Below are 72,089 nucleotides of genomic sequence, written 5' to 3' on the forward strand. Positions count from 1 at the left end.
GCGCTTAACTTCGTTGGGAGGGCAGAATTCTCGTGTCAGAATTTCTTTGAATTCCTCCCAGAGCATGCTAGAAGCAGCTTCTGCGCCACGCGCATGAGCTACTCCATTCCACCATGTAAGCGCTCTAGATTCCAGGACACTGGAAGCATATAGGGTTCGTCTGTCAGGAGGGCATTGGGTATGGAGGAAAGTGTTTTCAATCTTCTCGAGCCATTGGAGCATCACGGTGGCTCCTTCAAGCCCTGTGAATTTCGGAGGGTTACCCGCATTAAAGAACTTAATGTTGTAACCGGAGGTATTGTTTTGGCTCAAAGCTTGGGCTATTGCGGCGGCCATTTCCTGGGAATGTTGCAGCGAACGTCTGCGCGAGGCTTCTCTCCTCTGATGACGGCGAGATAGCGGAGGCATTCTATAAAAGTTTTAGTTTTGTTAATATCTTAGCGCAAAGCATAATCTTATAAAGCTTGGTTTCGCGGGGTTAGATACCATCAATAGTTAAAGTAAAACATGAATTTGAATGCAAACTTAATACAGATAACAAATTCGAATCGAGAATCGACAATTCATGTATCACCATGACTTTCCGAATTCTTAATTTAAAATAGCGAGTAAACGAGTATTGGAGATTGACGATTCATGTATCACCATGACTTTTCATTCCTCTATAAAATATACAAGAAAATGAGTATTGGAGGTTGACAATTCATGTATCACCATGACTTTTCAAGTCTCCAACCTCAGAACATAATCGTAAATGGAATTTGAAAATCAACTATTCATGTATCACCATGACTTTTTCGGATTTTTAATCCCAACAAACGAATATGTAAGTAAAATCAATAAAAATCGAAATTCAGCAAAAATCGAAATATCGCGAAATAAAACATAAAACCATACGCTGCGTCTGCGCAAGCATATTTATAAACAACGAGTAATTAACAATAAGCGTGCAAACATGAGATTTCTCTCACGCGCGAGAAGGGACTCTTAGGTATTCTAGGCCGTTACGTCTAACCACCTATCCTAAAGTCAACGAGCTCTGATACCAATCTGTAACACCCCGACCAAAGGCGGATTATACATCGGGGCGCCACATATTGTTTCATTACTCGTGACACTATTTGGGTGTCAATATTTAATAAATATATTCATTCGCGCACGCGCAACGTAAACACAAGATAACATAAATCAACATAAATCATTATATTATAAGGCAAAATATTCGAACAACAATAACTTGTCTTGATACATTTTAATCTAGGTCCAAAAGTAAAAACGTCCTACGTGTCCACAAGCTCCAAATGTAGCTACAGCAAACCTGAACATGTGTTAAAATAAAACGTCAAACACTTGCGTGTTGGTGAGAAATCAAGTTTAATAGATAATAGATAACAATAATCACTGCGCGCAACACGTGTATGTCTGGTGTTTAACAAGGGTGTAATCAGATTGTGATCAAGCCTAAATAGATCATAGTTCATAGTTCAATCCGTGCTCCCAAATGAGCACAAAAACAAGAAAACATCTGTGCAAGTGTAAACAAAGAAAACCGTAAACGATAGGTCTCCCGTGTTCATCCAATGGATCCATGAAAACTTCGGAATAGGCCGAACAAAGCGGTTAATGATACACACATACAAATAAACAGCCAAGTAAACGTCCTCAACACATGGGATACTGCGCGACTAAAGTTCATAAACAAGTTTAAGACTCTAAGTTTGTATGAACACATGAACATCCCAAAACATTAAAAATAAAAAGGGATTAGATACGAGATTACTCACTTGATAAACGGTGCGGTGTAAGATAAAGCAAGAACCAACTCTTAACAAGCAAAGTTATCCTATAATTAAAGATTATCGTTTTAACGATTGGTTCTAAGTCTTGATTATAAGTTAGCATAATTAATAAGTAAATTATTATATATAATATATATATTACCGGAAAAGCAGGGCAGAACAGGGAGGAAGACGGAGGCAGAGAGGGAGGCGGCTGAGAAAGAACAACGGCAAGGAGCAAGAGAGAACAGGAGAGTTTAAGTGCTTTGTGTGTGTAGTGTTAGGAAAATAGTATTATTATTTATAGAGAAACCCTAGGGAACACAATCCCTAGAAAAGGGGAAAAGATCTTCAACCGGATCAAGCAAAAGATAACAAAAGCAAAAAGGTTCCAAAAGCAAAAGATATCAAAAGATATGGCAGCTGCAGGGGACAAGGAAAAGCTGACAGGTAACAGTAAACAGGCATGGGAGGGTCAGATAAAGGTACTGGTCAAGCATGGAAAAGCAGATCTCAAAAGATAATGTCAGTCACTTTTTCTGTCAACCAATGGGGTTGATGCGCATGCTGCGCCAAAAGTGGTTTTTCTGACATAAGATAGGTTAGGTCAACAGCACAGAAAATAAGATATCACAAAAGCAAACAGGCTGGATAAAACAGAAGAAAAGATAAGTCTAGCGCGAGAAAGCTGCGCGCGAGAAGGCTAAGGCGCGCCGCGGGAAGAATCACATTTCTTAGCGCGCCGCGGGAGAAACTAAAATTCCTAGCGCGCCGCGGGAAGAACTATAATTCTTCGCGCGTCGTGGGATGAACTACGATTCTTAGCGCGCTGCGAGAAGAACTACAAATCCTTAGCGCGTCGCGGGAAGAACTACCGTTCTTAGCGCGCTGCGAGAAGAATTACAATTCTTAGCGCGCTGCGAGAAGAGTTCGTCTCGCGTATCGCTGGAACAGCTGGTCTTTACGCAGGCTTCCTTGTAAGGAGTCTGGCGCGTGGAGCCGCGCAGACATCCTTAGGCGGGAAGAAACAAAAGACAAACAAAATGAGACGGGGGGGGGGGGGGGTTCAAGGCTTAAGGGCGGAACGACGACAAGAGAGAGAAAGAGGCGGGACGGCAACAAGAGGGAAAAGAAGGCGGAGAGAAGAAGAGGGACGGGACGGCGGAAAGGAAGAGAGAAGAAGAGGCGGGAAGGAAAATATTATTAGTAATATATATATTTTAAATGTCAAGTTTTAAAAGAAAATAATTAAATTTTAAATCATAAAAAGAATCGGATCAGAAAACGGGTACCTGAGTCGGGTCGGATCCGGGCAGATGTCACACATATAAACCATCATATACATATAGGACAAAACACATTATTATTGTTAATTAGTTGTGTTATTGAAAAGTTCGCATTACTTCTATGATTTATACATATTGTGTTTATTATCCAAGGAAATAATACGTTTTTGGAGAAAATGAATAATATTGATATACTTTCCAGTAATTTTATTAATATATGTGTCACAAAATAGATAAAAAAAACTATTAAACTACACTAAGAAACATATGTTTATCCTCTTAATAATATTATAACCAGTTTTAACTACCATAATTCTCTTATTGACCCGGAAAGTTATTTTTTCTTTCGTAGCAAAGGATTTGTAATGTACGATCTAGTATACGATTCTTACATAAATGTCCGAGATTTTATTTGGGTAACAATCGTCTTAATTGTTGCATTAAACTAAGGACTTGTTCTTTTGGTTCATGAGGTCTTAAAAGTTTGTTAGAGAATACTAATAAGGACAATTTAATCACTATGAATGGTTAACATATTTAGTAACACAAATGATGGTTAACATATTTAGTAACACAAATGATGGTTTAAAGCAACTTAGATATGGTTAATGGTTTCATAAACATAAAACTAATAAAAGTGTTATGCACGTGAAATGAAAGTCAAAGTTTAAAAGAACTAAATGATGAATTATCTTTGGTACTTGAACTTCATGATTAGAAAATGTTAATGGCGTTCAATTACTTAAAACAAATGACACGACAACAACTAATTAACCAAACTCCATATTGACTGGGTAATGCGCAAGAACAAGACCACATCTTACTTTCCACTAATAAAGATTTTCACCAAATTAGCAACATTGTTTTGTCTCTTAAGAGTGATCATCCTTTCACAAATCAACAATATTGTTGCATTTTCGTAAAAGCATAATCACAATGCAACTTTCAAATGCTTCCATCATTTGTATACAATGCCGTCCTAATACATACAAAGATATTTTATATGTTCAACTAAAAATAATTTTGATTATAAGGCTATGTGTTGTGAGTAATGTGTTTTCGACAGGTAGACGTATGTCATGTAAGCATTAGGGGCCTTCACATTTTCTACCAAGTTCCATGTATTATGTATCGTGATAATGTGAAATGTGGTGGTTTGATATATAGAGTTAAAATATTGACAACATCATGTGTTAGCTATGTGGATGGCATTGTTCTCACCTAAACAAAGAGCCTATTCTTATGAAAATTTGTAACCACCTTAGCTACTCGGTTCTCAACCCCGGACTTCAGAACGCTCCATCATTTTCATGGCATTGAGGTTATCTTTATACCTATGAACTTGTTTCTCACGCCACACCGTGGGACCGAAAGAAGTACACACAATAATGGCTCATATGAAACTATCTCGATTTTAGAGGGCTCCCATTCGATGGATCCTACTCCGTAATAAAATGCTAGGGATTCGCTCCAATATCCAACGTTCACTCAATCTGACGTTTGTTTAGCTTAAACTAAGCTCTCTCAGGTCATGCATGCCTCTTCACAACAATGCAATCTCTAAATAAAATGTGTGCTTCGATACCTATAAGGTACCCTCCATCATGGTCACTATCTTCATCGATCCTCACATCTCATACTCACGTGTTTTCTGATTTCGACTAGGTGGAGTTGCTATAGGGGTCGTTCAACAACATCCCACATTCTATATCTTGGGTCCAATATAATTTTATGGAGGTAAGCTAGACAAAAATCGATCTCCTGATCCTCCACTAAGGCTGAATAGAAAGCATTAGCGACTGCCACAACGAAGGTATCTTTGGTATAAAATTTATTTACAAAGTTGGGTATTTCTATATCCAAGGCACCAACACTATATTGTGGCAACATTAGAGGCAACATACCTGTGTGCTAAACTAGTCTATCATTCGCGCATAAACAACTTGCACTAGATTATCACTTTTCAATAAATTTCTAATTGATCATAACCATTCCGCCATATCAATACTGTCGATCAACTAGCTGATGCACTTACTAAGCCACTTACTCAGGCTCGTGTCTCAAGTTATGTTCCAAGATTGGAGTCACTAAAGGATCCTTCATCTTGCAGGGCTATTAACGATAAATACAATATCACATACTTAATCAAATATCGTTTTTGTATTCAAATACATGTTATTCATCTAACATTCACATATATATGGTCTTTTGGATTATTGCAAGAAAGTATACCTTTTGAATGTTATTAGCTTGGAGTACAACACGAGGACAAACTGTCCTTCCATGATCATAAGGCACATGTATACTTTGATACATCAATATATACATTATAGTTTTGCACAATGGCCCCATTACACCTATATGTATCCAATCCCATTTTATTTTACAATCTTTAACATTTTACTACTATAAACTCTGGAAATTAAAAGAGGTTTGATCCAATTTTCAAAATGGCAAAAGAAATTTGAGGAAAATTAATAAAATTCTACTTTAAACGATTCAATTGAACGAAGGAAACGTGCCGGATTCTCTCATCAGTTCTTCAAAGTCCCATTCCTCAACCTTTAGTTCATCGCCTCCGTCCCAACAGTTTTGGTTGTTGTAACATTGGTTCATGATGATGTTGTTCATATTGTTTGTTGTAATCAAGGAGTTTATATCATCTAGTGTTTCACTTTTATACCTTGATTATCATTATTTGTCATGTTTTCTAATGGTGGCATGTTAAAAATTTCGTCTTCTAACCGTAAATTCCCTCCAAAGATCTCATAACATCCATGGTAACTAATTCCATTATCATCCATGCCAACTTGTGTTGCATCATAGTGTGATGGATGCAAAATGGGCATGCTTGAGCCACGATCTCCTGTTAGTGGTGATCGTTCCATCATTTGGTTTATGTTCATGGCTTGCAATGAAGACGATGATGATCTTCGTGTTGCATCCATGTACATAGCCATGAAGTTGCTAGAATCATGCATTGACATTAGTCCCCCCATGATGTCCCTATGTTCGGAAGATGATGAATCAAAACTACTTGTGTTAGGTGACGAGGAGTTTGAGGTTGACTTTTTCATCCTCTTTTTTACGGTTGAGTTCCAGAAATTCTTTATTTCATTATCTGTACGACCAGGCAATCTTGTTGCAATTTGAGACCACCTATGAATTAACGAAATAAAAAAATATAAATATTCCGTACAAATATGATAATAAAATGCGTAAAATACGATATGAATGCATGAAATGCATGGAGAGGTTGGCTTCATTTGTAAACAAACTACTGAAATAGACAGTGGAGTGTCTTCAACTCAAAGGTTATATGTGGACACACACCCTCAATCATCCCTTTCACTTTTAGCCATCTAACAAATACATTATACAATTGAAAACTTATTTGAAAAGAATTCAACACATGGATATTGCTTACTCAAATAAATATATGGTTACCTCAAAATTATGTATCCTATAGTATGTGTATTAGTTTGTTTTACAACAAGTAGTCACACTAATTAAATATGAATGTTTATGTGTATTGATTATTGTAGTACAAGTGTGTGATGCACGTTATATGTTATAATTATGTCAAGTTACTCTTTCTTTGGTTCAATAATGAAAGATAATTATTGTGATCTCCAATTCATCATTAATGATTTGTTAACCGGTTTAAGTCAAAAACACAAAGATTAAATTTGAATCATAAGTTGTGACTATAATCATATATGTGACCATGACTTCGACATTTTACTTGCTTAATTATATAATTTACTATGGGTATTATAGTTCATGCACCTACGTGTATATAATATATACACACATATATGTTTTACACAAAAGAAAGCCTAAGGTACAAGTTATACAAGTGAATATATAATTAAATAAGCCAGTTATAGGTTGAGATATTTTCCATTTCCTATCTAACTTTTATTTTACAATTATAGTAGAACTATAACGTATGATATAATATTTGGTAAATGCCTTCCATTTTATAGTCAAAATTTGCAATATTTCTATTTCTAATTAGTGAGATTATTAATTATTTGATCACAGGCTAACTTCTCAATCACTTTGCTTATATATCAATCTTTTTTATTGGTATGTATTAAATATGTGAGACATGATCATGCGTCTTGATTGACATCGTGTAAGAATAATGTTTCACTCCTCAATGATTAAATTGTAATGTGTAAAACTCACATCTTCTGTTGGATACATACTCGATCAATATATTACTCATGTATATATACACATATTATTAATTTATTTTCGTGCGTTGAAATTAATAAAATTTAAGAATGACTTAAATTCTAACCTTGTTTGGAAATATATATATCAAAATTCTCAATTTCCATGTTATATATTCAATTAGGCTTTAAAGATCTTTTTATTTAGTATTAACTTAGATATATTATAAATTTTAGGAGACAGTCCAACAACCCTAAATATTTTAACCCAAATATATTTTTATAAAATATATTGGTTGTTGAATTCGTTATTAGGATGAATAACACATAACAAAAACATTTAAAAATCCACTTTCCAATATTTAACTATAATACAAAAATAATACTATATGCTATAATAAAACTAAATATACACTTATATATATACACTTGGTCAAATTAAAATAAAAAATAGTAACAAATATTCAACCTAAACCAAAATCAAGATTAAAGATAGTAAGTTTAATGTCGTAAATACATAATTATCTTCTAACTATGTAATATATAACAAAAGAGTCAGTTTTCCTGACACCGTCCGACATCTAATCTTACACCGTCTGCAGACAATCGTCCAAAACAATCAGACAGTATACAAGGGTACTGTATCTCATCACGCCACATAAAACAGACGGTCGTCAATGATAAACAGTTGTCTATAATTCAACTTGTACGACCGTCTGTGCCAAGAGTGAACGATTGTCTAGAGACAAAACAAGATTATACAAAAAAGATAACACGATAACACACAGAGAATGAGAGTCGCACCTGTTACCAAGAAGAGAATGAAGATGAACAATAAGTTCTTCTTGAGGAGAGAAGGCACCACGTTTAACATCCGGCCTCAAGTAATTAATCCACCGTAACCGGCAGCTTTTACCACATCGTTGCAACCCGGCATTACGAGCAATGTCACTCCAACACCCTTGGCCATTTGTAACCATATAGTTCATCAACTTCTCATCTTCTTCTGGTGACCACAACCCTTTTCTCATCTTCATCGTCGTCGTTGTCATCATACCGTTCACGTTCACCTCATTAATCGGTTTCCTCATGATTTCCTTTGTATATATTGTTTATTGTTTATATGTACTACACACACAATGTGTGTGTTTGTGTGTGTATGTATGTGTGTTGAAAGCTAGAGAGAGATATGAACTCTATTGTTTGGTTCTTTATATTATATATGTGTTGATTACTTTATAAACAGCCAAATGCACCTGTGTTTGATTATTGAATAGGATTGGTGATGATGATGATGACGGCAGTGGGGTTTTGCTTAGAAATGGGGACATGAAATAATATAGAAATTAATTTAGAGAGAGAGAATTAGGGTTTATGAGATAAAAGATATAAAAATTAAAAATGGTTACTTGTGGTAGAATATTCATGAATAGATTTGATTTAATTAATCGTGGCATACATGGTATGGTGTGATAATTAGTTAAGCCAATAAAATATAGACACTTGTTTTCTTTTTCATTTTTTCATTTTTTTTTCTTCTGATATATGTACTAATGTTTCATTACTTCAAGTTTGACTTTAGATGATTAATTATGAACTTCAACGACATTAGGTTTCAATCTTTCTTTTAGGCACATATGATATTTTGAAGAAAATTAGTTAAATAATACAAGAACAAATCTATAATGTAGATATATTAGTCCTATTATTAATACTGATATTACAAATTATTTTAGATTTTTATTAGCATTTCATGCTCTAGAGAAAGAAAATACTTTAAATTAACCATTTTATTATATACAACATTTAGGGAACTAATTATTACGCAATATGACCATTTGATTAGCTATTGTGAGCGGTAATATCAATGAATGGACATTACATGACATCCAATATTTAAAATTTTTCCATTTAACTATATATTAGCATATATACATTTTAAAATGTATGTTAAATCAACATACATGTATAGTTTGAAAGTGCCTTTGACTACCCAAGTATGCGGGTTCGACTCAGGGGCTCTTTGTTTGTTTCATTTAATATCAAATGAAAATTTTGTCGACCAATTAAAGGGTTCGAAATCGAGTATGATGATTTAACACCAAAGTATTAACTAGGTGGAGTAAGCGCCTGTATGGTTTTATAAAAAAGACTTCTTTTTATCTTTTTTGTGTTGATTTGTTTTTGTAGTACTCTCATACTTCATTGATACATTTTTCTTTTGTTTTTTACAAAAATCCATCTTTTAAATTTAAACCTGCTTTTACGAACCGGGACGAAGCGCATGGCAACATTCCTAATTATAAAAGCTAGAAGTGTTTGTCTATAATATTTGCAAATATTTACTGTAGGCAATAAAACCCATAGCATCGCACACACGGGTATGCTTGCTTGTTTACCGTATTTTTCTTCGATCAATATAGTTGGTTAGAAATGTAAAAATGATTAAAAATAAAAGAAACATATAGCTCAAAAAGTTACATATATTTAATGCGTATATATACATATACAAACATAAATATATGTGTATGTATATATGCATACTAGAAAAATGTAAAAATAAAAAGAAATAGTTTCCTAAGAATGATAAGAAAAACATAAAATTTAAAGTTTAAAAACTATGTAGCCTAAATCCTAGATCCTAAGAAACTATTGGACATTTGGAAACTAACAATCTCAACCACTAAATCTTAAATCCAATGGCCTAGATTTATTCTTATTCTTCCTATAATATTATCTCTTTTATTTAACCTACCCCTATGCATACATACACATATATACATAAGTTATATACACATAAATATGCATATTACACACACACACACACGTATAGATATAAGTATATATAATTACTAGAACACACTAAATACGAGAGTAAATTCAAAAAATCTAAATCATTTTTTTTATCAATTTCTTCATATCTTTAGAATTCCGTGCCTCTTACGTATAACGTGTATGCGTATGTTATATACATAAAATACAATCAAACTAAGACGTTCGTTCATATTTGTTTTTGTTTTGCATTGTTTATCCGTACATATGTATGTTATATTAACTGCACATAACTTAATGTATAACGAACAATCAAATAACTTAATTAATTATGTGCATGTCAATATATTTATTTTATATATTTTATGTATATGTATAAGTATTGAAGAAGGGTGACATGAGAAAAGACTTGGAGTAATATGCGGTGGTCCTTAGATAAACAAACATATATAGAGAAACGGTCGGGAGAAAGAGAGGTGGTTGTTTTGTCTTTTTGACTCCATACGTTGTGTTTTCCCTTTTGCATCATTCCTTCACTATTAATCAATATAATAAATAATTAGTTTAAAATTATGTAAATTAAAAAAAAAACAAATAGAGATTGTTAACTTGTTGTCGTGGACAACTAACAACAACTCATAGTCTTATCTCTCAATGCTATTTTTCATTAAAACAAAACAAAAAAAAGCACAAAAACGAAAGACTTTAATATACGTACGTATAGTTAATATTACATTCTCCCCCGTCTCATTAAAAGTGTCTATATTTTTCTTTTTATTCGTCTAATAACAAATGTCTACTTTCAAATTTATTAGTCAATTTCCAAGTTTATCCTTAAACACATACAATTAACATTAATAAACTATATTGATGGACCCGATTTCCAAGGGCATTATTGTCATTTGGTAAGCAAAAAATGTAATCATTCAATCTACCTTAAATTTTGTGTTTTTTAAACCATGACACTTTTAATAAGACGTATGGAGTATATTAATTTTAATAAATAGGAGTTCTAGATTAGGCTAGGGGTTTTCTCAATCAACTACGAGGGGTTTCCCCTTGAGGGTGGTCACTGAGTTAGGAATGATATGGATGGACTAATATATGTACGAGCTTCCATTCAAGGTATGTCATTCTAGCATCCATGGTTTCGTATTCAAAAGGAATAGAGATGATTTGGCTATTAGCCCGTCAATTATCCAAATTACCGTTAAAAAACAACTAAAAATTATTATTCTACAGGAACATTCATTTATGTGATTTTGATATTTACAATTACTTATGTTCACATCTTTTATGGATAATTTTAGATGGGTAAGAACATAAAACGAAGCTTCATTTTGTACCGAATCAAACTCACATTTATTAAAATTAATAAGATTATTATAAGAAGTGCATAACAAGAATAGATTTCATTTGTTATAAGATCATGTATAGTACTATAGTGTAAATAAGTGCGTAGAAGTGTTTTGTGATACGTAACGTTCTAGTTAGCAATAACTAGTTTTGCAAAAAGTGGTGTAGTGGTAGTTAAATGTTCTATAACCTTTTTCAATCATTGCACAATAATTACTTTTCAAATTTTTTAATATAAATACATGTTAAAAATAAATAAAAAATTGATTGGACAGCAAGCAATCCCCCCACCACCAATGTGCACACAACAAACCAAGTCAAAACGAAGAAGAAAACCGGGGGGGGGGGGGGATGTGGCTGCCGTTTGGGGCTTGTTTTGGACTCCACGACGAGCCCACTGCGTATGGTCTTTAGAAGGTAAATATGGTTTAGATGTAACGATAAAATAACTGCGTTGAGTTTTGAATTTTTAAAATTTTATGTTACACTTCAATTTTCAACCGTGCGACAACATATTTGTAGTAAAAATGTTTTTTTTCTTAAATAGTTGTTATATACTTTTGCATAGAACAAATGTGTCCCTAGCTAAATACAATATGCTTAGTCCAATTTGGTACTTGTACTTTCTAATTTCATTTTGGTAATCATACCGGCATATGAAAGTATAATTAACAATAACACAACCACAGAAGATACTTTAAACTTCTTAAAAAAACAAATGACAATAACATAAGATTCTACAATCGTTATTAGAAGACTGTCATGTAACAAACACATATATTGTTTTAGTTATATATATAGATGTGTGTATGTTGAGATAATAATATAGAATAAAGTTGATGACTATTTTAATTGTTAGTTATGAGAAAGTAAATAAATATTTTGTTTTAGTTATATAAAGATGTGTGTATGTTGAGATTATAATATATATATATATATATATATATATATATAGAATATGAATGATGACTATTTTAATCGTTAGTTATGGGAAGGTAAGGGAAAATTAAGAAACCTTCGATGGTTTATTTGTCACGAAGCTAAGATATTTGCTTCCACTACACATAACATATCTTTACATATAACTATAATATATAATACACGTGTAGTTGAAGACAAGAAGTAGTTATATATTATATTAAATATAATATTAATATAGTATATGTACACATGGAAAAGTAATTTAGAAGAAAAACAAATATAAATCGAAATTGCGTTCAAGTCATCTATTGTGAAAGAAAGAAAGAAAGAAAAAAGTTAGAAAAGACTTAAATATGTGGGGGACACATATCATACTACTTGGAAACAAGACAAGTGAAAAAAGAAACAAAAGGTTACCTTATCTATGAAATATACGAAAAATATTCATCATAATAGTATATAAAGGTTGCGGCAAAAGAGAAAAACAGGCGACATGTAATATAACATCACTTGTCTATATGAGATGTATAATATTGTTAAAAGCGATAATTATGATTCGTATCCCTGAACTAATTGGGCGGGCTAATTTGAACTCCCTCCGTCAACTTTCCCCATTAACATTCGTTAATTAGATGAGTATTTTAGACTTTTCGCAATTAAATACTAAGTATTACATTTATATATATTCACATGTAGTAACCGGGTTTAAACACCTGAAACCTGCCTCGATTTTTTGACTTTTAGTTGGCAAGATAAAGACTCTACTTAACACAATTTCCCTTCTTCTTTGGAATTGAATTAATAGAGTAAACACGTTATTATTAATAGACGCGATGATTTGCACCACCGATCGATAACCAGCACCACTCGCAAAAATGTGAATATAATCGTCATATCCATCCATTCAACATGGAAACAACGCCATCAATGAGAGTGACAAAAATAAAAACACAACATCATCATCATCGTCGGCATGCACCAAAGCTTTTACGAACCAAGTGGGTCGTTGACACTCCGTAAGACGCGGGCTCGGTTTAGCAAGAGCGTTGGCATCTATTGCCTCTCTCGATGAGCATGAACCGAAACGTTGTAGGACACAAAATCTTAACATGTCTCTGCCACTGAAAGATGATCTGATTATTTATCATTACCGTTTTAAAATTATATATCATTACCGTTTTAAAATTATACCTGCAGAATGTTTCTAACAATAATTTGTTGTTAATCTCTTGAATTTTTCCCCCCCTTAAATTCAATGTTTCTAAGCAAGTTATTAACTAGAATTTTTGTTGCACCACAAACTCTTGCAAAAATATCGAATTACTAGAGTGTGATCTTAAATGAATTATTTTAGGGGTGGGGATGAGGGGTAACTATTATAAAACAACTTCTAAACATAATGAGTTAAAAAGTTTTAAATATATCATTGTGACAAATATTTTTTTGTATCTTATTTGACTATAGAAATATATTTAATCTACCACATGTACCGTAACAATCAATTTTTGTTCAAAACTTTAATGTATTTCTTTTGTCGTAAATTATATCGATTTTAGGTACCACATTAGTAACGACACAATATACCATCGCGAGCTCGACCACTAGTATAGAAAAAAATCATTTTAAAACGGTTCAAATGGGGTTTACTCAACGGTTTCAAAACCGTTCTAAATGTCGTGTTGCAAAATGTGTTTAAAACGGTTTAGAAACCGGTGTAAAAGGGTATCTAAAAATGCTTCAAAAATCAGTGTAAAATGGTACACAAAAAAACGTTTCAAAAACCGGTGTAAAATGGTACACGAAAAAAATTGTATTAAAAAACAACGCTTCAATACCAAGAAACAACACTTCTTTCTAATAAAAAGATATTGAAAAGACAGTTGTAAATGATTTTAAAAACAACGTTTTTTTGATTATATAAAAAATAACTCTTCTACACATTTGACTTTTTTTAAATTAAATTATGTTTGCAATAACCAACACATTATAGTAACCAAAGGCTCAAAATCTAATTCAAATACATAAATCATCTTACATTTATATAAATTGGTATAACCAATAAATAAAATCTAAACAAATATATATACATGTTATTTCTACTTTTCTACATTTGTTCAACATGTTTTCTAGATAACATCTTTAAAATCTTCACAATCGCATATGCATATTCTTCAACAGTTTGAGCAAGAAACCATGTTTCCTCCCCTTTTCTAGTAACACTACATCCATTATCGGTTTAGATAAAGATAAAAACAATACAGATCAGTTCCACAAAACTTATAAAGATTAGAATATCCATCAAAATAAGGAAACCAACTCTATAATATATGTTAAAATGAATCACTTAGCCGTTTACATGATACTACAACTTTATTAAAGTAGGTTTTGGTTCAAACATTCTATCAAACAATTAGTGTGCATTATAAGTTATATATGAAACAAACATAAACATGTTTTAAAGTACCTTATGAAAGAACATAATATATGAAAGTTACAACACATAATAAGTTCAGTTTGTCTATAACACAAATTAGTTTATGTGAAAGTTATTTTGTGTGACTCAATAAGTTATATTGAATTGGATAGAAAGAAAAAAAATTTAACGCTATTCAAAACAGAAAATGCTGATCACTAGCATCTCCTTTACATGGTGTAACAATAATCCTCCTTTAAGATATTTATCAAAAACTTGGTGTGCATTATGTTTCCTTTAATTTTACGCTTCTTTCATTATCAAAGAACTCCAAAAACAATATATCTCTCTTTTTTAAATATTAATTATACAAACACATAAAACTTCAAAAAGCAAAAGAAAGAGATACATATTTATAGTGAATTATTGCTGAAAAAGCTTCTTCCTCTAATAAGCAAATTCATGTTTAGCGAACGAAGGCAATCACAAAATGGATATGTAACAACGTAACGAAATCAAAGACATCAAACAATCAGCAAGCTCATCATAACGATGACCCTATACAGATGCAATCTTTCTATCGGTAAGCATAAGCACTGAACAAACAAATCCTTACTGAAACTACATAAAGTAAACTGAGATCTACAACGCTGTATACCTCATTTTAAACAAATTCTGATAAATGTAGATGCAATTTGAAGAGTGGATTGAGAAAGAGAGAGTATTTAAGAAAACCATATTTAGATGTTTAAGAGGAAAGATAAAATTAATGAATTTCTCAAAGGAGAAAAATGAAATCACTATACATTGGTGAGTGGGAACCTCAAAATCTTAAACAACTCTAGTTTTCAATAAATAACGCTACTTACAATAAGTTCAATAAACAACACTATTTTTCTCTTATTTACAACGGGTTTCAATGGTGGGAGAGAACCTCAAAACTTTAAACAACACCGGTTTTCAATAAACAACGCTACTTTTCAATGAGTACAGTAAACAATGCTACTTTTTTTCTTATTTACAACGGTATTCAGTTGTGGAGGAAACCTCAACATTTTAAACAACGTTGATTTCAATAAGTTCAATAAACAACGCTAGTTTCTTCTTACTTACAACGGGTTTAGAAAATAGTTCTTTCTAAAACGGTGGATTACATCTTATTAAATGGTTGACCTTCATATCGTTGTAACGGTGTTAATAGGAGTTTTTGTAGTAGTGCGACATACATTTTATTCGATCCTAACCGTTGCAATGCGTGGCATAACCCACTAATTAGATTACAAATGCATTTTATGTAGGTTTCATATTTTTAAGAATTTCCATATAACTTTCTAGTTTACGTGTAACGCACTTTCAGATTAAAACATTTTACGAAACTAGTATTCAGATAACACGGAAAAGTTTATCAAACAACTAAAATGTATTCTTTGTCTAATCGAACATATCTAATCCATGTGTTAACTAGACCAAACAAGTTCTTTTGTATAGGGTTCAACTATTCAATGTTATGTTGAAATGTTGCATTTCTTCATGAAATTGTAATGCAATTATATCTACTGAGTTGTATCTAGAAAAACCTTAGTTATGTTTATTACCCTTAATTATGTCTTGATGTATCAGCATTCAGCAAAGACGAGAAGATGCTCTTGGCCTTGGGTCCACATTAGACTTATAGGACTTTGTTTTCCTATATTTGAAAAAGGTGGTCATATTACTTTTTAAAAGATAAAGAAAACAATTTAAGCATGTTATGATATGCATGTAATGTAACATTCACTGTGTATATTAGGAGATTTTATTAAATAATATTGTTGAAATATATAGAAAGATTTGGGAATAAGGAAGCGTGACCTTTCAACTATAAGCTATTGATTTCAAATGATATTGTTGGAATCTATACTAATTAAACAAAAGTCTAACAAAGCTCCACATGAGGTAAATGTGCATTAGATTATATTCCCAACTATTTCTAGAAGTCTTTTTATCTTTTGAATGTAACTCAACTACTAAAAAGTTCATTTCATATTGTTTTAAAAATCTGTTCCACGTTAAAAATCAATATAGGTTTTACACCTTTGAAAAATATTGATACAAAGAAGGTAACATAATTATGAGTCACTCTTTACCAACATCTTTACCATAAGAGAACCCTCTTTTCAACCTTCATATCTATTTAATTGATGGCTAAAGATCTATATTTTAGTCTCATATTTATTACATTTGGAAAAGATATGTAGGGATGATATAGGAAATTAATATTAATAATAATAATAATAATATCTATTTTGTCTGTTTCAACTCTTAACCATTTCTTCACACATGAAACCATCGTCTTTGTTCAAATCTCCATCGATGTTGTCCTAAGACAAACCACAAACACATGACATTTGTTACATCCGCTATCCCACTGACATCTCCTTTTCTATCCTCCTTCCGCCACAAGCGGCACCCCTTCGTTATCCCCGTCTCCATCTCTCCATCAAAACGCTCCAAATACAACTTAATATGTATGTTTAACGTGATGTGTCTTTCCTTTACTGTTTTTTGTTCAAATAATCAAATAATCCATGTGATTTGAAGAAAAGTAAGGCCTTACTTAAATTACGATTCAAGTTTTGGAAATATTGAGCCGAAAATTAATTTCCCTTTCGAATCATTTGATGTCGTCAGAAATGCCATCAAATGTTAAGATTTTGGAGAAAATAAGGTTATTAGAACGAACTATAGACTAATTTGGATTTATGCCAAATCCGTTTTACTACGGAGTTGATACACATTCTAAAGTGATTGATGGAAAAGTTTTGAAGTATGAAGAGAGATTTGTATATGGTGTTCGTCGACCTTTTCAAGCTTACAATATTATAACCTATAAAATGATTTTGGGGTAATCTTGATTAAAAGGGATCCTTTTGAGATAAATAAAGACACTTAGGGATATGTATGGCAATGCTAAGATAAGTGCTACGCGTTGGTAATGGCGGAGGATGCATACTTTTTTTTATGGGTCTTCATTAACATTCTACATTGAGTCTGGTTCTTATTGTTGTAATCTTAGATGAGTAATCGAAGTCCGTCCATGAGGCCATCCCGTGGTGCATGCTTTTTGCATATGATATTGTATTGGTATCTAGAGTAAGTAGGGTCTAAATTAAGGCTTGAGGATAGGCGAGCATCTTTAAAGTGTAGAGGTTTACGAATTAGGCGTTATATAATTGAGTATATTTATGTAACTTTAAAGTGATGCCAATGACATGTAGAGATGACAGGCGGGCATATTTAAAGTGATGCCAATGACAGGTAGGACGTCCAAATAACTATTGAAGGCCAAGTTGTCATGCGGACGACCAAGTTTAAGTATTTAGGGTCGCTCGTCCACTATGAAATGGACGTTGATGATGATGTAGCTCTATCGCATTTAGGTATTTTGGTGGAAGTGGGGAGCAGAGGAGTTTCTTTGATATAAGAAGTTTTTAACAAGATTAAAGGAAAATTTCTTTAAAGTGGCAGTTCGCCCAACTATGCTATACGAAATTGATTGTTGGTCATCAAGAAGATACAAGAGTGAGAGTTGGAGGTATTAGAGATGACATGTTGAGGTGGATGTATGGACATATAAGATTGGATCAGATGAGAAATGAAGTTTTTTCAGAATAATTTGGGGTGTTGCACATTTCGAATATGATATAGGAGAGATTGAGATGGACTGAACATGCGAAGAGGAGACATGTGACGAAACCATGGAAATCCTCACTGTCTTAAGAATGCTATTGTGATATGTTACTAGGTACGATTGTTTTTTTTTTTACTAATCTAACATTTCAGGCATATCAAAACCGGGTCGTATTCAACTCATTCTTTAACAAAAGAATTGATTAATTATATATGTTACTTATATTATTTATTAGTATTTGTTGTTGCCTTTCTGGTTCACTCGAAAACTCTCTTGAAGCTGGAGTCTTAGTGGTAGCAGCATCTCTATCTCCTTCTAAACCCTGTCAATGATTGAGATTTTATCGGGTATGATCATCATTTATTTTTGTTGTTATGTCGAAGTGATCATTAACCTATGCCAACATGTACTATTTCGATATTATCATTTTGCATAGTTAACAACTTATAACTTATGCTAGTTCATCATAACTTTCTTGATTATGACATTCTATCACTATTTTATACAGTTAATACCTACATATAGCTATTTAGCAACAACCATTTATATTTCCAGTTACTTAATTGCATCTAAAAGTCTGTACAATAATAAATTATTAGTGTATTACTATAAATCACTTAAGATCATCTAAACTCAATGTTTTGAAAACTAGACGGACCAATCCAACTAGTTAAAGTAGAACTGAAGTTGGCAGCTGTTATATTATGAGTTACTGGATCAAACATAAATGAATGTACCGGTTTAAGAGAAAGCAAAACCACGGTTGCATGACTACTCCTTTTGTTGATCGACCAACTTTCGAGATCTAAGTTATTCGATTTAATTAACTAATAATCAAAACCGCTAATTTAATTATTAGTTGTTTTTTTTAAATATTTCCTAAACCCTGACATTTCTATAATTTATAATACTAACTATGGCTAAAAAATAACACTATATATTCTTATAACTATGAGGTGTGAGAAAAAGTTGGATGGGTCATTTGGAAGGCACTCCAAAGGCTATCACCTTTTCTCAATCTTTTCATTCACTATTTGTGCAAGCCTTTGTCCACTTGCCCACATTGATCATACCCCTCAAACTAAGCAAACTTATTTTAAAGTTAATTACCTAATAAAGAAAGCTAAATGTAGGATTATAGGTTTTGAAGGGTAATTATCACCAAAGAAAGTTTTTTCTTTTGAAAACAATTCACCAATCATTGGGTTTTGAGTTCATTAAAAAATCAAGATCCTAAAAATGCTTGGATTTTTAGTTCTTGAAATGGTGTGATTCAAAACTCGCTCGAAATTGGTTCGTACGTTTTTTGAGCTAGCCGGGCTAGCTTGTATAAGTTTAAGGTTTGGTTTAAAATAAGTTGATTTCGGTTGAACATTAAACTTATACAAATAAAGCCAATTAATAACATGTCACCTAAAGAAAGATAAAAAAAACTCACCCTGTATAAAAACTCAAATCTTACACAATATTTATTTTAATGAAAAAACTCTAAAGAGATGTTATCAATACTAAATGTGTATGTAGTGGGTGACAAATAAGCCCAAAATGGGGCGATTTTTTTTAGGGGGGGGGACAAAGGGGCGAAATGTGGGGTTGGGGGATGAATTCTTGTCGTCTGTTTGTGTGTATATGTTTATTATTAATATGATATATATATGTATGTATATATATATATATATAGGGCTTCGACACCATTACACCTCTAAAACAAAAAAATTCACTATTTGCTGATTGGGGGCCACATGACACAAGTCGCCCCATTTTGTAGCTCATCCACTACACATGCCCTAAGGGCATGTGTAGTAGGCTACAAATTTTGGCGAAAAGGGGCGCGAACACCACCCCCGGGGCAACAAAATGGGCGATAAAGGGGAAGGGGCGACAAGAACTCATCGCCTGTTCTTGTGTGTGTGTATATATATATACATCTATATATGTATATGGGGCTACAACATCATTACACCCCTAAAACAAAAATCACATTTTGCTGACTTGGCGTCACATGACGCAAGTCGCCCCATTTTGTAGCTCCTCCACTACACATAACCTAATAGATAGCAACCTTATTTTAGACTTTGAGTAGACAGGTCTAGCTACAAACAAGCTCGAGCTTGAGCTAAAGTTTTCAGTTCATAGAAGATTTTAAGCCAAACCAGCTCGTATAATTTTAAGCTCCCCGAGCTTGGATCACAGTAAATGCAGGCCATAAATAAAGATTCCTTTTTTTTCTGCTAATGTTTCAACTTCAAATGTCATGATATATCATATAGGTTTTCCATTAAAAGTATTATTTTCAAAAGTCATCATCTAGTGTATGACATAAAAGTTAATATTACTACTTTTAGGGGAAACTTTTACAACAATATATCATGTTTTTTACACAATGGTTAGTTTTCAATTCAGAAGTCATAAATATTGATATGTAAGTCATAAATAAAGACTCTTGTGTCATTTTTTTCGGGTGAAATTTCAATTCAGAAGTCATAAAAAGTTAAAACTTTTATTCCTTTGGTCCCTTCCTCTCAAGTACATACATCATCTTGTATTTTAAAGTAATACAAAGCAAATCAGGCTGGTCTTCGAGATTTTGATTGCCTTAGACGAGTATTAAGAAAATGAGCAATAATCAATACACAAAACAAAGTTATATATATCTTTTTATAAATATTGACAGTAATTGTGATAATAGACAAAAACAAAGTTAGTTTGTTATTAGCTAGACCCATTAGGTATTTAAGTTGTTATTTGGACTGTCACTATGATTGGACCCACTAATTTGTTATTATTGAGTTTAGAAAAAAGTAGGCTTGAAAATTGTGAGCTTTTTTTATTTATATTTAATTATATATATGTGTGTATAATGTGTGTGTCTGTTCTTGCGTGTATGTATATGCATACTTATGTTGAAAATTTTGAACCCTGACGATAACGGGCCCTGGGCAGCAGTCGATGATCGCCTTGTCTCAGGCCAGCCTTGAAACAAATTAAAATAAATCATACATGACACATAAAGATAAACTATATAAGCATTTGGACTTGGAGTTAGATACTTCATTTTGTTTATATTTAGGTTCGCTCATCACATCTTCACGTATATACCGAAGTGGATTTTTCACAAATCCGTCTTCTCAAATTTACACTTGGCTAACATACAACTACATGTTAATGCTTGTTTCATGACACGCTTCGTTAACACAACACACCAGTTTATGAACAATTGCTTTGAAAATCCACATCACTAAACTCGAAAGTGAGACGCATGAGCTGAAAGATAAATTAAGTAGAGTTGTCATATCTGAGTTAACATGTTATACACATGTATGTACTAATTACGCGTAATTTGTAAGTTATATGAATTAAGCCTTAATAAGATACTAATCTACAATAGAGTATAACTAATTATAAAGAACATTAAAGGAGACAACGATGTCCTAAGTACCATTGACTTGGTTGTTGCCATGCCCTTGTTCTTACCTCAAAACGTCTTTTCTTTCTTAATGATAATTATATATTCTCCTACATAATTATGAAGACATTACTTTTCATAATGGTATGTATGCCTAGTTTGCGTGATACAACCAAGCGTCGAAGGTAACAATGTCTATTTTTCAAAATAAAATACTCGATAGAAATCGCACCGTTAAAAGAAAATCATTACACGGATACCCCATTCAAACATGCTTATTTTTCTATGTAGCAATATTATATTCAAATTATGATAAAAATGTCCTGTTGTATGATGTAACTCAGAAAATAAATAATTATGCATAAAAATGTTATTAACTTTAAAAAAAAGGAGAATTTATAATGCCAGTGTTGTTGTTATTATTATTATTATTAGTATATTTTTCATTTTGCCCCTCTAGTCTCTTTTAATTCACAGTGACACTCTCCCATCATCTACCATCAATTTGTTTTTATTAAGTATCCAGATTAGTTCTATGTTTTTAAGAAAAATAATTCTTATTTTACCTCCTTATGACTTATTTAAATCATAAGTTATAAGTTATAAAGTTGTAACTTATACACTTATAAAATCTAATTTTTCTAAACACCTTATAACTTATAACCTATAGATTATAAGCTATAAGGAGGTAAAATAAGGAATCCCAAACACCCCGAAAACTTGTTTAGGTAATTGTAGTTTATCAACAAAACAATTCAATCACAATATCCATGGTTTATGAGCTATTAATTTTTTTATATGTTTTCTTTTATGCACTTTTATTTACTTTTAGGTGGCCAAATCACTCATAAATTACTTGAGATCGGCTTCTAATAACCCAAACTTGAACATACTTGATTCAAACTCAAATCCAAATCGGAGCTCATGTAGTAAACGAGCTTATACTCAAACTTCAAGACCTAACTTCTTTAGACTCGCAAGTCCAAACGATAGACATGTAATTAAAATAATATTTATTAATGATTCACAAAAATGAGGACGCCATGGTGTCTTTACAAATCGTGGAGATAAAAGCACCTCCAACAACCGCGTCACATCATATTTGTATTCATTTTTGAAAGATCTATTTTCTCTAAATCCTACATCCTTTTTAAACACCGCTTTACTTTTACAACATCACCTACTTTTACGTTTACCTTCAAAAACTTAAGTTAGTTTTTATAATAAATTATTTTCTTTTGTATTTCGTATAATAAAGCCACATAAACTAAAAATAAACTATATAAACCAACTACTCTTTAATCGGCCACATATGCTCCTGTAAATCGGCTTGAAGTGTATGTGGAGCTTCATTATTATGTACATTCTTGAACCTTGCGAAACGGCTTTCGTAATCTATTGTCAGTCCATGGTTTGACGAAACACCCTTCATCTATAGGGTTCCTTTAATTAAATATGTCTAGGTAAAATGGTCTCAAAAAAGTGATATTATTTCATGAAAAACTTGTCATTAGGACAAACTATTAAAAACTATTTTAAGTTATATAAACTAACTAGTTATGATAAAAAAAAGTTTTATGTTAATATAACTCCTTTTGATTACTGGACTTATAAAGAACACTAATGATCCAATTACACGGCCTACTTTAAACTTCACCGGCCCAAAACTATAAGGCCATACAAACATATCACTTCACTAGTCTTGTAAACACTGAACTGTTCGCGAACCGTTTGACGAAAAGTTCATTTAGTTAAAGAACAAGCGAACATGAATAAAATATGTGCATTCGTTTAAATTAACAAAAACACATGTTTCGTTCATTCATTTATCTTCGTTTAATGTTCATCATGTTTGTTTACATATATTAAGGGTTTGAATCAAATTTAAATGAAATTAACGTACTAAACGTGATAATCAAGTTGAGTAATTATATATACAAGTACAGTAATTATGTGATTACAACATAGAGTAATTATCATAAAATAATTACATAAATACTCTATGTATATATAATTACTCTACTTGATTCTCACGTTTAGCAAATTAATTTCATTTGTACGTTAATCTTCTTCTTTATATTATAATAAAATATATATTATAATATATTATTTTATATCTGGCCCAATCATACGGCCTACTTTAAACTTCACCGGCCCAAATCTGTAATAAGCCCATACAAACTAGTCACTCACTTCACTACACACGCACGTTAGCAAAACAGATATTTCACAGGCGTACGTTAGCAAAACAGATAAACCCTCACTCAAACTTCATCTTCTGGTAATCCATTTACCCGCCAAACTTCATCTTCTTCACTACACTACACTACACTACACTACAGGCGTAAGTTAGCAAATTATTGAATCAACAATGCAATCACTCAATACCTCAGTTTCTCTCTGTAGAACTCTCTCTCTCTTAAAACCGGTTTCAATATTATCATCTCCGTCACGTTCGGTTATTATTATTATTCCGCCTTCATATTATTCCAATTCAAATTCCAGTTCCAATCTATCGTTAATATCTGTTCGTAACCGTAAGCGGTTAACGAGTGTGCAATTGTGTAGTTCGGTTAATTCGATTAATTCGGTTGGAGAGGAATTGGAGTCGGATTATGAAGAAGATGTTGATGGAGAGGAAGAGGAAGAGTTGGATGTTGATGAGCTGGAATTGGAGGCCGAGAAGGCGGTTCGGGAGTACGCGGCTTCGTTATCCAAGGAGTTGAGGATTGGTGAGTGGTTTTTGTTGTGGAATTGTAGTTTAATTTAGGTTAATTGTAGTTTAATTTAGGTTAATTGTAGTTGTTCATGTTCGTTTCGTTAAGCTTTTATAAGGCAAACGAACGCTTTTGGAATACTTAACTGAATGGATTTGTTGCTCGTGTTTGTTTATTAAGGAAATGAACTTGTTTGTGAACGGTTCATGAACACAAACGAACGAATATAAATGACTGTAAACAATGTTTCATTCATATGTTTAGTTTATATATAGCATAATACTCATTTATATGGAATTGGAGGTGGAGAAGGTGGTTCATGAGTAGTCGGTTTCGTTATCGAAGGAGTTGAGGATTGGTGAGTGGTTTTGTTGGTTAATTGTGTTTTCTATGGTTTAAGTAAGGTGTTTTGAGTTTAATTTAGGTTGATCGTAGTTCAGAAGGTGAAATTTAATATCTGTAGGTTACTTAATCCATTACAATTTACACAATGACTAATTAGTAGTACTGTCATTTTATACATTTATATTTCGTATCTGTTAAATTGATTAGCCGTTGACTGAAATTAATCGTAACAGAACAAAACCGACGGTTATGGTCAAGTGAATATGGTTAACTGACCATTCGGTTATGGTTAATGTGTCTCTGATAACTGACGTTAACCGAAACTGAACAGAACTTCTTATGTTTATGTTTTTTTTCAAATTTTATACCTTTATTTCCATCTTTTATACCTCTATTTCCAGCTTCAAATATTTAAATCTCTGCTGCAACTGTCTATAACATAAGCTTGCAACCGGCATATTTTCAGCTTCGATGTTTTATATTGAGCTTGGAATACCGTAACCGAACCATTTTCAACTAGAAAGGAAAAAAATACATTGGACAATTAACCGAACTTATCCGAAACCAATTACCAACCCATAACCAACAGCTAACCCGCCATTCGGTTATGGTTATGGTTAAGCAGTCTTCCATAACTGAATATTGGTTAGGGTAATGATTAAGCCTTCATAACTGGTAGGACTGACTTTGCAAACCCGAATCATATGTGACAATTGAGAAGTACTGGAACTTGTAGTAAACTAAAGCTTATATGAAAAATTTGTGACAGTTTGACCTGTTTCTTACTTGGAACCTGTGGAATGGTTGTTAAACTTAACTTGCTAGATTAATTAAGGTTTAAAAATTTGTTGCCAATTTCTCATGTTCCAGAAGAGGAGCCAGCTGGAGAAAAAGAAACACGTGGAAGAAGGCAGAAGCGAGAAAGTATCAAACCCGTTAATGTCAGTAAGCCTTATCCTCTGTGACCATTCTGTTAATTGATAAAATTGTATATACCATGTCTTCAATTTTGTTTGTAATATGGTGAAGAATGTCTAAACTGAATTGTTGATTCATCTGCAAGCTGATATAAGACATTACTTCAAGTTATGAACCAATATTCTCACCTAGCTTAAATATTAAAACTTTAGGTTATATTCTACCCTAAAATGAAACATTATTAGTTTTGAGTGTAACTATTAACTTTTTACTGTAATCTTGTTCGACTGAATGCAGGTACCTGATCATCTTCTTCCAAAGGTTTCGATTGTTGGAAGGCCAAATGTTGGCAAATCAGCATTATTTAACCGCCTTGTTGGGGTATAAATTTCAACAAGCGCCTATTATTTGATGATTATTACTATTTTCTTTCATATATCTCTAACTATGCATCTGTGTCAGGGAAACCGAGCCATTGTAGTTGATGAACCTGGAGTTACAAGGGACCGTTTGTATGGTAGAGCCTTTTGGGGAGCAATGGAGTTTATGGTAATCGATACAGGAGGCGTCATTACAGTTTCAAAATCAACAACTGATGTTATGGAACAACAGTTATCTGTCTCAACCACCATTGGTATGGAAGGTATTTCACTTGCTTCTAGAGAAGCTGCTGTTGCTAGAATGCCATCAATGATTGAGAAACAAGCAACTGTGGCAGTTGAAGAATCGTCAGTCATCATATTTGTAGTTGATGGCCAGGTCTGGTTCATAAAGTAGCATCATTTCATATTTTCATTCTAGTGGAAGCTTTCCTTATTATGTTAGTTAGGTTATGCATACTAAATATTACGGTTATAACACTCATTACAGTAAATCACAGTTCTTTATCTCAAACCCTTTTTTGTTAATAAAATAGCACTTTTTGCAAGTCTTTGTTATTGCTTGTTTGCGTTAAGTTCTACTTGTTGTGTGGGCCCTACATGACTAACTCTGAACAGGCAGGTTTGAATGCAGCTGATGTGGAAATAGGTGATTGGCTTCGGAAGAACTATTCACATAAATCCATCATACTAGCTGTTAATAAGTGTGAGTCTCCACGTAAAGGAATCATGCAAGCATCAGAATTTTGGTCTCTCGGGTAATCTCAAGATCTTAGTTTTAGACTCTATAATCTTATTGATTAGGCTATGTTTAGTGGAGGGGCTACAAAATTAGGCGTTTTGTGCCATGTGGCGTCCATTCAGCAAAGAGAGGGTTTTTGTTTTAGAGGTGTAACGGTGTTGTAGCCCAATATATATATATATATATATATACACACACACACACACACACATACATACATATCACACACACACACATAATAATATAATAATATTATTTCCAAACAAACAAGCTGGCGACAAAAACTAGTCGCCCAGCCCTTTGTCGCCTCCGGGGCGGTGTTCTCGCTCCTAGTCGCCCCTTGTCGCCCAAATTTGTAGCCCACTACACATGGCCTTATAGTCATCTTTTGTTAAACTATTCTTTATGGAATAATTAGGTTTTCACCGCTTCCCATATCTGCTGTTTCTGGAACTGGAACCGGGGAGCTTCTCGATCTTGTCTGTGCAGGTTTGGGGAAAATCGAGGTATCATTTTTCAATGCAAGAACTCGGAAACCACTGGCTTTTAACATTTGTAATCAGTATGTTGTTTTTTAAATTGTTTGTATATTCAGACAACTATTGATTTGTACACATAGGATGCAGAGGCTCAGAATAGTGAAGAAGGTTATGTTCCTTCTATCGCGATTGTGGGGCGTCCAAATGTTGGTAAAAGTAGCATACTGAATGCGTTAGTTGGAGAAGACAGAACAATTGTTAGTCCAGTTAGCGGGACCACACGTGATGCTATCGATACTGAATTTGAAGGACCAGATGGCCAGGTTTGTTTTCCTCTTATATAATAAAAACATGGTCTTTGTGGCTGGTGGTTATGCGTAAATCATCTAAACTTAAAAAATTGATCGAAGATACGTGTTCTGATTACGGATGAAATCATGTCGGTAACTTTGACCATCTTGACTTTTATTGACCAATATATGCTACCTTGTTTTATGAAATTTGACATCTTAACAATTTATTAATATATTGCAGAAATTTCGTCTGATTGATACTGCTGGAATTAGGAAAAGGGCAGCTGTGGCTTCATCAGGTAGCACAACCGAGGCTTTATCTGTGAACCGAGCATTTCGTGCAGTTCGACGTTCTGATGTGGTGGCTCTTGTTATCGAGGCCTTGGCCTGCATCACAGAACAGGTAAAAAACAATACGGTTTCTCTGATTTATAAATTTTGAAGAGTTTAATGTAAGAAAAGACATTATGATATTGTTTGCTTGGTTATTATCGAGGTATATTCATTTGAAAATTTGGCTGTGCGATGGCGTACTTTCCTTTTGTGCATAGGATTACAAGATTGCTGAAAGGATAGAGAGAGAAGGCAAAGGTTGTCTAATTGTTGTAAACAAGTGGGACACAATACCAAATAAAAACCGACAGACAACATTGCATTATGAGGATGATGTCCGGACAAAGCTTCGTATTCTTAATTGGGCGCCGATCGTTTATTCAACCGCGATAGCTGGTAACAGCGTTGACAGGTATGCTTTTTATGTAAACCATATATTTGTGGCAATTTCATATATACCCTTAGAACTTATATAATATGTGTATCAAATATACCCTTTCAAAATACTTAAAATTACATATTTACCCATTTCATTAAAAGCAATATATATCCTAATGCAAGTTTCAAGGGAAGGGTATAAATGTCAAAACTTTTGAAAACAGGTATATTTGATAATGTGATTGTTTGTTCGGTAAAATGATATTACATAAGTTTTGAGGGACATATGAGATTGTCCCATTTTTTATTTCACTAATATACTTACAAATCTGAGTGACACATGGCTGAATCTCATTGTATTGTGGCATACAAGTCGTATGCGAAGGATTCCTTTTTTAAATCACTCATAATTTTCTTTAACTTGCTATTAAACGATTCAAATCATTACGGAATTTTAGAATCATTGTTGCTGCAAGTGAAGTTGAAAAAGAAAGATCTAGAAGACTTAGTACCGCCACACTGAATCAAGTGGTTCACGAGGCCTTAGCTTTTAAGTCGCCACCTAGGACACGAGGTGGAAAGCGAGGCCGCCTTTATTACTGCACTCAGGTATTTCTCTTGTGTTTTTACCGTGGTCATTCACTCATTCGTGTTTTCTCTTGTTTTCGTACTGTGGTCATTCGTAACCTGATTTGATCCCATGCACAGGGTGCTATTAGACCACCTACATTTGTTTTCTTTGTGAATGATGCAAAGCTTTTTCCTGAAACGTACCGACGATATATGGAGAAACAACTTAGATCCGATGCTGGATTTTCGGGCACGCCAATTCGTTTATTGTGGCGGAGTAGGAGGAAATCAGAGAAGGATGCCGGTAAGCAAAAATGGTCGTTTATTAGCGTAAAACCTCCCAATTATTTTATTTAAAAAAATAAATTATTATTTGTACAATATTTTTTTTGTAATCATATTTTGAAACACTAAATATTTAGAGATAATCACGAATGGTCTTTGTGGTATGCCATATTGCAAGTTTGGTCCCTAACTTTGATAAATTACATCTATAGTCCCTAGTAGTTTGAAAGGGTAACATATGTGGTTCCTAAAATGGAAAAACTAACGCCTGTCCGTTTTAGGGACCATACGTATTAAACTTTCAAACTATTGGGACCGTAAAGATATTTTTTCAAAGTCAGAGACCAAACTTGCAATATGGGCATACCACAAAGACCATCTGTGTAATTAACTCAAATATTGATTAAAAGTAGGATAAAATTTGTTTCGGGTCTACCCGACACATACTAAAGCTTACATGTTCTAACTCGTGATTCACAAGCGAAAGAAATGACGTGTTAGCCTCTACCCATGTGTTTACAGGACAATCTCCGGCATCAAAGCCAAATCTTACACGTAAGAAGTTGAGTGTAGCTACATGATCTATTTAATAATGTAAGGTCAGTTATGAAGTTCGGTTTAACCGGGAGGGTGGTTGGAACTTTAGCGGACAGTTACGGCAACATGAGAGAGAAACCGCAAGCTATCGGGTCACTAGTTTGGACCTTATTATTGTAGTAATTAAATTAAAAGTATGTAATAGGTTTGAAATACAACTCTTTTTGTACTGTCAACATCAAATGTATTGAAATGTAATGTTTTATTGTGTCTCATGTGTGATACACTAATACCACTTACCTGACCTGGAACCGCACTACCCGACTCTTGGGATTAAACCAGGTTTTAGTTTCTTAGAGAAATCGCACCCGAAGTTGGAACCGAACCAGTTCCACCTCTACTTAGTCAAAACCCAGACCCGACCTGGCCAAAAAACACGTAAACATCCAGCCAAAACTGTCAAAAACCCGACCATACCCGAAACCAGTTCCTACCTGACCCGGAACTGGTTACAAAATGTATGGGGTTTAAATTGATGTGTTCAAACACGAGCCAAACAAACCGAAAAATCAAATTCGTCCAGATGTACAAACTCAAAGATGAATGGTCAAACACGATTACGACTCATAATTATTCTTATTCGTGTTTGTGTTTTACCAGAGCAACGCACGGGTCATATTTCCTAGTTTCGTTTTCTTTTAAAACCGAGTTCATTTGACTGAGTACTAATTTCATTTATCATAATAATAATAATATACTTTTATACATTTGAAAATGATACCAGTTTTTCTTATCTGGAGTACACAAATGGTTTCTTATAAGTCTGCAACAATAATGAAGAACAAACCACACTAACTGAAGAAGCAGCCATGCAAGCACCAGCCAACCACGGCGGTAGCCTAACTCCGATGAACGGAAACAAAACTCCGGCTGCCACCGGCACTCCAAGCACATTATACCCAAGTGCCCACACATAATTAAGACGAATCCTCGAAATCGTCTTCTTCGACAAATCAATCGCAGTAATCACATCCTCTAAATCACTCTTGATCAGCACCACATCTGCAGCTTCAATCGCAACATCTGTTCCTGCACCGATCGCGATTCCAACGTTTGCTGCAACGAGTGCAGGCGAATCGTTGATTCCGTCTCCAACCATCGCAACGATCATCCCCTTCGCCTGCAATAATGGGTGTTCAACGGATAGAATTTTGAATATTCAAATTATTCGAATTTTGAAATTTGAAGTTGGATTCGATTTGAATTTCGCAAGTAATTCGAATTCGAATCAATTTAGCTAAAAAAATAATTTATTGACAATAGGCTAAAGCATTAGCGGATTAGATATCGAATGATAGGCACAAATAAAGAAAACCGTGTGTTTTACATGTAAAAGATTATTTTTACATGATGTTTTTCAAAGCTTTTACATATAAACACGTCTAGAAGCCGTTTTAATTAAAAATAATAATATAAAAAAGTTACAAAAATAGTTTTTTTTTATTATTACTTTTTTTTTTGGCAAAAATGAGTTTATATTTAGAACGTTTTCTACATGTGTTTATATGAAAAAAAACTCTTAAAAAAATTATGTAAAAGAGAATGTTTCACAATGTTTCACATGTTAAAAAAATCGAATCGAATTCGAACCTTGAAATTCGAATTAAATTCGAACCAAATTTCGAGTTTTTCAAGCCCGATTCAAATACTGACAGCCTACCTGCAACTCCTTGATTTTATCCGCTTTCCCTACCGGGTCCGTTTCCGCAAACACATTCTCAATGCCAATCCCCGTTGCGACAGCGGTTGCCGTCGACCGGTTATCACCGGTAACCATTATGCTTCTAATGTTCATTGACCGTAAACACGATACAACATGTGCAGCCTCTGGTTTCACCGGATCAGTGACTGCAACTGCACCCACGATTATGTCATCAACTGCAACTAGCACGCAGGTTCGAGCCAGTGTTTCGTTATCTGTGACGTAGTTTTCGGCTTCATGGCTTATAGGGATGTTAAATGTTCTCATTAAACGTTTGTTTCCGATTAAAACCTTTCTGGGACCTACTTCGCACCCGACCCCGGCTCCTGGATGGACTTCAAAGTCATGAACCAATGCGCCGGGTTGGGTTTTGTGGTTGGGTAATCTGTTCTTGGCATATTTCATTATAGCTTTTGCTATTGGGTGTTCACTGTTTGCCTGAAAAGAAACTGATATTGTATAAAATTGGAGATTTTTATGGCATTTATCGAATAAGTAAACGAAATAAATATTTAGTGAACCGGTCGGCGAGAAGTTCATTTATGTTTATTTAAATAAATGAACAAACATAAACACATGTCCCGTTTGTGAATGTTCATTTATGTTTCTTACATTTAAAATTGTTATTGGAGGTAGAGATGCACAAAACCGATTTTGGGCTCACACCGCATGGGTTTGTATTGAGTCAAACAAAGTCAAAAACCGGTTAAGCCCAAACCGGATCAGTTTAGAAACTTTTATAAGGGAAAACCTTAGCGGGTTGGAATTGGTTTCAACCCGGATTGAACATTTTATATCTAGCGGTTCTCCCATACCGGTTCTAGAACCGGATTCAAAATATATATTCTCAAACTGATCTCAAACAAGCGGGTCGGATAGGATCCAAATCAGTTTCAGGATCGGGTTTGGTTGCACACCTCTATTGAAGTCCAACCGAAGGTAATAAGACCATTATTTGGATGTTTTTTTTTTAAATTGTGTGTGTTCGTTTAGAATACTAATAATAAATGAACAAAAACACACTAATTTTCTTAACAAACAGACATGGACAAGTAAATATGTTCGCTTGTTTGGTTAAAGTCAAACAAACGAGCACGAACAATTCTGCTTTCGTTTGCATGCCTACAATAAACTCACCTCTACAGCAATTGTAATATTGCAAAACTCCTCCATTGAAATCCTTGAAAACAATACTGCACTTACAACTTCCGGTTTTCCAACCGTCAACGTTCCCGTTTTATCAAACACCACCGTGTTAACCTACAAAATCCATATATCAATCATTAAATCTACACCAAATTAAGAGTTCATAATTTGTAACTATGGAAGTGCATATATAATATATGATATAATACCTTATGTGCCTTTTCTAATGCATTACCACCCTTAATAAGTACACCCTGTGATGCACCCTTCCCGGTTGCAACCATGACCGCAGTTGGAGTGGCTAGACCCAAAGCACACGGGCACGCTACAACCAGAACCGATATACCAAACTGTAACGCAAGCTCAAACTCGTCCATTGCCTTTGGTATCCAACTTTTAGGATACATTCCAAGTACCCCGGGAATGAACCATCCTAACCATGTAATAACAGCAGCCACAACCACCTGAAATTTAGAATATAATATGTTAAGTTTAACTGCTAACTGTTAAGTGTTAAGTTACCGAATGCTAAGAAGTAATATCTCACTGCAGGTACAAAAATTTTTGATATTTGATCAGCCAGCTTCTGTACAGGTGCTCTTGCTAGTTGAGCAGCCTCCACTATTTGAACGATTTGTGAGAGTGCAGTTTCTGAACCAACATGAGTCGCCTTGATCAACAAGCATCCGTTCTCGTTCACCGTGCCACCAATTACCTGTTCGACGCATTTTATTATGGACGGGTCGAGCTGGAATTTGGTTTATCTCTAATGGGTCAAACAGGTCAAACTCACCCAAAGTGGGATGTGACTGAAACCAAAGTAACCGACTTGTAACTGAAATAACTGACATAACCAAACCGAACTGACCCAGCCCAAAACGACGGTTTGGTTTTATGTTTTTTCAAAAACCGAATTTCTAGTTCGATTTTGGTTCTGCATGTACGAAAACCGGAAAAACCTAACCAAACCCGTATAAACGAACCGACTTTTATAATCAAACCGAACCCATATAATCAAACCGAACCCGTAAAAAACCAATTTTTGTTAGTAAATATATGGTTTTATAAACTTTTTTTAATGTTAACTTATAAGAAATTAATATATGGTGTAGCCCAAAAATGTTAGGCGCCAAGATGCGTAATAATCAAGTAAAACATAAATAAACAAAAAAGTTTATGGCCCAAGTTTCAGGCGTAAATTCGTTGTTTTGGGCCAAAAAATTTAAATTCAAATGACAAAACCGAAACCAAACCGAGCCATTGTGGAAACCGAACGATTTCAAAAAACTATAAACTGAATTTCCGGTTTTCAGTTCGGTTTGAATCCAAAACCAACGCATGCACACCCCTAACCCAAAGTGTATACTATCTACAAAGTTGATTTGGGCCAAACCAACCCGGCCCGTATTGATCCCAAAAAAACAGTTAACAAACCAAACATACCCGGTCACCAACATTTTTAGCAACGGGTGTCGCTTCTCCCGTGATCATACTTTCATTAACGTATCCCTGACCGTTAACCACGACACCATCAACAGGAAACTTTGAGCCCGGAAATATCTTTAAAATATCATTTCTTTCTATTAACCTTGTGTTAATTTCTGTTTCTGAAACAATGTTTCCTTCATTGTTAACTGTTAATAAACAAGCTGTATCGGGGGCAAGATCCATGAGCTTTGCCAATGCATCAGATGTCTTTCCTTTAGCCTTAGATTCCAAATATTTACCTAGAAGAATAAATGATATCAACATTGTACTCGTTTCAAAGAAATCTTGGCCCTCGAATTTATCTGAAAGTGTTGCTTTTATTACTGTGTATACAGAATAAAAGTATGCAGCATTAGTCCCAAGTGCAACCAGTACATCCATGTTAGCAGATCTTCGTTTTAACGTGTGATATGATCCCACATAAAACCTGAACATGAGTTCATAAACTGTTAGGCCTGTAAACTAACTGAGCAAACACGAACAGAGTATGTTCATGTTCGCTCATTTAACTTTAACATAAACAAACGCGAACGGGTTTTCTTGTTCTTGTTCGTGTTCGTTTGTGTTTGTTCCTTAACAGTACAAACAAACGGTTCGCAACGTAAGCAAACAAACATAATTGAACATAGATGAACGAAAAAAACTGAGCAAGTAGATGTGAACAACAATGCGTCGGGCCTATAAAATTGTTTATAACTAGACTAAATTGTAATGAGCCTAAAAACTTTAAATGAGCATATTACAAACGTAAACAATCAAACTTAACTAAAGGTAAACTGATGAGCATAATTGAATATGAAATAAGCATTTCACGAACATAAATGAATGAACAAGACATGTGTCCATGTCCGTTCTGTTAACTAAATGAACAAAAAATTTGTTCATGTTCATTTGTTTATTAAGTAAATGAACTTCCTAGTTAATGTTCGGTTCATTTACACGCCTGCAAACTGTTTATAAGAAAGTTGGTTACTTTTCCATAAAATCAACAAAACGCTTACCTTCGACCGATTAAGAACTGCACGGGTGTACATAGGATGAATCTTATAACCATGCCAACAGTAAGCATGCTATGAATCTTGTAACTTAACCAGTTTCCATAAGGAGGAATCATTGGAAGTACCATAGAGAATATAAAAACCGGAACCGAAAAGAAACAACTCCACAAAAACTGATTTCTATATATTTTAATCTCGTGGTTTCTCTCTGCATCGCATTGTTTTTCAGGGATGTGTAAACTTGCTTGATAACGATTAGAGTCCGTGCAAGAATCTTGAATAAATGACAGTATTGACCTTGGACCGGTCAAATATGGATCATAGCTAACAATCACAATACCTTGTTTTATATCTACTTCAACATTATTCACACCATTTAGCAACTCTAGAGATTGCATGATTGAACCCATATCTTGTGCAGATATTGGAGATATGACACCTTGTAGTTTTATATGAACTTTATTTGCATCATTCTCGGATTGTATAAGATCGGCTCCAAAACCAGCATCAACAACTGCTTTAATAATATGAGTTGTGTTGGTGACATTAGGGTCATAGTTTATTTTTGCTTCTTCAAGTGCTAAACCAACAACTGCCTTTTTGACGCCTTCAACCTTTAAAAGTGAGCTTTCGATTGATTCAGAGCAACTTGTGCATGTCATGCCCTTGATTTTGAGTCTGCATACTGCTATGTCTTGTTCTATAAATTCGGTCACTTTGAATCCTGCTGCTTCTATGGTGTCTTTGATTGTTTTTGCCTGAATTACAAATAAGTGTCAAACATGTTACAAAAGATAGTGTTTGGGAAATGTGATTATTAAGAACCTAACAAGCTAATAATCATAATCGGTTTTACCTAAGGGTGTAAACGTGCCGAGCCGCTCGTGAGCTACTCGAGATCGGCTTGTTAAAAACTTGCACCGAGCATTGCTTAAACGAAGTTGGGCCCAAGTTAAAGCTTTTAATAAGGCTCAGTTAATAAGCGAGCTCCAGCCCGAGCTTCACATATGCCGGCTCACGAGCCTAAACAAGTTTTTTATTTCATATATTTATATAATAACTAGTACTATATATAAATATATCATGAAAATAATTGAATAATTATATTAGATTATATATAAAAATTATAATCATAAATATATCTGCAAATAATCATAAAAATATATAAATAAAACAACTAAATATTTAATAAATAATAAACGATTTAAACCTAAAACAAGCGCAGGCTTGACAAACTATTCACGAGGCTTGGCTCGTTTACACCCCTGGTTTTACCAAAATCCAAACACCTAAACTAATAGAACTTGGACCTAAATAACTAGTTGATCAAAATCAACTAGAAACTGATTGAAACACAATCTAAACTGATATTATTAGACCCTTAAATAAACAGATAAACAGAAATCTAATAAATAAATAAATAAATAATAAATATGCAATTTGAAACACAATAATCAAATATTCAGTTTTAGAACACAACACTAAACACCTAATTAATAAGAAGGGAGCAATAAACCGTGACTTACACTAACAAGTTCTGATATGTATTTAACTACAGCTTGTCCTTGAACTGGTGACACAGCAATGCTCTTGACACCGTTAAGCTTTTGAAGCACGGATTCGATGGAGGTTGAACATGATGCACATTCAACTCCTCCAGTTTTGAAAATAATGGTTGTAACCTTTTGATCCACATCACCGGTTGATCTAGAACCATTGAAAATAACATCACTAGATTGATGCAGCAATGGCATCTTCATATCTTCCCTTGATTCATTCCCCATTCCTGCAATGCAAATCTACAATTACAGTTAGTGGTGCAGTTGTGCGAATGAGCTGAGAAGGCTCGAGCTCGGGCCGTTTTGATTTATAACAGCTCAAGCTCAGCTGGTTTGAGCACTTTCTCTGAAGCTCAAGCTCAACTCATTTTGATCTCTTTCTCTAAAGCTTGAGCTCGAGCTCGAGCTCGAGCTCTTTTTTCTAAAGCTTGAGCTCTGCTTATTTATGATTTATTAAATAATTTATATACATTTTTTTTTACTTTTTTTATATATTTCAAAAAATAAAACCTTAAACGAGCCTAAACTTCGCTCGAGCTAGTGTGCGAAACCTTAAACAAGCCTAAGCTTTGCTCGAGTTCATGTACAATAAACGAGCCAAAGCTCAGCTCGAGCTCAGCTGTGAAGTGTGAAATTAATACATAGAAGTCCAAAGAACTAAAACTTAAACTACACAAGGCTCAACAAGCTTAAACGATCTTCCCATACAAGGCTCACACTCGTGCTCGATAACTAAACAAGCTTTACTTAAGTCTCGAGCTCAATAATACTCCACTCATTTCCAACTTTTTATCAATCCGATCTCAAGTAGCTCACTCCTTTGCATTTCTAATCACGATATTAAACCTTAAACCTAAATCACAACTTTCAAGCGCAACACGGATTAATTAGCAAGCTGTACTAACATTAACGATCAATGATTAATAATACGTACAATCATTAACCATAACACGTATTCAAACCCTAACAATAACATCTTAGCAATATATGAACATAATAAGCATTAATAATACGTATATCACTTACATTATTAACTACTTAACAGATTCAAGTTCATTAGCAAGTCGTATTGTATCACTTAACTTCACTACTATATATTTGAAGCTAATGAAGTTGAATATGACGTAAGCAATTGAGAGTTTAACGATCGATATATGAAGAAACTGAACGTAATAAGTAATAATAATAAGTAGATATATGACGTAAGCACAAGAGGTTTGTTTACCTAGGATTAATTCTGCAATGATGATGATATTAATATTATTAATATCCAGCAGAAAGAAAGAAGAGGAGTAATTAGAGTAAGTGGAATAAGTGTGAGAATTCAAATGCGTATTTATAGGCATCAGCAGAAGCAGAAGGATCACTGTAGTCAGTCACGGCGCCAAGTGTTTTTGGTTATTATTATTATTATTATTATTATTATTATTATATTTCTTTTAAATGGTTTGGGCTGCTGCTGCAGACCCAAGTTCGATCTTTACTTTGAGCTAGACCTTGCAAAGTTGTCGGTTCAAATCACGAGCCCACCCGGTGTTACACCAGATAATTCTACTCTCGTGGCGGCACAACGACTGTTAAGTGGCAGACGGCGGTATGGTGTTCCGGGGGAACGACTAAGACAAACTCTGAAAACCAGTGTGGCTCCAGTTAAGACAGCGTGGTCTGAATAGAGTGAGATAATTGGGCTCTCCAAAATATTGGGGAGTAGCGATGATTTAAAGGACCGTAAAGTCTTTCATTCCAAAAAAAATATCAACACGATAAAACTCTTCTCATAAACACGCAGGAAAAACTAGCCTGTAAGCAAATAATGGTGTGGGCACGATGTGACCAGTAATGAAACATCATTCCCTAACACCTACCAAGAGTCCAAGATAGTGGTGTTAGGCGCATGATTATGATTAGATGCTCGATCTAGACTGATAACATTTATCAACATGCAGCCTCACATGCAAATGTTATCGAGTGTGACACGTGGCAAATTAGTTCAAATTGAACTAATTTATGCTACTTCCATATTCTCATTTGCTTGGTCTTATCTTACGTATATTTAATATCGCACACTTGCTTGATCACATGAGGAAATCTCTTATCGTTACGACAAGTCTAACAATTTGTAGCTACCTTTTAGACAAATTTACTTTTGATCAGCTTCAATTTACATTGCTAAAATGTCTATATATGTCAAATGTTATTTTTAATATTGTTTTAACATTATTAAAGCGTATTCGAAGTGTGATATTCGTATTATTAAAAAGACAACCACGTACAAATTTCGTACGTAGGATACAATAACTTGTATGTACGATTTTCGACAAGACTTGGGTTTATCTTAAAAATCATAAATTAAAAGTAAACAAAAAAAAGTAATAGCTTGATAAAATTGTTTTCTATTTGGCTTCCATTGGCATGGGATGTCTCTTTATCTTTTTTAAAACAACACTTCCCACCAAAGATGATAACGTACATTTTAGGCTCCTTTTGTTTTCCACTCTTTAACCTTTTTTTCCTTTGCCTTTTAGCCAATCTTTTACTTTCTAATCTTTTTAAATTAAAAAATAATAAATCTAGTAAACATATACTTATGAATGATATAAGTATATATTTTTAATTGTAAAATTCATGAAAAGTTTGCAATTTTATCTTTATTTTACTATTTGTCATAATTTTTTAAAAGATGGAAAATATAACATCTAATGATTCGTGTTGCGGTGAACGTAAAGTCTAGTTTCGATGCACTCGGTATAACAAATACTGTAAAAGAGAAAATTTAAAACAAATTAAGTGAAGCGGGTGTGTGAGTTAAACTTTTAAAATAAAATTAAATGGATATAAAACACATTTAGTAAAGCTAACATGATAATAGTGAGCTGATTATGCAGTTTGATATAATATATAATTAGCCCTGCTTGCGGTGCGCACATATGATGTATATATGTGTGAACCCTCGGGTGGGCAAAAGTGAAATTGCACTAATTTTGACGTTATTTTACTAATCTCGTGAAAATAACGTTAAAAGTGACGGACGGTTAATCAGGCATCATGTAGTGGCGTTGATAGCTGAAAGATAAGGGTACATGCACCGATCAGCCAGTGTCCCGATGATTGAGTGCTATGTGCCTTATGTCCAAGACTTGATGCAAAACTACTATCGAGCCGGGGGTCTCACCGGAAGCAGCCTCTCTATCCCTATGGGGTAGAGGTAAGGCTGCCTACATCTTACCCTCCTCAGACCCTACCATAGCTTTGCTATTGGTGGGATATACTGAGTACGATGATGATGATGACTAAGGTTGAAAACCTGTATAATACACATGCATGCTAAATAAATGTTTTCCAAAATATTTATTTTAATAAAACATAACATTTTACTTATAGTATTTACCAAATTAAAGAGAATTATTATAGTTAATTAATATATAATAAGAAAAGAAAGATGAGAATCAAAATTTTGACATCACTGTAAGTTGACACGTGACATTCAATATTTAATAGCACATAGAGGTGGTATAACCAACTTAGGTGGCCTACAAAGCTTATAAATATCTTCAATTATTTTAATCTATAAGATATAGGAGACAGAATATATACAAGTTTCACCATTTTACAATGTCTACGTATACACACCTCCAGCTAATATATCAAAAATTAGTATTACGGAATGATAAAACCAATATGGTGAGATAAAAATGTTGTATATATATAAAATCCAATTTGTTAGTACTAAATAAATAATGCTGTACTTCTAATAAAGAAAAAGACAATGAAAAATAGCGTATTGAAACATACGCATATGGTACCAAAAGAAAAGGGTGAATGTTGCCATTATTTTTCATCCATTAATATGTTATACACTTGTACCGTACCTTTCTAAAAAGATTAAAGTTCATTGCAACTCTTTTTTTCATAGTAGTGGTACACATCATTTAGGCAAAGTTATTTTTTTCACATGAATAAGTAAATAAATAACTCCATATATTAGACAATATAAATCATCTGATATATAATGTCTAATACCAAGAAGTTAATTTCTTTGTAGGGAAAAAAATAATAATATGCTTGTCTAATATTTATTGTATAAATGAATTGTTTAGTGCTATAAGAAATATTTAATTTTAATAATTTCAACTATAACTTATTTCCATACTTTTAATTTAGTCACTGATGGTTCTAACTTACATTTTCGTTACTAAAACATATCTTACTTTTTTGTTTATTTACCAATTTGATGGTAATTTATGGATTTGTTAGAAAACTTGGCTAAAATACGTGAAATATATACATCTAGGGGTGGACCTACTCTTGTGGTACATAGGTCAGCCTTCTCTTGTGAAAATTATTTAAATAGTACTCTTATAGTATAAAAATCCAGACTGGTTGCTATGAGTATTAACAATAGTTAACTAAGAAGATTACCGATCCATGTGAGAAAAATTGTATTAATATGTCGTTATGAAACGATAAAGATATCTAATGTATCACTATATAAAATTTTGTGTAAAGTCGAAAAGTGGGTAACACGAAGATATCCAACAAGCTCAAAAAAGGTGTTGTATGCATATGATAATGCTTCCTTGTTCGATCAGACAAAAAACCTCAAAGCAACATTTCCCATGAACTTGGATGATTTTTTGATATATATGATGAATAATATACGTGTAAAGTCGATTATGCAACCAATAGCAAACGGTAAATTTTGCATTTTCGTCCTTTTTACATGACTAACGCCTTTTTACGCCATTATCAACATGTATGTTGTAAAGGTACGACTTTTGGAAAGGAAAAAAGGATACTAAAGCTTCTAAAAAGAAGAAGCATATCTATCAAAGGTTGCATGAGATCACGACTCCAAGATTTTAACTAATCGTGTATTTGTCTTGCCAGCACTAAACGGCATATACGAATTTGGATTAAGATTTAATGTTTGGTTGAACTCGTATTAAATGGACTGAAAATACACACATATGGATGCATGCATGCATGCATGCATATAGTAAGGATTCGTAGAATCCATTAATTACGTTAACTCAGATAACCACTTTTGAACAAATTTTTTTTTTCAGTTTTTCATATATTATTATTCTTTGTTTTCTCGATCAAGGACAGTATGGTGTTGAATGAATTTATGTCACACAACAAAATAAAAAAAAACTCATGTTATCTTAACAATTGCTTATTGATGTATTTGGAGAGCTCGAAGCAACAAAATTATCAACAACAAAGATGTTGCAATGCACAAGACAATAGAAGATACAAATGCACTTGATTTATTCTTATTATTTTCTAAATGATTAGTGAAAGTATACTTAAAAGCACACATACACGAAACATCATTTACGTATGTCATAGTCACTAGCCACTAGGTTTTTTGTTATATGGGCTGAACAAAATTATATTTTCAGTTAATGTACGAAATCACAAACTTATAAATACAATGCTTATTCAGTTGTATAATTTAAAAGGAAAAAAAATACTAATATACTGATTTTGTACATCCAAATTATAGTATATTACAAACAAAAGGTTATGTTTGAGTGTTTAATCATAACAAGTAAAAGTTGTCGTCACACATCATAACAAAGTAACCCTTTAAATTTAACTTAGCATTTCTTCTTCAAATCTCATTTTTGTTTTTATTAAAAAACAATTAATAAAGCTCAACACTATTAACCCATGGGTTATACATTAATCCATCATGAGAGCATGAGACAATGAGACATTATTTTAAAACCTAAAGGGTTGTATCATAGTGTATTAAGTATTAATGGAATAATGGGTTTTCCTTCTCAAGTGGTCAAGGGCTCGATCTAGACTTAATTTAGAGTAGGATGAGTGTGAGTTAGCCATTAATATAAAATAATAGAAATTTCAAATATTACAACTATAATAAGTTATGAAACTAGATGAAACGTAGAATTAAATAATAATATAATTTAAAAAAAAAGTACTAATAAAGATCCAAAATGAGAATAAATTAAAAGCAAAAAAGAATATAGCAAGTCATCTCACAAAAAACGGTGTTTGTTCATAACAAGCAAAATAAAACGACCGTTTAAATTAACTTAACTTTTCTTCATATTTGTAGTTTTGTTTCGGTTCAGGGTTTTAAATGACATTGTAAGTAACCACAGTATATGATAGATTATTTAAATATCTACTTGTATGTAAACCTTTGTACAACTTAATCATCATAACAATCATTTTACGACATTCTCTTTGTCAGTGATTTACGGGCTTAGGGCTACGTTGTGATTTTATTAAGAACATTTAAGGTTTAGGGTTGCATCGTGATCATTTATAGCGGTGTTCCTCCCTAAGTACTGGACAAAGATATAAATTTAATAGTAGGATTAATAAATGTGTGAGTTAAGCGTTATAAAACTTAATACACATTTCAAATATTACAATTAAAATCCTTGATGAATAAGTTATTAGCTGTTCAAAAAATGAATAGGTTAAGAGTTATCACATTAGACAAGTTCACGAAGCCTTTAATAAGAGGAAGCTTTTAATTTTTAATTGACTCGTTCCTCCACCAAGAATAACAAAGCAAAAGGCAAAGCAAAACCAAATGCAAATGTATGCCATGATCCATTGGTAGGCTTTTGATATATCAATAATTCTTTATGGTTTAACTTTTCATTATTTGGATCTATCGATCAATCAAATATTTATGCGAGCCACTCGGGAAAGGTATTCCAGTATTTGATTAGTCTAAATAGTATGTTGTGATTTGATTCATAAAAAAATGTTTGTCGTTTTTTTGTTAAAAAACTTAATATTATTAAAATTATGAAACTGTATTGATTTCTAACCACAAAAAACTGTAAACACATATTACGATATACTTCATAATCTTGGGCACACCCACGAATTTGATGGAGTAAAAATCAGGTTATTCGTGTACAAGATTTGAATGATCAAAACTCTTAGTTATCCAACCCGTTGTCATTCCTACCAAGTTATCAGACACGTAGAGAGTGTTTAAATTAGTGTTTGAAAAGTTCATAGTAGTTCTATTTTAGTTTTCAAATGCCTGGATGATTAAAATTTCCTTCTAAATAGTACATAGTTAAAAAATTATTATAATCAATTTTATACAATTAAAAAGTTTTAAAATAGAATACTATTTGTAACGTTTAAAAATCTAATTTATAAATTTATAAAAGACATAATTCCCAAGTTGAAATCGGTTCCTAAACCAAAACAGAGAAACTTCAAAAATTGCTTAGAAATCGAACTGAACCATTAGTTTATATCAGTTTGAGATCTGCTTTATTGAAACCGGTTAAACCAAAGCGAATCGGTTAAACAGTTTCAAACCGAACCAATCTTTTTCGCTTGGAAAGCATTTCAAGAAACCAAAATCAGCTTGGGCTAAAAAAAACAAAAAACAAAGTTGTATACCTCTATAATGTCTTTACATTTGTCTGGGCATCAAGGAAGCCCATATTCTTTATAAGCATTTATATTTCTTGAAATCTTGATTTTCTGGCCCAAATCAAGTAGATCTCCTCCAGAGTCCAGACCCAAGTTAGACATAAAAACTTGTATGGGTTGGACCAGAGGTTATTTATTCAAAGCCTTTTTTTAAACTGATCCCGAAATCGGTACCGATAATTCCTATATTCAACTATTAAAATTATTTAGCTAGACATCTAGCTCATAATGCTATTCACACACATTCGGGTCGAGCTCCGACTCAAAAGCTGAAAGTTGAGCTTGGGCATAACACGAATAAAGCTCGAGGTGGCTCAACAAGCTATCTCATATATTTTTTATTTCTTCCACTTATAGATACATATGTTTCTTGTAGTGACGTGCACGTGGTTTAGTTTGGTTTTGAGCCCCAACCGAGCCAAAATTGAATAGTTTGCTTCTTGAAGTTCTTAACCAACCTATTTTTTTTCTCGGTTTTGCTTCAATTTACCATTCATTATGTATAATAGTTTTTGTGGTTGAAAAGTTTTGAGCTTTACTAAAATGATCCTAAGTAATGAATCTTGACTTTGATTTGAAACCGAAACCAGACCATAAAAATAGTTTACTAAAACAAATAGTCTGTTTTAATTTGGTTAGTTAAATGGGTAAGCCAACCAATCCATTTAAAAAGAGATTAATATAATACATACATACACACACACACATATATATATATATATAATTTCTTTATTAGCTAATGAGTTAGACTCAACCAGCATCGGATAAAAAACCAAGATTTAGGATGGATACTGCAAGATCTTAAGTTCAAATCTGATTATACCTAGGTTTTACCGCAAGGTGCCTTTAGGTGACATTTTTTCCCGAAACACGAGATGGTAGGTCTAGAGATGGGCTAATATATCAAACTGAAATTGAACCGATTTGAAACCGATTATCTAGAAACCGGTTTGTAATTTTCTCCATCAAAATCGATTAACCAAACCGAAACTAACCAAAACTTGTCGAAACCCAAACCGAAACCAAAACTGATTATAACATGGTCAAAGGAATAATAATAATTCGTGACATGTAAGTTAGGTTGGTTATTCTTTATTCATGTAACACTAGTCATCATCTTCTTCATTCTCAAAACCAAAACCCTAGAAATGTCAATTTATGGGTTTTAGACCTCTGCAAACATCCAAAATCCACCAATTCACACAATGCCGGAATCCAAACCCTTCCAATTCCGATCATCCGCCGTCAAAATCCCACAATTCCACCCAATTCACCACCGTCACCTCATTTCGCATCAATTACTTCACTAATCAACGATTCCAAACACCATTTCACTCAATTCATCTCTTCAATCAACCAATTCCAATTGAATACACAAAAACCCCCAAATTTGTTAAACCCTAACCCTAACCTTAAACTCTCCGAACCCTCAAAACCACAGCTGAACCTTAAAAACTCCGAGGTTTCAAAACCGGTTCCGGTTCTATGCTCGGCTTCATTATCGTTGACCAACGCCGACGAGTTGACTCAGTCGAGTAAGACTGACTCAGTGAATCACTCAGTTGCTTCAGTAATCACCGATTCTAAACAGTCATTCACTCAATTCGTGTCTTCAATTAACAAATTCCAGCAAATAATCCAAAAACCCCCAAATTTGTTAAACCTTAAAAACTCCGAAGAGTCTGGTGAGTTGACTCAGTCGAGTAAGAGTCAGTTAATTACTTCAATAGTTAACAAATTCCAACAAATAATCCAAAAAAACCCAAAATTGTTAAACTTTAATTCTAATTCTAATTCATCGGTTTTATGTTCGGCTTCGTTATCGTTGACTGAGGAGTCCGGCGAGTTGACTCAGTCAAGTAAGAGCCAGACTCAGTTAATGAGTCTAAATGATGATGAGAGGGTGTTGATAAGTGAGGTGTTGGTGAGGAACAAGGACGGTGAGGAGCTCGAACGGAAGGATTTGGAGGAAGAGGCGATTGCCGCGTTGAAGAAATGCCGGTCGAATTCGGCGTTGACGGTACGGGAAGTGCAGGAGGATGTGCATCGGATTATTGGGAGTGGGTATTTTTCTTCGTGTATGCCGGTTGCGGTTGATACTCGGGATGGGATTCGGTTGGTGTTTCAGGTATTAAGTTTATGCTGAAAAAGGTTATAATTTAGGTTTCGTATGCGTGTAATCTGATAGGATTGTAAACGTCTAAACGAACCACACATTCAGGGAACTGTTCTTGAACCATTTGGCGGCAGGAAGTTCGTTTATTTAATAAACGAATGGACATGAACGAGTACAAACGAGTACAAACATGTTCGTTTAATTACCCCGGTTTATGCCTGTTTATGACTCTTACTCGACTGAGTCAAACCAAGACATGAACGCATGTTTTGTTTGTGAACATTCGTTTATTTACCCAGGTTTATGCCTGTTTGTATATGTTCACTTAATCCATTTAACCATGTAATTTCATCAAAATTTAAAAATAATAAAACATGCTAGTAACGCACCACTATCGTTGCTACATTATTTGTTCATTTAGTTATACTAATTGCCGTTTGTTTAGGATGTTAATGATTGAACATAAACGAGTGCAGACATGTTCATTTTCTTGACGAACGGACATGAACAAGAAAATTCGCCCGTTTAGATGTTTGTGTTTGTGTGCGTGTTTGGTTAAAGTTAAATGAATGAACATGAACAAGAAAATCCGTCCCTTTAATTGTTCATGTTCGGTTAAAGTTAAATTAACGAACACAAATTTGTTCCCGTTCTTGTTCGTTCGTTTACAGACCTATGTGATCACCAGTATTCAGTTTGATATACATTTGAATAGCATAATCATAATGATTACACATGAAGTTTTAACCTTTTTATTATATTTAGTTTACACTACTATATTTTGGCATAAGGTAGAACCAAACCAAGATTTTCAAGGTCTGATATGTGAAGGAGCCAATGCTTTGCCAACAAAATTCATAGAGGATAAATTTCGCGACAGATATGGTATGATTAACATAAACATTTTTCGTGTAATTTAAAGTTTCATACTTTTCTTTTATTAATTGAACTTTTGTTAAGTTATGCAGGAAAAATTGAAAATGTAAGGCGTTTGGATGAAGTTATAAACTCGATCAATGGATGGTATATGGAGCGTGGCCTTTTTGGCTTGGTTAGCATTTGATCCCATTTCCATTTGTTTGACTTTAATACAGTTATTTAACTAACTGTTTTTTGAGGAGATTATTAGGTTTCTGGAGTTGAGATTCTTTCTGGTGGCATCTTGAGGTTACAAGTATCGGAAGCAGAGGTTAACAATATATCCGTACGTTTTCTTAATAAAACGTAAGAGTACATTTTTTATTTTCTGCTAATATTTTTAAAGATTTCAATTGATAATATGTGAAGTGTTAGTGTTATAACTTATACCATATATGTTGGTTTTCTTATTCCAGTGGTGAGCCAACTACGGGTAAAACGAGGCCCGAGACGATACTTCGCCAACTTAATACAAAAAAGGGGCAGGTATTACACTATTACTTTAAGGGCTTTCTTCCAAAAAATTTGTTTTTTTTCAACAGAAATTTATGTTATATTTTAGGTGTATAGTGTTAGGATTAAACGCACACACGAAACTGAACACACACACGAAAGCAGTAAACGAACACGAGGATTTAACGTGGTTCGGTCTAAACTGACCTACGTCCACGGGTGGCAACTAGGTATATCTTTATTGAGTGACAAATATTACAAGTACATTATGTTGTTTATATAGAGACTGAACTAGGGTTAGTAAATTATTATGCAAGAAATCTAAACCGGGCCGGGCTTGGGCCCGACCGCCCACACCCGTCTCCTCTTTTGACTTCATATAATAAACCGGGCCAACAAGGCCTACGAACCCAACAATCTCCCACTCGGAGGCCTTGAGTACTCTCGTCTGCACTCCTGATTGTACTTCTGTAATCTGAACATTAAACTTCTTCTAGTTGCCACCGCCTTCTCATCAATTAACCTGAAGGCCCGTTGAAGCTCCCCGGAGCTCCAACACGTCAGTCATGGCTGAAACTGCCCCTGACCCGTTCTCTGTCCCTACCGGCTCCCACTGTAACGAACTACCGGATCCTGAGATAACCTGAGAACAAACACTCTCCATATTCAGCAAGTAATTCATTGGAGAGACTTTTACAGCTGGAATACTGGTTTTCTTAATCCACTGTCGACCTGGAACTGTAACTGAAACACGACCTGTGCTCCCACTCTCACGATGTCCACCAACTGATTTAATCTTCCTAGCTCGTTCATCCTGAATCTTCACTTTGGCTCTGGGTTTGTTACTTGCAAAACGAACCTTCTTCTGCCCACGAGATTCTGTGAACCGGACTTTGTCTTTCACCAAAACTGGATCCACTCCTTTCGGTGACATATCGACCATATACAACGAACCCATTTTCTTGCCACGAGCAACAACGAGATTCCCTTTGACTACTTTCCACAGCCCATTCCCGAACTTAACATCGTGCCCCTGGTCATCCAACTGCCCAACTGAAATCAAACGTTTCTTCAAACTTGGAATAACCCTCACGTCTTTCAAAGTCCAAGAAGTACCGGCTGAAGTTATCAAATCAACGTCTCCCATACCCGTAACCTCTAAAATATCATCATTCGCTAGTCGAACCTTTCCAAAATCCCCAAATTTAAGATTCTTCATCGTTTCACTACAGTGAGTGGCATGAAACGATGCACCAGAATCCATCACCCAAGCATCAACGCTACTCTCAACACTACAAACCAAAGCCTCATCACTACTGACCCCGTCATCTGTGTCGTCTTCTGTAACGCTCACCTCTTTCTTACCATTCGGACACTGATTCCTGAAGTGTCCTTTCTCTTTACAACCCCAACATTCAATATCCTTACGAGTCTTAGACTGACTCCTCTTCCTGCTCCCACTGCCTCGCTGTTTTCCCCTACCTCTACCTTCTGTGACTAGCATATTGCCTGATGATTCACCTGAACTTCTGCGTCTTGAATCTTCTCCCAGAATCAGATCTCGAATCCCATCGAAAGTAATATTTGTAGACGAACTACAAACTGCAGTCACTGTTTGCGACCAACTGTCGGGCAAAGAGGATAATAACAAGAGGCCTTGAACTTCATCATCAAACTTAATGTCAACTGACACTAAGCGGGACAAGATCGAATTAAGATTATTGATATGAGTTGTAACTGACCCACCCTCTTTCATTCTTGTTGTCACTAGCTCTCGGATAAGATAGACTTTATTCGCTGCCGAAGTGTTAGGATTAAACGCACACACGAAACCGAACACGACACGAAAGCAATAAACGAACACGAGGATTTAACGTGGTTCGGTCTAAACTGACCTACGTCCACGGGTGGCAACTAGGTATATCTTTATTGAGTGACCAAATATTACAAGTACATAATGTTGTTTATATAGAGACTGAACTAGGGTTAGTAAATTATTATGCAAGAAATCTAAACCGGGCCGGGCTTGGGCCCGACTGCCCACACCCGTCTCCTCTTTTGACTTCATATAATAAATCTGGCCAACAAGGCCTACGAACCCAACAATCTCCCACTCGGAGGCCTTGAGTACTCTCGTCTGCACTCCTGATTGTACTTCTGTAATCTGAACATTAAACTTCTTCTAGTTGCCACCGCCTTCTCATCAATTAACCTGAAGGCCCGTTGAAGCTCCCCAGAGCTCCAACACGTCAGTCATGGCTGAAACTGCCCCTGACCCGTTCTCTGTCCCTACCGGCTCCCACTGTAACGAACTACCGGATCCTGAGATAACCTGAGAACAAACACTCTCCATATTCAGCAAGTAATTCATTAGAGAGACTTTTACAGCTGGAATACTGGTTTTCTTAATCCACTGTCGACCTGGAACTGTAACTGAAACACGACCTGTGCTCCCACTGTCACGATGTCCCCCAACTGATTTAACCTTCCTAGCTCGTTCATCCTGAATCTTCACTTTGGCTCTGGGTTTGTTACTTGCAAAACGAACCTTCTTCTGCCCACGAGATTCTGTGAACCGGATTTTGTCTTTCACCAAAACTGGATCCACTCCTTTCGGTGACATATCGACCATATTCAACGAACCCATTTTCTTGCCACGAGCAACAACGAGATTCCCTTTGACTACTTTCCACAGCCCATTCCCGAACTTAACATCGTGCCCCTGGTCATCCAACTGCCCAACTGAAATCAAACGTTTCTTCAAACTTGGAATAACCCTCACGTCTTTCAAAGTCCAAGAAGTACCGGCTGAAGTTATCAAATCAACGTCTCCCATACCCGTAACCTCTAAAATATCATCATTCGCTAGTCGAACCTTTCCAAAATCTCCAAATTTAAGATTCTTCATCGTTTCACTACAGTGAGTGGCATGAAACGATGCACCAGAATCCATCACCCAAGCATCAACGCTACTCTCAATACTACAAACCAAAGCCTCATCACTACTGACCCCGTCATCTGTGTCGTCTTCTGTAACGTTCACCTCTTTCTTACCATTCGGACACTGATTCCTGAAGTGTCCTTTCTCTTTACAACCCCAACATTCAATATCCTTACGAGTCTTAGACTGACTCCTCTTCCTGCTCCCACTGCCTCGCTGTTTTCCCCTACCTCTACCTTCTGTGACTAGCATATTGCCTGATGATTCACCTGAACTTCTGCGTCTTGAATCTTCTCCCAGAATCAGATCTCGAATCCCATCGAAAGTAATATTTGTAGACGAACTACAAACTGCAGTCACTGTTTGCGACCAACTGTCGGGCAAAGAGGATAATAACAAGAGGCCTTGAACTTCATAATCAAACTTAATGTCAACTGACACTAAGCGGGACAAGATCGAATTAAGATTATTGATATGAGTTGTAACTGACCCACCCTCTTTCATTCTTGTTGTCACTAGCTCTCGGATAAGATAGACTTTATTCGCTGCCGAAGGCTTCTCATACATGTTGGATAGCGCCTCCATCATACCACGGGCTGTGGTTTCTTTCATGACGTTAAACGCCACATCTTCCGACAACGACAATGTAATACAAGCCCTAGCTTTCTTGTCTAACTTCTTCCAATCTGCTTCTGACAACTTTTCTGGTTTTTCATCCTCAAACACTACATCAAAGTCTTTCTGACAAAGTAGTGCCTCAATCTGCATCTTCCACCAACCAAACTTCCGTCCGTCAAACTTCTGTATCGAAACCTTTCCGTCTTCTGCCATGGCAATGACTAAAACGAAAAACTGGATAAAACAGAGACAGACAAGGCAACACGAGCCTGAACTTAACGATTGTTCTACTGAACTCTGTTAAAAAATCAACCTATTTTAAACGTGCAGCGGAATAACGAACTAAAAATCAGAAAACTGAAACTTTAAACTGAAACGATAAAACCTGACAAACGCGGTTGGTACTGGTTCTAAGTTTCTTTAACGCTTCTTCTGACTTAACAACTGTTCTTCAAAAATAGGATCTTGATTCAATTGCTCTTGACCCAAATAATTCTCTCGGTTAATTAACAAAAGAAAAAACTAAAAAGGACTTTTTTTTTTCTTTTACGTTATACGGATTGCAACAAAGGAAAAAATATTCCTTTACTTTTTCTTGATAGCAACGAACTCCAAGAAAAAATAATAATTCAGCTTCCTTTTCACTTTGTTCAATCCCAAGTATTGTCTCTGCTCGAAACAATGGCGAATTTCAAAACTCCGAAAACGCACAGGTTCTCTACCAAAACTAAACTTCGCCAATTCTAAGCTATGGTCGAACAGACAATCAAGAACTCAGCGACGCTAGACACCTGCCTTAGAGTTCACGGTGACGATCTTTGATTTCTGGATCTGACCGAGTAAACAAGAGAGGTCGCGGTGGTGGCGATGCGGTGCTCAAGTACTTTCAAACAGAATCTCAACTCAGTACGTCGAACAGCGACGGCGGCCGTAAACCCTGACGACGACTTGTTGCGGCAGCAACAAAACTCGGTGGCAGCGGTTAATTATCTGCCGACCCTTATCGATTCTGATGCGGCGGTAACGAGCGACTCTACGTGTTCTTCGTGTGATCCGAACCTAAGCTCTGATACCACTTGTTAGGATTAAACGCACACACGAAACCGAACACGACACGAAAGCAATAAACGAACACGAGGATTTAACGTGGTTCGGTCTAAACTGACCTACGTCCACGGGTGGCAACTAGGTATATCTTTATTGAGTGACCAAATATTACAAGTACATAATGTTGTTTATATAGAGACTGAACTAGGGTTAGTAAATTATTATGCAAGAAATCTAAACCGGGCCGGGCTTGGGCCCGACCGCCCACACCCGTCTCCTCTTTTGACTTCATATAATAAATCGGGCCAACAAGGCCTACGAACCCAACACGAAGGCTTCTCATACATGTTGGATAGCGCCTCCATCATACCACGTGCTGTGGTTTCTTTCATGATGTTAAACGCCACATCTTCCGACAACGACAATGTAATACAAGCCCTAGCTTTCTTGTCTAACTTCTTCCAATCTGCTTCTGACAACTTTTCTGGTTTTTCATCCTCAAGCACTACATCCAAGTCTTTCTGACAAAGTAGTGCCTCAATCTGCATCTTCCACCAACCGAACTTCTGTCCGTCAAACTTCTGTATCGAAAACTTTCCGTCTTCTGCCATAACAATGACTAAAACGAAAAACTGGATAAAAAACAGAGACAGACACAGCAACACGAACCTAAACTTAACGACTGTTCTACTGAACTCTGTTAAAAAATCAACCTATTTTAAACGTGCAGCGGAATAACGAACTAAAAATCAGAAAACTGAAACTTTAAACTGAAACGATAAAACCTGACAAACTCGGTTGGTACTGGTTCTAAGTTTCTTTAACGCTTCTTCTGACTTAACAATCGTTCTTCAAAAATAGGATCTTGATTCGCTCGTTCTTGACTCGACCTTTGCTTAAATGGATCTCGGGCCCAACAAAATAAACAAGCTAGATCTACTAGCCCAAAATTGATGGTCCAAAGCTTAAAAAAATGAATTCTTGGTTTGGGACTTTGATCACGTGCTTCTCCACAAAAGAAAAAAATAATTCCCAAAGCCTTTACCCACAAAATTCACTCTCTTCTTCTGCTCAAATAATTACCGAAATCAAATCGGAACTCCTCAACCTTCTTCTTCTAAACTAACACCCTGACCATACTATCACAAGTTCTAATCTTCTTTGGTCAGTGATTGAACTGCCGAAAACGAACTGATCGACGGCGTGAATAACTACGGTGGTTACTGGTGGTGTATGGCGGTGGACTGAACCCTAGTCGCGATCGTCGGGCTGGGTTTAGTGGCGGCGAAACAGCGGCGGCGTAAACCCTAACGACAATCGGAGAACCGTAGCGGCGGCGGAACCCTAGCGCAGTAGGGTGGCGGCGGCTGGATGGTTTGGCGGCGACTCGGCTGGTTCAACGTGTTCTTCGTGTGATCTGAACCTAAGCTCTAGATACCACTTGTTAGGATTAAACGCACACACGAAACTGAACACACACACGAAAGCAGTAAACGAACACGAGGATTTAACGTGGTTCGGTCTAAACTGACCTACGTCCACGGGTGGCAACTAGGTATATCTTTATTGAGTGACAAATATTACAAGTACATAATGTTGTTTATATAGAGACTGAACTAGGGTTGGTAAATTATTATGCAAGAAATCTAAACCGGGCCGGGCTTGGGCCCGACCGCCCACACCCGTCTCCTCTTTTGACTTCATATAATAAACCGGGCCAACAAGGCCTACGAACCCAACACATAGTATGCTTCAAGCAAAAAGAGATGTTGATACATTGCTAGCAATGGGTATCATGGAGGATGTTAGCATTATCCCACAGCCTGCTGGAGGTAAGTATTGAGCATGACATATTATATAAACTACCCAAAAAAAAATTATGAATAGTGTCCATACATTTATTTCAGATTTTCACTATTATTATGCCTTCATTTTGTGATCGGTTTTTACTGCCACTCATGATACGTCCCACACGTTTGGTTCTACTATTTGTTAACTGAAATTTTAATTGTCAATCTGTAATAGCTATTAATCAATTTAAAATCTTAATGGCATGTAACATGGTATTCTAACAGAGAAAATTAAATTATTGTGTTACTGAACTTTTAAAATCCCAAACATATACAGCAAAAAATTAGGATAAATCGTTCATATGATGTCATTAGATAATATAGCAACATATTTATATAAAATTGAATACATTGGACTTCTGAATGTATTTGCCAGTGCATCGTTATTGGATTTAATAGTTGGTATAATTCTATGAACAGAGAAGTTATCCTTACGTACTGTAAATATTTTTGAGTTTTCTAAAAATAGTTTTGAGTACATTGGATATAGTAGTTGTGTAAGCTGTACCCGTTTTTCTCTTTAGGTTCAGTTTCGGTTTATCAATTCTTGGCAAATCGGTTAACGGGTCGGTCCAGGTGTTACTCGGCGTACCTCAATTGAGTAAATTTGCTAAGCGATTATGCAGCAGTTTGTTGAGTGCTATCTAAAGATATTAACCTTATGATATTAAACTCTTTAGAAAGGCTATGTACAATACTTTATATATTACACAATTTTGTGTCCAGTTTTATATTTTTTCACTCTTAAAGTCCTAAGAATATGACATTTAATCGTCAACTCGTTTTTGTACATAGATCGAAAAACAAGGTTATTCATCTGAATTAGTGATTGAGCGCTGTGTTTGTGCCTATTATTTGGACTTTAGTTTTTATCGAGTATTGAATGAACTGAAGAGTTATTATTTTACAGACTCTGGGAAGGTGGACTTGACAATTAACGCGGTTGAACGTGTAAGTGGAGGCATATCGGCTGGTGGTGGAATTTCAAGCGGGTATGTGATCTTACTGTCAGTCCATGGCGTTAGTTATGATTACAATAGCAGCATTGTAGTATTAATAATCTGAATCTTTGCGTGATCACTTCAGCTTGTATATGGTATGTGCAACGATAGTTACTTATTGGTCTTGTTTATTTGTAGGATCACAAGTGGACTAGCAGGACTAATCGGGAGGTAATAGACACAACCTTTTAATAATAAGTATGATATTTTTTTAGCATCCGTTTTTAAAAAACTAAAATTGTTTCCTTGCAGTTGTGCAGTTTATCATAGAAACCTTTTTGGAAGAAATCAAAAAGTTATTCTATCATTAGAAAGGGGGCAAATCGACTCAATCTTCCGGATCAACTACACCGATCCATGGATTGAAGGAGATGATAAACGCACAACAAGAACAATAATGATACAGGTTTATTACTTTTTTTTATTAAAAGTGACGATTCCAACCTGTTCATTTGTAAATGGAGTGGTTTCATTTTGCAACTTGTAATATTTATAAAAAAATGCAAGATAATAGTTTTGTGCTTCTTTGTAATTTAGAACTCGAGGACACCCGGGACTCTTGTTCACGGTCCTCATGGAACTCAATCCAACAACAGTAGCCCGACGATCACAAGGATTACAGGTGGCATCGAGTACAGCCGGCCATTTAGACCAAAGTGGAGTGGGACTGCAGGGCTTATTTTTCAGGTTATTCTATGGTCTCGGGTCTTCATGTATATTGAATAAATCAAGTTCATGATAAACAAATGCACAACTTTTTCCTGCCCGTATAATAAATTAATAATCTTTTACATTAATAGCGTGCTGGTGCTCGTGGTGAAAGAGGGCAACCTATGATAAAAGACTCCCTTAATCGCCCTTTAACCGCAAGGTAATAATAAACGTTTTTATTTTTTTATTATAGTTTTATTATAAAGCAATGAAGCTTAATGGTCAAACTTGACATGTTTTTTTTTCATATATGTTTTAGTGGCAATAATCATGATGATATGTTACTTGCTAAAGTTGAAAGTGTATACACCGGTTCTAGTGACCCTAGTTCTTCACTGGTAAGAATCCGTTTACCAATAAAATGGGTTGATTTGGATTATATTGGCCCTTTTTGACCGTTGACCAACCGACCCGTATTGCAGTTTGTGGTTACTATGGAGCAGGGTCTACCCGTATGGTCAGAATGGTTAGCTTTCAACAGAGTTACCGCCCGTGCACGAAAAGGTCTTGTTTTCGGACCTGCTCGGTTAAATTTAAGGTAATTTTATCCTATTTATTATCTCCACATTATTATATTTAATATTATAAGTTTATTCATTAATGTTTAATTTTGTAAAATTATAGTTTATCAGGTGGTCATGTTGAAGGTAACTTTCCTCCACATGAAGCGTTCCCGATTGGTGGAACGAACAGTGTTAGAGGTTATGAAGAAGGGGATATTGGGTCGGGAAGATCTTACGCTGTTGGTTGTGGAGAAATTTTTTTCCCAATGGTTGGTGATCCTACACTTCTAGTTCTTTGTTAAAATTTTCTATTTTACTGTCAAGTTTTAGCTATAATGATATACTTTTAAAGCACTATTGGCAACTTTATAACCAAGAAATTCACGAAAATTTTGGTATGAATTTTATTTTTTTTGTATTATTACTACTACTATTATTATTATTTTGTGAAAATGGGATATTTTGAAAAGTACTTGGTAAAAGTAGAGAATTATTTTGGTAAAAATAGTAATTTAGTGAACCCGTTATAAACTATGGTTACACTCTAAATGATTTTTTTATTTGTTAGTTTTAGTTATTATTTAACATATAATTTTAGTTTTTCGGATATTAATCGACGCCTAGGCGCAATTGTTACAACTATGATTACAATACAATTTATAGTACCATGTACAATTCAGTTTTTAATAAGTTATAAGTATCATATTTTAGACAAGAAACTGAACAACGTTATATATTTGGATTTTTTGTTAAAAGTATACATATTACAAGTTATTATAAAAATGACCCATTTTTACAAATAAAAAACTCATTTTTGTATGCGCGTGTAACATAAAGAAATAATCTTACATGGCTGTATTTAGTTTTGGAATCCGCTTTTTTATATATTTTCTTTTTATTATATATATATATATATATATTTCACTTGTATTTGCTTGCAGGTGGGGCCGGTAGAGGGAGTTATGTTTGCCGACTATGGAACTGATCTCGGATCCGGCTCAACTGTTCTTGGTACATTTCTTTTTATAAAATATATATGTAATGAGCGTTTTACTGTGACTTGATCATTTGTTGTTGTGTATTGAAGGTGATCCAGCGGGTGCAAGGTCAAAGCTGGGAAGTGGATACGGTTATGGGGTCAGTGTGCGAGTAGCCTCGCCTTTAGGGCCTCTTAGACTCGAGTACGCTTTCAGTGACCAGGGGAAAGGAAGGTTTCACTTCGGAGTCGGTCAACGAAATTGAGCTTATGTTTTGTTTAGTTGCCTTCAAATTTTGTGACATAAATGATATTATGGATCTTTGTTGGTTGAGGTAATGTGCCAAGTAATTATATTATTATTATTAATGAGAAACATAAAAGGAAGAATGCTTATGATGTTAAAAATTCTTGGTTTGTTCCAATTATGTCTTCTGTAAGTTCATTGGAAATATATATACATATTTGATATGTTCTTATGGTGTTTCCAAATGTTATATTTTTAGTTTAACAAAACGCGTGCATCTTGGCAAATAAATATACTCGTCTCGTGTGATCCTAGGCTTTTCATTCCCTCACAATGATCCATTTCACTATGTTCGAGTGATTGTCAATTGTCATTTATGCGTATTCAACGCTACCTGAGTTTGACCTCAGGATCACAAAGGCCTAACATTCTAACAATGGATGATTAAAATTTAATACAAAAATATTTTTTTTTTTTCACTTTGTTACATACATATTTCATGTCAGGCGCATAGATGAGCAAAGCTGAGTTAAAGCTCTCGTCTAAGACTGAGCACTACTTATTTTAAGGAAGTTCGAGTTTGGTTTGTTTCAAGCTTTATTTCTCAAGCTAGGTTGGCTTGTTTTAATATTTGTTAATTATTTTATTAGTATACATTTATAACTTTTTATATAAAAACATACCATATATAATTTTAATTTTATTGTCAAATTTAATTTTTTTAGTAACGGTTGCGATTGTATTTGTAGCCGAAACAATTTTCTATAGTTATATTTCTGACCGTTTTTGCGACCGAATAAACTTTCATTCTACTTTTTTTTTATATTTAACTATATTTGCGAACGAAAAATTTTGGTCAATAAACTTTCAACTGTTTTTACGACCAAATGATATTTTTTAATCATTATTTCTACTTTTTAAAACTAGCGACCATATATGCAACTGAAACACTTTCGTTCGTTACGTATCCAACAGACTAACGATTGAAAAAATCAGCTTCTATTTTGGTCATTAGTCGCTAAATTTAAGATTGCTTTTGATTTTTCCACCAATTCTGCAACCATTTTGATTTTGGTCACATATACCGTTGCTAACCACTCTGGTTAGTAACAAATTTCCGTCGCTTTGCCTATTTGTGTAGTGGCGTCACTAATATGGATAATAAACAAGATACACAAGACAATTTATTAAGTGTCTTTGTTTCTCTCCCATTACATACAATTATCTTCCGTGCCATGTACACATAATTATACGGTTATCATAGTTCTCAACCATTATATACATAATATATATTTATATTCAACTTTAACCAAAGTAGCTAAAATTAGTTAATGATATTCAAAATACATGTCAAACATATATATATGTAAATCATTTAATGTTTATATTATAAGTATTTGATTGAAGCCATTTTTATGTAATTTGTAGTAGAATTAAATGAAATAAAGACAAATGGTACAATCACCTGGAACCCAAAAGGTTACTGATATATATGTTACTATTGCATCTTCAAGCCTAGACACATTGTCACATTTGACAACCATACAAACAACATCGCGTGTGTAAATATTTAAGACTATGTTTAACAGTCAACAATATTATTGTGGGACCTATCACCTATGACTTTATGATATAATATTTCCTTAATTCGTTAATAGTTTAATTTTAATTAAACCCATGTCTTTGTGTTAGTTTAGGGGTTGTTTTATAGCCTCTTAATAGTCATTAAGAGGCTACATCTTAATTATTCATAACCTATTAATGGTTAAAATATAACTTTAAGTCTGAATTCTTAAGAGCTAACATCAAGTCTGAATGATTAAGAGATAATCTTTTTAACTTTTAAAAGTATGTTTAGATTTTTGCCATTCCATTAAAACGAACGTATAGCCCTTGGTGATGTGATGTACATATATATGTGGTACATATATATGTGGTACGTGGCTTCGGGAAGAGATTGTATAATGAACTCTCCATTCTTTTTCTTTTTTTATTTTTTGCCGTTCAAAAGAAATGAAAAATAACTCAAAAGGTAGATCAATCTCTCATAACCCTAATCATGAACTCAACCGGATATATAAAGAAACGAATACAATTAGAGGCTAATATGCACTTCTAACTAGACACCAAATAAATTCCTCCTTTATCTAATAATCAAACTAGATATTATAAATCAGTTACCACACACATTAGCGGCAACATGCCGCCGCTATTACTAGTGGCCACTTTTAGGGTCTTTTAAGTCGTTGCTAAAAGTCAATTTTTTTTGTAGTATCAATTGATATATCTCTAATTGATTAAATAAACAAACCTAACTTCATTAAACTCGAACCATTAACTCGGGCTCAAGAATTAACCCAGTACGACAACAGAGCATACCCTTTGATACCGTCTAATTTTCAACAATAATATCAATAATTTAAATGTCTGCTTAAATCATTGTATATAATACTAATTTTTTAATCCTTGTTTAGTTAAATTGTATAATATTTTACATATTTCACACACATTCGTTTCTACAGACTCAAGAGCATGAAACAACCAAATCTCATTCTAGTAAGACAACAAGAACACAAAACTACCAAGAAGAAATAACATTGCCAAACAGTCCATGTTTCTAAAGACCTATTGACCGGAAACCAACAAATTATCATGTCGTTTTCTAAAACAAGTGTTAGGTCATTATTTTTATACAAGAAAGTGGAGGAAGAGACCGTACCATCCATCAAAATTTTAACATTAGTAAACATGTTAGATTCAACCAGCCAACCACTGAACACGACCTCTTTATACAGGGCCGTCTGGGATGGGGAGGCAGGGAAGTCAACCGTCTTAGGTACGATCATCCCAGAGGCCGAAAAATAAATAACACACACACACACAATTGCTAGTAAACCTATCAACTCGTTTTTTTATATGTATATAAAAAGTCTTTATCAGACACAAATATAACTTTATAACCCAATTATCATCGTATTTAGACATGACCCGGGGGGGGGGGGGTGCTACGGCTCCGGGCATAGCCTTCCGAAGGACCCAATCTTTGTTTCCTTTTTATATAAAAATAAATATATGTTTAAAGTAACATATTTAGATTATAAATCCAGTTGATGTACATCAAAGTGTTTTTAGTTCAGTTGGAAAAAGCATTGTAAAAAAAGAAAATATAAAGGTCGCATTAAATCTAGAAAAAAACACAACATATTTTTACGTGTCTTATTCTTCTTTTCTCTTTAAATTATTGTCTCATAAATCCAATAATTGTAACTATTAAACCATATCTAAAAAAAGACACAAAAATCTATGTCACTTGTCCCACATTTTTATTTCTTGTCCAGGGCCTAAAATGTTCCGAGGGTCATTTACTTTTTATATCTGAGTTATCGAATTTACAATTTACTTAAAGCCCAAATTTATATTATTTTTAGGCCCGATATCTTTTAGGCATTCTCAGAGATGGCTTGTCTTATAAAACCCCTACTTCTTTTTATGAACGACTAAATATTTACACACTATGGGAGGGATTTAAACCACCCTAACGACCTTATTACCTCACTTATAAAGTGAGAATGACTATAACACCCCTACTTAACATAAACTTACAACAACTATTAATCATATGAATGAATCGAACCTAATAAGAAATTTAATGATGAAACATGATACGGAGGAAATGAATGTTGGTTGGGGAAGTTGCACGTGGCTGAGTCCAACACAGTATATAGTCTGAGGTACGTGAGCAAAGTTACAGTTTTCATTTGTATCTTTATCCGACAATTATTATTCACATGTACTATGTCTATGCATGGAGTCGGCTGTTGACCCGTAAAGCGTTGACACACTATTTTATATACATATATTACGTATAATAAAAGTACAAGTTTACCACACATATTGTATAAAATATTTAATCACGTATATCAAGTTATTATTATTATTATTATTTATTTATTTTTACTTATAAACCAACTTATAATTAGTTTTTCCCTTTTTTTTTGTTAAACGTGCTACTCTAATCATTAAAGGTTGTACAATATCATTATGGTAATTGTTGGGGTATGCAAGAAACCGAAAAGCCCATTCCGAAATCGAAAAAACCGAACCGAAACAAAATTTGACGGTTTGATTTTATGTTTTTATAAAAACCGAACCAACAGTTAGGTTTTGGTTTTTCATGTAATAAAAACCGAAAAAATCGCACCGAACCGAATTCCTAAATTTTAATTTATTTTTATTATTTTAAGTGATTTATAAGAATTTAATAAATATGTAACTCATATATTTTTGGTCAAATATATAATAGTCTATTAGTTAACTTTTTTATTTATACTTAAATTTATTATTTTTGCTAACCTTTTTTTTCAGCCTCAAATTTTCAAGCTTAAATGACAAAAACCGAAACCGAACCAAAACCTAAATGAAAACCGAAACCAAAATAACTGAAACCGAACGGTTTCAAAAAATCTAAAAACCGAAGTTTTGGTTTTCGGTTTGGTTTTAGCCTAAAACCGCACTGAACCGCAGCACGCACACCCTTAGTATTTGTAACCGAGTTGAGATCGATTTCAAGTTGGGTGTTAAAGACAGGGCCGTTTTTGAGATGTCGAAGGCAATATTGTACTATAAGTAAAAACGAGTACTTAAATATAAAATTATATACATAAACAGAATTCATTAATAGTGACAATAATTGTTATAAAAATAAACAAAACAAAATTACTTGGCTCGGTAGCTTGAATAATCGTTCTAAGTAAGAAGTTTAGCTTATATAAGCAGATATCAAGCACCATAATAATGTTAGACAGTTAGAGCATCTGGAAAAAGCCTCGAGGTACTGTGTTTAAATTAAACGTGACAATGTGATTCTTTTTCGCACGTCTTTCGATCATTAGGTCAATAGACGAAAAACCGGAGAAAACAAGTTTCAAAGGTGCATCTCATGGTTGTTATAGCACTTAGCAGCAACGACTTGGGTTTGTATATTAATCGCACACTAACATGTTAGGTATTAAATAATAGAAGGGTTGTATCGTAACTGTATCACAGTGTAAAGTGTCCTTTATTAGTTGTAATTGGGCATATACTTAATCGGATAATAAACCGTACGTAACGAAAGTCGTTAACGATTTTGAAAGTGTATGTGTATCTCCTTTTATGTGAATCTTCTTCTTTATTTAGCTCTTAATATTTTGAAACTTGGTTAAAATTTTCGTATCAATCCAACAAAACAATAACAGATTGCGGTCACCCATCAATTGTGTATGTTTAACCTAACCCTTAACAAATTTTTCAATAAAGGTTGTGATGCTTTTTTATGATATATGTATTTGATTTGAGTAAACTGCGGGTTTCATCTTTGTGGTTTGTCCAAATCTGCAGTTTTGGTCAAATAGTTTTAAATCTGCGATTTTCGTCCATGTGGTTTCATTTCACTTGCTATTAAACCCAACACCACTAACCTCGTTAAGTCTGGTCGCTAAACCAATCAGCATGTCCCTCACGTGAGGGGTAGGTTTGTCTTTTTTCTCACCAAATAAACCCCAACCATAATTCGCAAGCCCCCTCGCGTGGGGGGCTAAGATGTATTTAGGAAAAAAAGGACAAAATTGCCCCTCACGTGAGGGGTATGCTGATGGATTTAATGATCATATTTAACGAGGTTAGTGGGGTCAGGTTTAATTACAAGTGAAACGAAACCACATGGACGAAAATCGCAGATTTGAAACTACTTTACTAAAACCGCATATTTAGATAAACCACATAGACGAAAACTATCGTTTAATCATTTTATTTTGTTAACTTGTTTGGATTATTATTGAGAAATTTGAAATTTGACTATGCTTCATACTATTTTTATGATAATATATTTCTGATTCAATGAAAGCCACAAATATACACCATGTTTGTTATTAAGTTATTTATATATCCTTCTAAATATACGGTACATACCATCCTAGTTTTGTCTAACATATATTGGCTTTTGCATTTACTTATTTCTATTTCTGTTATGGTAAATTGTTAGTTTGAATAAATATTTTCAAGACTTGTTACTTGAAACGGAAAGATTAGGTGATGCACATATTTATTTATATGGGCTTTCGGTACATGTCTCATCTTCAATATATCATTAATTGGTAAGTTGTAAAAAGAAGATAACAAATTTTATAACCCTAGAACATGTCATAAAACTCGAGTACATACGTGTTTTTTCTTTTACATAAAACAGTTAAGGGAGACTAGAACCTTATCCAACTCTTTAATACCGCTAAGTTAAAGAGCCTTCGTTGAAAACTATACGTGCTTGCAGAACATTTGAAAAATTATGAATTTAATTATTATTTTTACACAAATAAATGTACTTAAATGATGTAGATATGAAACCATGTATACTGAAATATGAGCTAGTAAACTCGACCGAGTATAGATGATTGATTGGCAGCTTACGTCACTTAACCCGGCCAAACACACTAAATAAGCCTCGCTTGCAAAGCCTAATTTTTTTGAACGGCAGATTTATAGAAGAAAAAGATCCGGCAAGGAGCCGAAAACATAACATACAAATTACATCAAGAGAAAAGGGGTTTTTAACCACTCGCCCCAAGAAAAAAATCACTTTACGGTTCTTATAAAAATACCAAAGATACGAATAGTGTAAAACAGAATAAAAAATCTTCCAATTCCTAATTTTATTCGGCTGAAAGACAGAAATGTTTTTTTTTTCTCCATAGCCTCGCTTGCAAAGCTTAGCTTTTATGACCATCAATTATTGTACCTTTGAGTTTTTGTACCCACTAAATTCTAACTCTCTTAACTCTTTTGTTTTTGTTTTTTTTTTGGAACGGCAAATTTCATTAACACAACTAGCAAGAAGCTAGAAATTGAAGAAAAGAAGACAAGATTACAACATAAAAATTACACCAATCTTTTCACAACAATTTTTGAAAGACGAACGATTTTTTATCCAAAGAAATCCCAACGATTTAATGTTCTCCGCAGTTTTGGCGAAACAAGCCGTCTTATTTGAGAAGATGACATCGTTTCTAGTCTTCCAAATGTACCAACACGTTGTCAGAATGATCCCGTATAAAAGGCTAACTCTCTTAGCTCGCACTTCCTATTTGTGATATATCATGATTCATATTTGGTCCATTTTAGATATATCCGTTGTATCAAAGGCTAAAAGTCATTGTTTATTTTAGTAACTTTGTCGATCAATGCGTCGTCTCTTCGTGTGATTTTCCAAACATTTTTTACTTTTCCCATCACACAAAATTAAACAAACAAATGTATGTGTCTGCATTCAAATGAATGACCAAAAGGGGGGAGGGGGCACCCCGGGCCCTAAGCAACCTTCGCCAATGGCTTTTAGGGAATAGGTTCGGCCGAGCCTGTACAAACTCCTTTTTTCATCATGTATTTTGTCATCGAATCCGCAGTAATTTCGACATCGAATTAATAGAAAACCTAAACTTAAGTGATAGATAATTGATCGTCTGTCTCTTGAAATTTTTTGAACCTGTTAAAAAATTTTCTTGACTACGCCACTGTACGTGTTTAAGGGTGGCATGGAGACCGTAGCTCTCTCTTCAAAGCTTACTGCCGGGTTATAAATCATGTACTTCCCGAGGAACACTAAAGACAAGCATACACACACTGTCTCTCATTTGATGTAGTTTGGAGGATACTATATTATAATGGGAGACAACTACCAACCCTAATTTCATGGACTTGTCGATCTTTTTGGTCTTAAATTAAATAATATATATATACAAACACATAAAGGTTACTTACAAAACACAAAGTTATTATAAGAAAAAAAAACTAAATACATGTAAATAAAGTTATTATACAAATATTATAATAAAGAAGCCGAATCCCACATCAACTGTGAACAAAAGAGATTTTTGATTTATAAGTAAATGTCTCGCTTCTTAAATTATCACCGCGTTTTGGACTTAATGCTAATGGACGAGATGAGAGTCCTACAGTTAAGCGTGCTTAGGTGGGAGTAATATTAGGATGTGTCGGGAGTCTCCACCTAGGTAACCGAAAACGAATACGTGAGCTCTTCATGAACAAAGCGGACAATATCAATGGTGTATGCGAGGGGCCGGATATTACACTTAAACTAAATTTTCACATGATTTAAGTTTTTAACCGTCTTGAAGGAGATGAGGCAATGCTTTCGATCCTTTTGAAGTGACGCTTCACCCTCCTTCATGAGCCTCCCTCCGCTTCATCTTTCCTTTTTTTGTTAATTTCGTCTCCCCTTCAACATTACCACTCGTGTCACCTCACTCTCTCTTTTCCTTTCTCCTAGCTAGTGTGATACCGAGACCACACCCACCACCCTTAATTAGTTTATAACTTTATATCATCTTTAGAATTTTGTTTCTCTAATAAAAATTGAAGTCCCAACATGTAACTATCGAAATATAATAAGGCGCACTCTTTTCTCTACCAGGTACAAACATCGGGATTAACTTATATTTTGTAACACAACCACAAGCAATAATAGGGTTACTTGGCAACACTACTAGATCCTAGAATTAATGAACCTTAATATCTTATCTAAGATTAATCTATCTCTTCTAATAATAGAATATCTACTTTTGCCACTTCAATCTCATAGCCATTCTCACATTTTTTTCATTTATTTCAATATATAACTCTTATCTTTTAAGCTATTTCAATATATGAGATTCAAGTTTGTTTGTTTTTTTTTGTTATCTTTTAAGCGATTTATTCATTAACATTAATGGTGAAATAAGAAAATAAGAGAATATTAAAATTGACGTTGCAGGTTTGTTAGAATAAAATTTTAAAGTCACAAGTAAAATTAAAGCAAATAAAAGGTGCATCATTATCGAATAATTTGGATTTGTATGGTAAACTACAGTTTATCTTTTTAAACTCGGATTCGAGCAACAATATGTAATTTGAACTCAGGAATATGTGTATTTTCTTTATTTTCTCCAAACGTTTTGTATAAATATTACAAACATAGAGAATACCTATTATATAGATATCTTGGTGTTTAGCATTAAATTATTGAAGTTGAATATGATAATTATAATCTATATGTATGCCGATTTACTATATGGTATGTCATTTATTTATATGATTTTTCTACTTAGTATAAAAGGGTTTTAGCAATAAGAAAATCAATATTTAGTTTTCAATATTTTCTTCTATAACTCAGACCAAAATGCTGAAGAAACATATAGATTCACATTAATATAAAAAAATAGTTAATCCGGTTAAAAGTCATTTACCATGCTTCCAACAAATCCGAAATTTTTGTTTTTTGTCTATAAGTTGTTAAAATATAGATATCTATTAACTAAATATTCCTACAACTCCCAGAATGTTAACTAATAAAACGGGATTAGTATTTAAAATTTAAACATTTCTTATCGAATACTTTCAACTATTATAAATAAGAATTACTACATTCACTTTATGTAACTTTAAATATTCTAATATCCTGCTAACTCAGAATAATCACTTTTATTTGAACATGACTTTAAGGTTAGTATTTCTTTGTCATTTTTCACTAACATGAAATGAAAAAAAAATCATGTTATTATATTTTAATTTCCGGTTTTATATGTTGCTTGATTATACAATTGTTAATTGTAAAATATAAATCAAGTAAAAATTTGTCATACACAGAATATTAATGACACCAAATTTATCATGATAAATCAATTTCAAATTATAAAGTTTATAACGATGACTATATCATCAAAGTTCATGTAATCTGTTTTTTTTGGATAATTATGTTTTTGGAATAAATATGAGTAGATGATCTCAAATGATATTATATTAATTGATTAAAATGTATGATATTTTATGTGTATGAATATTTTTTTTATAGTTTCCTGGATATTTTATCATTTATCTAGGGTTGGCATGTACTTGAAGAATCTTATTTGTCACACTCACAACTATGCGTGCATATATCAAGAGTTATAAGCATACCTACATGTTCCCTTATCAAGAGTTACAAGTAGACATGGACTAAAGATTTTGATATGTGATAAACAGTGAGTATCATCCAATACAATCACAAATATAGTGTACAATGGAGGTTTTACTTATTTGTAACATATTTATGTAATTTTTGTAATTCTAATGTAAATTGTAACCATATAAAATATATGATCATTTTGTTAACTATATTTCATTTAATGGTTACAGTATAAAACTTTTAACAATTACTCGTGTAATACACGGGCCTCAAACTAGTAGAGTTATAAAAATGGACTCTTTTTAGACTAGAGGAAAAATATATAGGGAGACAATATATAGTAGCTCTCAATATGTGGTGTGACTAAACATGATAGAAACATGATTGCTAGAAATAAAATAATTATATAGTTAACAAGAGTTTATATATTTATATATATATATAGAGAGAGAGAAAGAATTAATGTTGGGGCCTTAAAGAACAAAACTCCATTGGTATGCATGTACAGTCTCTTGAATTTTCACCTTTTTGGTCATCTTTACTCTCTCTCTCTCTCTCTCTCTCATACATATTAACATATATACATGTGATCACTTTCTACATAATTAACCTATCAAACTACACACTTGATCTTAGTTTCTTTAGCTTTTAGATCATGAGTAGTGATCATCATCATCATCACCCTTTCTCCACATACTACAATGGATCATGGTTCAATCTCAATAAACAATATCTTATGCCTAATTCTTCATTATCATCTTCTTACTATGAACCTTCACCTCCATCTCCTCCTCACATACAAGCTCTTCCTCTCTTAAGTTTAAGCCCATCAAGAAGTACACATGAACATCAACAAAAGTTACAAAACCCTAATGATACATGTCCTCAGTACATGGAAGTTGACACAAATAGTACTAAGCTTTGTGATGATCAAGAAACTGTGACTGTCACTCTACATCTTGGACTCCCAAGCCACAATCTTTATGAAGCTGATTTGATTTCAAGGCTTCCCAACAATACACATAATGATATTGAAATGGATCATAAAGAAGTGGTGGAAGAAGGTGTAAATGGTAATGGATATCTTACAACAACACTAAACAAGGGTCAGTACTGGATCCCTATTCCATCTCAGATTTTGATTGGCCCAACTCAGTTCTCTTGCCCTCTTTGCTTCAAAACCTTCAACAGATACAATAACATGCAGGTATTAGTTAATATTATCCTAGAAGCTATTTAGTTTTTTTTTTAGTCATGCTATAGATTTTATGTTATCAAACGACCGTCCACAAAAGAATCAGACGGTCGTTTGATTTGACAAAAAAAAGTCATATTTTAAAACGTAAGGGTAAGGACGGCTGTTCTGATAATTGGTGGTCAAACTTTGAAAAACTATCGGCCAGAACGATCGTTTGGCCAATACTTAACGATCAAACTTTGAATTTTGTTGGGTTAAAATGGTTATCCGATCTCTGTCTAGACAGTTTTTTAAAACAATGTGTGATTAGATGTCTAGCGGGTGTGGTCATGATATTATACAAAGTAATGGTAAGAACGGTTGTTTAACGTTCGGGCAGTCATTAGTCATTCTAATCATTGGGGGTTAAACTTTGAAAACTATCGGCCAAAACAACCGTTTGGCCAATATCTGGACGGTCATTAAGGCCATAGACAAGTCAAATTTTGAAATTTTTGGTTAAACGGTTGTCCGATCTCTGTCTAGACAGTTGTTTAAAACAACGTGTGATTAGATGTAAGCAGGTGTGTATAAAAGTATTTTTTTTAGTTTTGAAAAGTGAAGGGAACACATATTTTTCTTCCTTAATTGTTAAATTATTTTCTTGCCAATTGTCATCACTACCTATTAGGGTTAGCTAGGGTTATTTTTCTTAGCCTTTCAGATCTTGATTACTGGCAGTCTTAATTTATTAATTTGTGGTGTTCCACTGCTATGATCCAAGATTGGTCAGCAGTACTGCTTCCATATGGAAAAAGAAATCAACTTTATATCTGATTTAACAAGACAAGTATCATACTTTTTGTTCCTTGAATTCTGGTTTCTTTTTCACTATCTCCTTTCCTAAATACATTGGCAATTGTGTCAAACATAAAACTACAACCTTTTTATGGTTCTATATATCCTTCATCTCTGATCCACCCCAGATATATAATACATTTATGATCTTCATGTCCAAACAAGAACAATAATAAACAAAAAGAAAGACTTTTCTGATCAATAAGCCAGTTTGTGTCACCAACAAACTCTCTAAATTAAGGCTGATTTTTTGGACTTAATTGGATCGAGAAACACGACAACACGGGTATTTTTGTGAAAACTCACCGTAACTCTTTCAATATCATTAAGAACGAAAACCACACAAATTCTGACATTAACTTTTTTTTAATTAAACAATATTTTTCATTTCAAATAAAATGATCCAATTACAATAAAGAGGCAGGTAAGCGGTCAACAAGCTGCGCCGCCATCCCTTTTTGAATGGCAAAACCGATCCTACTGAAAACAAAATTATCGTTCTTCGGCATCGTTGAGTTACTGTACACAACCCACTAAACTCTTTTTAAAACTCTCAAAGACATAATAAAATAAACTTTATATCTCTAACAATTTTCTCCTAACAATAAATTAGATGTTGAAGTTGTTTAACTTATTATCTAATTTTATCTTTTAAAAATCGTTATTCGATTCATCCCTTATATTTCTTGGTTGTTAATGTTAAACCCCCGTTAACACATGAAATCAAGATTATATCCTTAAGATTTTGTGTAGAATTTTGGGTTCAATTCTTTAATAATTTAGGAGATCATATCATGAACATCCTTTTGGTCCTTTCTATACTGCTTTTTTAATGTGTTCATGCACATTTTGTCTTCTTTTGCTTGTTTTTGAAGTACTATGTCTACAGTAGGGGGGAGGTTTTGTTTTCTGACTTAAAGACTCTTAGGCTATATGTAATGAGGCGAGAGTTTGGGCGACAAGGGGTTAGAAGGGGCGCGAACACCGCCCCCCAGGCGATATGTGGGCGAGAAGGGGCGGGGGGCGGGGTTCTTTTATCGCCCGGAAGAAGAAGAAAAGTATTATTATTATATTACTATTGTAGCCCCTACACCATTACACCCCAAAAACAAATTTTCACCACTTGCTGACTGGGCGCCACACGGCGCAAAACGCACCAATTTGTAGCCCCTCCACTACGCATGACCTTAATTTGGAGAACCTAACAGATCTAAGAGGGCTCTACAGATTATAAGAATGCCAAAAGGGAAGGAAAATATGGTAGTTCATTCATCAATTCAATTTTAAAAAGTTTATATCTTGAACATTGAAGAGGTAGGTCCCAGCAGAGCCCAGTTGGACCCGCAAGACTCACCTTCAACAGGGACGTCTGCGCAAAGGATAAACTCGCAACCCCTTGAAGAGGGACGTTTGCGCAGAAACCAACTGGGCCAGCAGGACTCACCATGCTCAGAGACGTGACGTCCTTACACGCAGTACGCAAGCTGTTCCCGCAGGAAATGCCTCCCAATGGTGAAGTACTCCGCCTGTTCCCGCAGCTGCGGATACAAGCCATCAGGGAAGGCCACCCGCGCAGCAAGGCTACACGCACAAGGCACTTAGCTCTCAAAATAATTCAGTAGTCACCTGAAGAAGGAATGAGCAAAGCCGGGAACAATCCCGCACAAAGGCGGGAGGGGGAATACTCCCGCCCAAATGAGCCAGTCCGTACGATACTGGAGGATCTTTTGTACTGTACCTGACGAGGTATGGGCAAAAGATCTGACCAGAGATACGACAGCTCATTGACAACAGTATGGCGAGCAGCATGCTCTTGTACTGTATGTCACTATTAGCCGCTGCCTACTCACCAACTCCTGCCATACCACGTGCATAGCCTGCAGTTGGTGGAAAAGGAATAGTACACAGCAGGCCTGGTCACTGTCAGCCGCTGCCTACCCACCAACTACCAGCATGGCACGTGCGTAGGCCACAGTTGGTAGAACAGGAATACTATTCAGCCGGCTATACCTTCTTGGAAACCTACATTCGGCTATAAATACCCCAAATGGTATGATCATCTCATCTTATCTTGTATCTTATATCTTATACCTGATATCTGCTCTAGCAATCTCTTAATATACACTTATATTCAAGAGCAATCTAGTCTGATTCTCACGCCGGAGGGTGGTCACAAGGAGGTACCCCCCCCCCCCCTTCTCAGTGACGAGCTCACGGTGTCTGTTTTGCAGGTTATCAGAAGAACCATCTTTGCCGGGTCTAACCCCTCGTGGGAAACATCTATTTAACCCCCAGATTATCCGTAATCTGCCCGGGGTCACTTAGTGTTTCTTCATTGGCGCCATCCGTGCATAAAAGCTAGAACTTAATTTCTTTTTTCAGTTTTTTCAAACTTCTGGAAAGATGGTTAAAGAAACTCCGGTAACCACAACCCCAGCTACTGGGGGGAATACCGGCGACTACACAGTTTTTACGAACATTACCCCGGTTACCCAAGCCGGGGTAAGTGCAGTAAATTTTACGAACACTACCCCAGTTACCCAA

General features: G+C 34.4%; 2 protein-coding genes and 3 pseudogenes across 6 annotated transcripts in view; 3 read left to right on the top strand and 2 right to left on the bottom strand.

Annotated features, from left to right (window-relative positions):
* Positions 1 to 5,407: 5,407 nt before the first annotated feature.
* LOC143543584 (transcription factor MYB83-like) lies at positions 5,408 to 8,336 on the bottom strand (annotated as a pseudogene). Its single transcript, XR_013137098.1, has 2 exons — positions 8,050 to 8,336; positions 5,408 to 6,223 (listed from the first exon to the last, which is right to left on the bottom strand). The product of XR_013137098.1 is annotated as a transcription factor MYB83-like (transcript).
* A 15,818-nt stretch (positions 8,337 to 24,154) lies between these two features.
* On the top strand, positions 24,155 to 30,030 carry LOC143543573 (uncharacterized). Its single transcript, XM_077035865.1, has 12 exons — positions 24,155 to 24,515; positions 25,716 to 25,786; positions 26,061 to 26,144; positions 26,226 to 26,522; positions 26,762 to 26,901; positions 27,304 to 27,391; positions 27,505 to 27,687; positions 27,899 to 28,060; positions 28,209 to 28,402; positions 28,827 to 28,977; positions 29,077 to 29,242; positions 29,746 to 30,030. Exons 1-12 carry the CDS (start codon positions 24,155 to 24,157, stop codon positions 29,802 to 29,804), a joined length of 1,956 nt encoding a protein of 651 aa, XP_076891980.1. The 3' UTR covers positions 29,805 to 30,030.
* A 470-nt stretch (positions 30,031 to 30,500) lies between these two features.
* Positions 30,501 to 38,001, bottom strand: LOC143543596 (copper-transporting ATPase HMA4-like). Of its 2 annotated transcripts, none has more exons than XM_077035879.1 (9): positions 37,939 to 38,001; positions 36,681 to 36,953; positions 35,158 to 35,912; positions 34,112 to 34,583; positions 33,216 to 33,383; positions 32,878 to 33,132; positions 32,660 to 32,782; positions 31,481 to 31,960; positions 30,501 to 30,940 (listed from the first exon to the last, which is right to left on the bottom strand). In XM_077035879.1, exons 2-9 carry the CDS (start codon positions 36,936 to 36,938, stop codon positions 30,551 to 30,553), a joined length of 2,901 nt encoding a protein of 966 aa, XP_076891994.1. In that variant the 5' UTR covers positions 36,939 to 36,953; positions 37,939 to 38,001; the 3' UTR covers positions 30,501 to 30,550. The 2 variants fall into 2 exon arrangements, with proteins under 2 accessions (XP_076891994.1, XP_076891995.1); XM_077035880.1 differs by having other exon boundaries at positions 36,681 to 36,940; positions 37,939 to 37,992.
* Positions 38,002 to 45,345: 7,344 nt separating this feature from the next.
* LOC143543597 (outer envelope protein 80, chloroplastic-like) lies at positions 45,346 to 57,649 on the top strand (annotated as a pseudogene). Its single transcript, XR_013137101.1, has 16 exons — positions 45,346 to 46,284; positions 47,064 to 47,157; positions 47,241 to 47,323; positions 47,402 to 47,496; positions 47,607 to 47,678; positions 53,990 to 54,081; positions 55,010 to 55,091; positions 55,239 to 55,271; positions 55,353 to 55,506; positions 55,638 to 55,787; positions 55,901 to 55,971; positions 56,071 to 56,149; positions 56,234 to 56,349; positions 56,436 to 56,583; positions 57,256 to 57,325; positions 57,402 to 57,649. The product of XR_013137101.1 is annotated as an outer envelope protein 80, chloroplastic-like (transcript).
* A 10,419-nt stretch (positions 57,650 to 68,068) lies between these two features.
* The window catches only part of LOC143543574 (zinc finger protein WIP2 pseudogene), a 14,211-nt pseudogene continuing 10,190 nt past the window's right edge, over positions 68,069 to 72,089 (top strand). The window contains exon 1 of the transcript XR_013137094.1: positions 68,069 to 68,717. The product of XR_013137094.1 is annotated as a zinc finger protein WIP2 pseudogene (transcript). The remainder of the gene's footprint in view (positions 68,718 to 72,089) is intronic.

Source organism: Bidens hawaiensis, unplaced genomic scaffold, assembly GCF_021521415.1.
Source record: "Bidens hawaiensis isolate Kalapana, Puna unplaced genomic scaffold, B.hawaiensis_p1.1 tig00013187_1, whole genome shotgun sequence".
Taxonomy (NCBI): domain Eukaryota; kingdom Viridiplantae; phylum Streptophyta; class Magnoliopsida; order Asterales; family Asteraceae; genus Bidens; species Bidens hawaiensis.

Bases quoted from the DNA above. Each gene is read 5' to 3' on its own strand.
- LOC143543596 (XM_077035879.1), bottom strand. From the start codon at position 36,938: ATGGGGAATGAATCAAGGGAAGATATGAAGATGCCATTGCTGCATCAA. The intron at 31,961-32,659 runs GTGAGTTTATTG...GTTTCTTTTCAG, and splicing joins ATATTACAATTGCTGTAGAG to GCAAACAGTGAACACCCAAT. The intron at 30,941-31,480 runs GTAGGCTGTCAG...CCATTATTGCAG, and splicing joins ATAAAATCAAGGAGTTGCAG to GCGAAGGGGATGATCGTTGC.
- LOC143543573 (XM_077035865.1), top strand. From the start codon at position 24,155: ATGCAATCACTCAATACCTCAGTTTCTCTCTGTAGAACTCTCTCTCTC. The intron at 27,392-27,504 runs GTATCATTTTTC...TTGTACACATAG, and splicing joins CAGGTTTGGGGAAAATCGAG to GATGCAGAGGCTCAGAATAG. The intron at 28,403-28,826 runs GTATGCTTTTTA...ACGGAATTTTAG, and splicing joins GCTGGTAACAGCGTTGACAG to AATCATTGTTGCTGCAAGTG.